Below are 72,089 nucleotides of genomic sequence, written 5' to 3'. Positions count from 1 at the left end.
TCTTGCCCTGTGCTCATGAAATATTATCTGGGAAAGCAAAAGAAGTCTAACAAGATAGCTTCCCACTGTGCCAGAAAACTGGGCTGGGTGAGAAACTCCCATCGAAAAGTACAGGTGGAAAACTGTGCATATAGATTTAGTCAACAAGAAGTCAGAATTTGCTATGGTGAAATAATATTCCTCAGAAAGTAATAACTGACTTATTCAACTCAGATTTTAAGGCTATCAAAAATTAGTAGTGGAAACCTGAGTGACTCTAAATCCTTTTGCCTTGTTTTGGCTTTGTATGTATTTTCCAATTCTTAGAGTGTTAAGGAGGTATGTTGATGGATTGAGAGATGTGATTACAATCCCATTGCATTTTTTTTGATAAACTGTATTCATATGATATTATCTTATGTTCCCAACAAACTTATAAAGTAGGCAAGACCGGTGTTAACGTTCCTCACTTTACATTAAGGAAACTGAGACCTAGAGTTTCTAAATTATTTATCTAAGATCTCAAGAGTAAGTGAGGAGCCATTATTGTGAAACTCCAACCTTCTTGTGCTAAGTCCAGCTCCCTTTTAGGGTTACCATACTGTTCCTGAGGCATTTTGCTGTGAAACTATGGATGCTACCTGGAAGGAAACTTGTTTAGCATGTTCACCTGGAGTCATTTATTGTGCATGGTCCTTGGTCCATACAGTAGTCACAGAGGTGACAGAGTAGGTGAGTGGTGATTTGCAAGATGTATGCCATAAAAGACAGGTGTGGAGGGTCTTGGCTGGGGTGGATGGTGATACTGACAAGAAGACACTGATAAAAAGGGACTAGGAAGAGTAAGGGTGGGATGCGGTGGGGCTGTCAAAGATAAACCCTATCTCCTTAAATTATCTGAGGCCAAGTCCTATAAGGGGGACTTCATATCTCTTCTCCAAATGCATACCCATTACTTTTATTTTCACAGGGAAAAATTAAGCTATGCATCCAAGGATGCAAATGTTGAAGCTAAGATTCTGATTTTGAAAGGGTCCCTATATGTACAGACCATTTACCACCATATTAGATATTTTTAGATTACTTCTATCTGTGTTCTTAGTGGTTGTGGTTGAGAAAATAACAAGCTGGGAAAATATTTGCTACATATTATTAATATGCTTAATCTATAAAGAGCTCTTTTAAATCAGAAAGAAAAGGAGGAATACCCATGAGAAAAAGTATAAAGATTGTGTACACTCAATTCTCAAAAGAATGCAAATGACCACAATAAATATATAAAATCTCCTTTACTAGTGATCAAAGAAATTCAAATTAATAAGAGATGATTTTCATCTTTCATTTAAAAAAATTAATGATATTTCCTGGTGTTATGGAAGATATAGGAAAAGAGATGTTATATATTGCTGTGGGAAGGTAATTGGCATGTTTTTCTGGAGGGCAATTTGGTAATATATATCAAAAGCCTTAAAAATGTTCATAGTTTTGATTCCTTAATTTCCACTTCGAAGAGGAAAAAGTAAAATCAAAGTGATTAACTCCTTGTATGCAGCCAGAACTATCCTGATTTTACAACCAGACAATGACGTTACCAGACAAAACAATTAGAGATCAACATCCCTCATCAATATGGATTTAAAATCTTTAAGAAAATACTTGTAAATCCAATCCAGCAATATATAAAAAGTACCATCAATATCAATTACATTTTATTCCAGGGCCACAAGTTTCGTTTGTCTTCTGGAATAAATCAATGTAATTCTCCATTTTATTTTTTATTTTAGAGAGAGTGTGAGCAGAGCAGGAAAGGGAGGGACAGAGGGACGGGAAGAGAGAGAATCTTAAGAATCTTAAGCAGGCTCCATGCTGTGTGAAGCCTGATGCAGGGCTCAATCTTACAACCTTCAGATCATGACCTGTGCCAAAAGGAAGAATTGGACACTTAATGGACTGAGCCACCCAGGCACCCCTAATTCTCCATTTTAATAAAATAAATAAAAACATATTTATTTCAGTAGGTGCAGGAAAAATTGCCTGACAAAATTCAATGCTCATTCATGATAGTTTCTACTACTAGGGTTAGTAAGAAACTTCCTCAACTTGATAAAGAACGTACATGATAGATCTATAGCTGTCATCATAACTTATGCTAAAACAGAACATTTTCCTTTAAATTGAGAACAAAGCAAGGATGTCTGTTCTTACCATTTATGATCAGCATTTTACTGGAAGTCCTAACCAATGCAATAAGGTAATAAAAAGAAATAAAATACATGTATATTAGAATCAAACTATCTTTTTAGATGATGACATTATTCTATACTTTTAAATTCCAAGTAATTAAAAAGAATGGAAGAAAGGGAAAAAAAAGGAGACAAAGAGGAAGGAAAGGAAACTGTTCTTCAAAAGACACCATTAAGAAAATGTAAAGTAAAGCCATAGGCTGAGAGAAAATATTTGCATTCTGTATCCAAATTGGTTTGGTTGCTCTTGAAACTAAATTATAAGACAACCCAGTAAAATGTGGGGCATACAGTTGAACAGACACCAGAAAAAAACAAACAAACAAGAGGAATGATCAATAAACAAAAGGTAAATGCTCAACTTCATTAGTGACAAGGAAATTCAAATTTAAAATCACAATGAGGTACTATTATCCATCTACTAGAATGGTGAAAATTAAAAAGGCTATAGAAGCAAGTATTGGTGAGGTTATGAACAACTGAAATTCTTAATTGCTGATGGGAGTGTAAATGATTCATCTATTCTGGGACACATGTTGATCATTTCTTACAAAGGTAAACATATACTTAACATAGGACACAGAAATTTCACTTCTAGATATTTACCCCCCAAAATGAAAATATATGTCTACAAAAAAATCTGGATGCAAATATTTGCAACAGTTTTATTTATATTATCCATACTAGAAACATTCGAATTGTGCATCAGCCAAGGAATAAACTGTTGTTATATAATCATAGAATGAAATACCACCTAGCATTTAAAAGAAATGAACTACTGATATACACAATAACATGCAAGAATCTCAAAAACATTTTTCAGAGCAAAAAAAGTCACAACCACATAAAAGATTACATCCTGTACAATTATATATATATATATATATATATATAATGAAAAAACTAATCAATAGTGACAGAAAGGGGATCAGTAGTTGCCTGTACTGAAGGCAGGGGTAGATTGACTATAATGGGTTAAAAGAGAACTTTATGGAATGATGGAAATGTTTTATTATCTTAATTAGGGACATAATTACCTGGATGTACATGTACATCAAAGCTAAACCATACATTTAAAATGGGTGCGTATTGGGCGCCTGGGTGGCTCAGTTGGTTAGGCTACTGCCTTCTGCTCAGGTCATGATCCTGGAGTCCTAGGATCAAGTCCCACATCGGGCTCCCTGCTCGGCGAGGAGTCTGCTTCTCCCTCTGACCTTCCCCCCTCTCCTGCTCTCTCTCTCTCATTGTCTCTCACAAGTAAATGAATAAAATCTTAAAAAAAAAAGAACCAAGAACTATAAAAAAAATAATAAAATAAAAGCTAAAAAAAATAAAATGGGTGTGTATTGTTGTACATAAACGGTATTTCAAAAAAACCCTGACTTTAGGGACGCCTGGGTGGCACAGTCAGTTCAACTTCTGACTCTTGTTTTTGGCTGGGGTCGTGATCTCAGGGTTGTAGGATCAAGCCCCACCCCGGGCTCTGCACTCTGTTTGGAGTCTGCTTGAGATACTTTCTCCCTCTCCCTCCCCTGCTCCCTCCAAAATAAATAAATAAATCTTTAAAAAAAAACACAGGCAAAACTGACCTTAAAAATAAGATTTAAAGGGGTGCCTTGTGACTCAGTCAGTTAAGCATCTGCCTTCGGCTCAGGTCATGATCCCGGGGTCCTGGGATTGAGGTCAGTGTAGGGCACCCTGTTCAGCAGGGAGTCTGCTTCTCCTTCTTCTCTCCCTTTGACCCTCCCCTCTGCTCCTGCATGTGCGCTCTCTCTCTCTCTCTCTTTCTCAAATGAATAAATAAAAGATATATTTTTCTTTGCTTTTCTATTTTTTTCTCTTTCTTTAAAGATTTTATTTATTTATTTGAGAGAGACAGAAATAGTTACAGAGATATAGAGATATGAAAGATGTTTGCCTTTCTCTGCCTTCAGGATCTCTTGGACCATGGCGAGAAAGAGCAGGAGCGGGAGGGAGAGGGAGCAGCAGGCACCCCACTGAGCAGGGAGCCTGACACGGGGCTCGATCTCAGGACCCTGGGATCATGACCTGAGCTGAAGGCAGACACTTAACTGACTGAGCCACTCAGGCACCCTAAATTTAAAAAATCCTAAAAAAAGAAAAAAAAATTAATGAGTGAATGGATGTGGAGGGTGAGGGAGAAGGAATTTCCTATCTTGGCAACTGATGTTATAGTCCATTGGAACAAGAATCCAGAAGAAGCTAGTTGGAGAATAAGGGAGAGAGGATGAGTAGTTTGGGAACTGGAGAGCTCAAAGTGCCAGGGTATCCAAAAAGAGATGTCAACTACACTGTTCAAAATGTGAGAAAGATATATAAATGTAGGAATCATGTGCATATCACTGTTATTGGAACTTGCCATGAAAGCTGTGTAGAACACCAAGGGATTGTTGGGAAGTTTATAATTTGTAGAGGAGTCAGCAAAAGAGAAAAGTGACACATGAGTTGAATGTCATTTTTCATTCCAGAATCTCCAGTTTCTTGGAGATTGAGCAGTTAGCTATAAATAAATAATAAACAGATGGAGTCAGGTCCTATGACATTTTACATGAGGAGGGATGGTTATTCTGGAAAGGACAGTTAAAGTTGACCCACTCAATAGCAACATGTTATGATTTTATGAATGATCCATGGTTAACTGGTTTGCAGTAATTATTCCTGCTTGCTGTAAAAAATAATCTAAGATGTCTGTTTATATTTTACATTTAATTATGGTTTCTAAAGGAACTTTGCACAAAGTACTTTATTTTTTCTATGCAAGGGAAATAAAGTAGGTATTATTATGCCCATTTCAAAGATTTAAAAAAATCAAGTTAACAGAGTGGGAATAAATTGGAACAGTCACCAGGCAATTAACAATAGGCCTACCAAAGCTACAAGATGGGTCTCCTGGCAGACTTCCCAGGCTCTGGAATGTGCTGGCTCTTCATCCTAAACAAGTAGAGAGCAAAGAGCAATATCCAAAATAGGGCAATACACTCGACAGACCGGATTGTGATGGGATAGACCTCTAGAGCCATGGTCCAAGGGATCCTGAAGATGGAGGATGGCAAACATCATCTTTCAAAAAGTCAAGGTCTTTTTGTTAAAAATGTCCTGGAATTGGGGGTCAAGAAGATAAAAGGGCAGCCAGGTAGATAACAAAGGGTAGTTTGTCTTTTATGATGCAGTGATGGGACACATGAAGAAAGCAAAAGGAAAGTGTACTCAGAATTCATTGTCTGGAGCCAAGAAGTGTAAGAGGGTCTAGAGAAGTGAGAGTACTTGACTGAACTCAATAGCGCCCGCCATGTGACTGTAATGGCGGAATTAAAGCTGAATGCCGGATAGTTTGCATTTCTCACTCGAGACCCACTTTCCACTTCTTGTAAATCTTTTGGGATTGAGATACTGACTCCTATGTGATAAATCAATGAGACTCCCTGGCTTTCTGGCTTCCAGCTGGGTTCAGACAATAGGAGGCACTGAGGAGAGATTGGAGGTAAGGAAGAGTATGAGAAATCAGAGTATTTATGTTCCTGTCCCCATGACACCACTGCTTCCTGAACAAAAAGTCCTCTCCATGCAGCTTACTTTGTCTTTACTCAAGTAACTGTTCCCTCTTCTCGCCGGTTAGACTTATGGATGGCAATGGCTAAATGTTACTAGTTCTAGAACAAATTGTTATCCTTTGTAGGTTCCTTAAGTCCTACTCATACCTCAGTAAATACTACCTGTGTTAAACTCCACATGTCATCCTATCTGAGTCTGTGATCTGTCTCTTACTGTGACAGTAGTTACCTCTAAATTGGGGAGATTTTTCCCAGATATTTGACTTAAATTGCTTAAGTAAATGATAACGTTTTCTTCTTTTATTTTCTTTTAATTTCAGACAGCAATTTTATTTATATCAATTCTTTTTTTTTAACATGTGCACCTAGATTATCTTGTTTGAGACAGACTTTCATTTTGTCAACAATACTCAGTAGTATGCAACCTTATTTTAATTTGGTTAATAAAGGACATCTTATTTAAATGCTGTACCCATGACTGAAGATTAGCTCGCTCCTCTTATTCAAGCTGAGCCTCTGCTCCCATTCAGTAGGGACAAACATTTGGAATAACTAATTACTTATGTGTGACATAGTTTATCAGAAGATATATTATTCCCAGAAGCTGTTCAATGTTCCTTCCCATTCTTTCCTATAGAAATGATTAGTTCAGGACTCCTGCATGTAGTTTCCCTGTCTGGTCATCAACATGGATCAGATAAATGGGGACTCACAACCACCAATGTTTGAGTCAAGATCTTAAAAGTATCTGCCTTTGGGGAGAGACAGGGAACCTCTTAAAAATTCCAAGTCGTGTAATAAATATATATTTTATTTTAGGAGTTCAATGCCCATTTTATATCACTGTGTACCTTCTTTTTTTTTTTTTCCTTAATGTATTATCATGTGTTAGTTTGTTATCTATCCTTTTCACTTAGGTAATTGAGAAGACAGGCTATTTTTGATTTTGCTAAAATTGTAATTGTAAAAAATAAGTTTTCTGGATTAGGGTGAAAATGTCATGACCCCTTATGACACATGGAAGGTGTCAGATAAATATTTGCTGTCATATCAATAATAATAAAAAAACCCACTTCATATTGATAGTATATAAGATGAAGATGTGCTAAATACCCCCAGAAGATTGACATAAGGCACACTCGTGTTACAATACTTAGACTTTGAAGTCATGCTCTCTATTAACATACATTGGCTTCTATCTGTGGGATCATATTTGCATGTGATATTCTGCTTTTTTTTCCTCCCTGCTCAAAGCCTGTTGCCCAAAGAGGATGGCCAAATCAAACGAACGGAAGAAGGATATCAAGAACAAAATCTGTCATGCAACAATACCCCTTTATTTGTAAACACCATGCTTTACACATCATTATCAGTGATTTATGTGCTCACCAAGCATATAGCTTTATTACTATAATGTGAGCAAATTGCCTGTAATTCACGGTCCTGGGAACACATATCTATAATTTGGGTCAAAATATGTCTGCTCACTCTAATTTACAATAAACCCTTAATGTAGTTCCATTCACAGTGGAAATTTGTGAGTTTTCATCTTCACTGTTACTCACAGAACTACAAAAAGGAAAATAACCAGAGAGTAGTTCCCAGTTTTGAGTGGGATAAATACAAGCAGGATTGGGATCCTCTGGGACATATTAAAAAAAAAAAAAAAATCTTACCGCTACCTAATATCGAGAACATTGTATTCATTGTAGGAAAGGCCTGGAATTTGAAGTCAGGAAGACCTATGTGTAAATCCTTGCTCAGTTAAGTATTTCCTGAAGGGCTACTTCAGTCTTCTCATTGTGGCATTAATAATGCCAACTTTATAAGAATCATTTGCATGCATGTAATTTAGTGCCTAGCAAAGTACCTTTCACATTGTGTTTATAAATTGTGAATTTTCCTCCTTTCTTGTATTTGGACTATCTTTTCAGGGAAAAAATAAAAGTCAATTGCCAATTATAGGTGACAAAAATGGCTCCAAATGCTTGCCCTCTTATGATCCATACCATTGAGACGTGATGTTGTGAATCGTCTCATCAAGAGGTGGAATCTGTTTACTTACCCCTTGATTCTGCATTGGCCATGTGACTTTCTTTGGCCAGTGGATATTGGAAAACATGATGCAAGCTTAAAAAGCACTTGCACTTCAAGACTTGTGCTCTTGTACTTAGAACTGAGAGACCACTGTGTGAATGACTCCAAGTTAACCTGTTGGAGGATGGGAGGCCATATGGTAGAGGATGGAGGTACCCCATCCTCCAGTCAATTCAGTAACTGATAACCACCCATCGGCAAGAGCACCACAGCCCTGGCCCAGACCAGAAGAGCCATCCAACTGACCCACAGAATTATGAGCTAAAGAAAATGATTACTGTTTTAGCTACAAAGTTTTGTGGTACACAGAAAAATCTAACTAATATACAAATGAAATTTCTTATACTTAGAATGCTGATATGGCAGGAGTGGCTCTTCAATAATGTATACTGCCTATGTGTGTGTGTGCTGTAAATTTAGAAGAACCAGAATTATGGTGGTCCTGTTAGGTCTGGCTAATAAAGGTATAGACATAGTGTATTCTCAGTATCTTAAGACCAAAGGGAAGGAAACTCTGGTTTGTCCTATGAAAAGAAACAGTCATTGAAGAGAAGAGAGAAATAAAAGAGAGAGAAGAGAGAGAAGTAATATCTAAAGGTGCTAATTTACAGGAGGAACCAAGCCAAACATCCATGATGTCCACAGAGTGTGTAATGCCACCAGCAACGGGCTCTACAATCAAAACAATGGATGAGTGCTACCAATGTGATAATATGGTAACCGATTAAAACAAAGGCAGGAGAGCATCTCAGCAGATATGTTATAGAAATGTTCCTATACACACAGCACCTATGGAAGGGGACAGAAATAAAGGGATATAGGGAGAATATGAGGTTTTGAGCTACCTATACCCAAGGACCTCACTCTCCAGGAATCAAACCTTGAACCTGGCACTTATGAGGGAGATGCTGAGAAATATGAGTGAGACTGTGACTTGAAAAAATCTAGTCAGTGTTGGCTGTAATACTTTCTATACATTTCTTGCTTATAGAATGATGGACATAGGACTGATGGGGATTGGGAAGAAGTGAATTTGCTATTGGAAGATTTTAGTGGATTTAACTCTGAGAAAGTGGCACAGAATTAGTCTGTGGGAACAAGGAGGAGGACTATTAGTGCAGATTTTATAATAGAAAAATTAATATAAAAGGGATATAAAAGGTGTTTGTGTGTCATAGATTATCACTCAAGGACACAAGGACCTAGGCTGATTTATTAACATACATGTCACCCTCCACCTCATGCAATTTTAGACTTGGGGAGAAAATATCCTGATCATTTTCATTTCTTCTTTAAACTTCGGACACTTAACCCTCAACACTTACAAACTTAGTGCAGGGAAAGAACCCCAACTCAAGCAGTGTGTAGTGCCACCTGAATGCATTTGGATGAACTAGTCCACCACTCATTCATCTCATTAAACCACAGAATATTTTTTTGTTATAAAGCATTGGTGGAGCATCATACATATTTATGAGATTTCATTTTTATTTGACTTATTGTACCATTCAACATTATTTTGAAGTTTTTGAACATGGCAATAAGAAAAAAAATGAGGCATATACTGGACAGGAAACAATAAAGTAATTAGAAATTAATGATATTATATTCACATACCTAAAATTTCCAAGAGGATTAATTGAAAAATTACTAAAACTATTACTATCAAAAGAATATTATAGCTAGCCAGATATGATACAAGTTAACTTTCTTTTCTTTTTACAATAAACAACCAGTTATGTCATTTTAAAAGCGTATTTAGAATAGCAACCAAAGTTATGAAATACCTAGAAATAATTAAATAAGGAATATACAAGCCTCATAAAAAATAAAATTTTCCTGAAGGACATAAAATAGGACCTGAATTGTTGACGAAATATTGCCTGCCTGGATGGGATAACTAAAAATTGTAAAGATGTCAGTTTCCCCCAAATCATCTTATAAACATGGTGCCACTCACATCAAAATCCTAATGTATTTTTTTAAACCTTGACAACTTGATAATAACTTTTAACTGAAATAATAAATACATGAAGGTAGGCAAGAAAATTGTGAATAAGAATAATGAGAGAGGACTTGCTCTGTCAGGTATCAAAATTTACTGTAAAGCTACAGTAATTAAAGTAGCATGTTGCAGATAGAGAATCAGCAGATAGATCATTAGAAGATTAGAAATTCCCAAGATTTATCCATGCTTGTGTACATTATGTGTTTCATAAAGGTTGAATTTCCATCCCAGGAGGGAAAGATAGATTATTCAACAATTGGCTTGGCATTTGGAAATAAAATTAGGAATAACCCACAACCTCTTAAGTAACATCAAACACAAAAATACACCTACTAGAGTAGTTGTGTAAACTGGGGGAGAAAACCAATAACAAAAGCCCTTCGAGAATATCTTTTATAATTTAGATACAGAAAAGACTTCTTAAAGCATTTTAGGAAGGTAGGAAGCAATAACAAAAAACACAGTAGACTTGGGCCAAATAAAAAATGTTTAACTTCTATTTTAAGACAAACAATAAACTAGGAAAACATTTGCAAAGAAGACCGCAGAGAAATTTGATGCATGATATAGAAAGAATCCCTACCGATCAACTTTTAAAGATCTATCCTTAAAAAAAAAAAAAAAGTGGTAAAGAGCACTCCACAGAGAAAGTAATGTAATCATGAATATAAAATATCCTCTCATTAGCAAAGAAATGCAAATTTTTGAAACCTCATATAAGATTTCCATCATATTAGCAAGCAACTTACAAAGCGTGAGTAAATGGGTAAGTGGGTAAAAAAAAAAAAATCAGGTACATCACTTGATCTGTATACCTAACATTGTATGATTTTCCTCTGCTATAATTACTCAATAGCTACTTGCTTTTGAGTAACCCACACACCTACTCAAAAAAATAAGTTAATTTAATGTACATGCATAAAGTAATGTAACCATGATAAAAGTCTAATTTGGACTTAGGCACATACAAATTATTTTGAAGTTTCTAACTTTCCATGAGCTTATCCCTGAATGATTTGCAATGAGATAAGTACTGAAATTGAGAGAAAACGTTTAGAAGTATTTATAGCAATTTGGCAGAGGAATTTTATGTCTGTTGAACCTAGCAATCAAAAATCACACATTGTATTTTTTATTTCACTTTTTAGTAATACATTTTTGCAATATTTTACAAAAGTATTGGACCCCTTTCTTTCCGTTTTCCCTTCCTTCCTCCTTTTCCTTACATCTTCCCTTCACATCTTCTCTTCCATGAACTTCTAATCTCCCCATCCCTCCCCTTGCCTTTCCCAAATGCCGGAAACAGCAGGGTGGATGTGTACAAGGAAAGGTGAGGGGTGACACAGGTATGCAGGGGCAAGGAAGAGGTGGACAGGGGTAGGGATGCTGGTAGTGAGTAGAGGAAATAGCCAGAATATCTGTAAGGGTGGTTCCATTAAACAAGTACGTACAATGATTAAGCAAAACAATAAAATATATTGAAGATCATGTGGACAAGTTTCTCATTTACAGAGAAGATATTTACAACCATTGCAAAGGGGGATAGAGAAAGAAACAGTGATATATACATAGAGAGATCATTGTGTGTATGTATATACATCTATAGGCATATGTTTGTATATATGTGTGGGGATATATATAAAATATTTCCTAATCCTGTTCACTGTACTGATAACAGTGATCTGATCAGCTCAATCTTTTCAGTCTGGAAAAATAATGCTAAAAATCTCCTTAACTGCAGGAGATTCTCACACTGAGTGGCTGAGAACGAGATACCGCAACAGGGTCTCTGGAGCCCTGTGGATATTCATTCACTTTTTGCTTGGAGGCCTCATCGGATTAGGAAATTTGAGGAAGGGAGGGGTAGGGAAGTTTATGAAGAAGGGTCTTTGGAAAGTCTCAGGACTAGAGAACCAGAAACCACAGGCAGAAGCAGAAAGAGCAGGAGACAATGACAACACTCGGCAGGCCAAAATTCACTACGTCTCCGTTTACTTAAATGAAGACACTATCAGTAAGAAGGCTGAGGTCTGCTCTGGATGATGGACCTGTTCCTCACTCACCAGGGCCTGTCATTGTGTGAGGTGGGGCTATAGAGAACCCCCTGCAATTGGAGATTCAAGATTTTTGGTTTTAAACTTTTGCTGTGCATCCTATATCCCTCATTTAATGTGTATCTAATCCTTCTCAACTTTCTTGCTGGCTGCCAATACTGTTTCTGCTTGCTCTGTACTAAATGGGTCAACCTTGCATCAACATGGCCTCAGAAGAGAAACATTGTGTCAGATAAACTCAAGGAAGAAATTTCATAGCAGAAAAATATCATCAGATAGCATTAGGTTAGGATGCTTCAAAGCAGATGAGACAAAAATGAACTGTGGCAGAGAGCAAAGGAGAGCTTCAGAAAGCTTGATTTGATGAGAAGATTTGAAAATCTTTAAAGATATTTATCCCTCTTACTCAGAGTTTGCTGTTAAGTTCTGTTCCTGGGAAAGGTCTTCTGAAAGTATTCAAGAGTTTTATTTTTCCAGACCTTGCTTACCACTAAAGGTTAGATATCTTTGATATATGCAGGAGCTTTCTCCTCTGAACAGGCTTTTACCCTATCTGTGAGCTCTGCCTGGGTGGGATTTCTGGATGAGAAATACAACATTCTGCCTCTTGAAAAGCTTTCTCCCCTCTGGGCCTCTCAGTTCTAGAAAAAGAGAAACAGCCCTGACCAGAACACAGGCCACCATTTGACAATTAATAGATTTTTTTAAAAAGTTTATTTTAATGAAGGAAGCAGAATATGCCACTCCAAAATATGCCAATTTGGCATAAGGATTATGTTGAGTTGAAGGCAATTGAGATGAAGCAGTTACAAGAAAAGCTCCTGTCTTTTCCTTCTTTGCCCCAAAGCAGGATATAAATTTATAAAGGTGTCTCTCCTTTTGGCAACCAGGAAAGACAAAGGTTAATTCCTGGAGACAACTTTAGGTTCTTATCAATGGAGAACATACTCACCTAAATATGCATAAAATACTCTTGCTTACCTTGCTTTTCCAGGTAACCTCCCCATTACTCGTCTCTCCAAACCTTTTTCCTTTTGTCTTTAGTTAGATGATATTGCACTCTACGACGAAAGCTGGAGTTCTAAGCTACCTCTGAGAGTTACTCGTTTTCCCTGGTTATGTGAACTGTATACATAAGGTATATCTATTAATAAACTATTTATTTTCTCTTGTTAATCTGTCTTTTGTTACAGGGGTCACAGCTAAGAACTCAGAAGGGTAGAGGGAAAATTATTATTGTTCTTCTATACTAATGAACTATGTTTTTGTTTTTAAGTTGGACTTTAAGAACCCTATTATATTAGTAAAATGTGTTTGCAAATTTTCTATTCAAAGAAGATTTTAGACCTTATATTTCTGCAAAAAAGAAGTATCTAGCATTCTGTGATTTGCCAAATTTTTGGATGAGGCCTCAAGTAACCCAAAAGAGGACTCCCTAAAATGTCATATGGTATCTTCATGACATAGGTATGTCTGACACATTGTTTGGATTGGTTTGATAGTGATGGATGGCTTTTTTTGCATAGCTTATTTTTCTTGGATAGATCTTCAAGTATGTATTCAAGTTGAATACAATTTGCATAGTTAATTATTATTGTGAAATATAAATTTGGAATGATCTAGTGTACACATTAAATCTAGTTTCCAAGTTTGGCCTATAGGTTTAAGACACAATTTAAAAGAGAGGTCTGCAAGAACCTTGACTTTATCTAACACATGCATATACAGTGGTTGCTAAATGCCAAGCCTTTTCAAAGCACTTTATAAACTCCTCTATTTGAAGATTCACAACATTTCACCCAATATGATTTTCTAATTTTTTTCTTGAAAACATATTTAATGTTTAATGAAGAAAGGCAATGGATTGAGAAAAGGGTCACAGGTAGAGAAACGTGGCCCTTGTTGATATGTCTTTTCTTTGAACTTTGGATAGAAACTTAGCTTGATAAATTAGCTGCTTCACATTTTTTGACCACTAAAGACTCCTGAAATTTCTTTGCATTATATTATTTTTGTGTTTTTAGACCCACAACAGATTTGCCTGTATTTTGAATTCAGGCATTTTGACTACTGTCTTCTGAATAAATTATCAATTTAAACTAAAAAAAAAAAAAGGAACAAATGTCCATTTTCAATCATTGCAGAACAATTAGTTCTCTCATGAGATAAGGAAATTTGAAACATGTTGATGTAAACTGTAAACAATGTCACCCTTGCCCATAATCCTTTCACAGCAACCCAGGAGGAAGAGAATACGGCATGAAATATCTATGCTCAACAGCTTGGTAGCTAATTTCATCATTTTTGTGAAAAGAGAGTGGACGGAAACAGAAGCATTCACTCATGTTGAATAGCCGTAGAAATCTTGACAGGTGGTTGAAGAAGAAAACTCTCTTCTTTACAATTAACCAGAAATCCGAGATTATGGCAAGATTTACAAAAGAACATATAAAAACAGGCTCTTGATGATAGGCATAACCAATAAATGGCATTTAAAAATCTCTCTACACTGGCCTGAATAATCTGAAATTGGTAAGTGGGTGAACCTGGCTTGTTAAAGGAGTGACAGGAGAACTTCCTTCTTTGACATAGAAGAGATCATTGCATTGTGTTATTGAATCACACAGGGCAGATATCACAGATTCATACCATTGCACCCAAAAAGTTTTTAATTAAAATTGGTAAACTGGAAGCCTTCTGAAATATTAGTTTCTAGTCTAACTTAAGAAGAGCTGGAAATAAGAGATAAGAGAAGATAGAATGCTGTGGTTGCCTACCTTCACCAAATAGTCACAGTTAATGGTTTCCTTCACTTGCTTACTCAGTACATGCTGATTAAGGATCTACTATGTGCAGGTCTTTGTTTTTTAGTAGATGTGAGCCTTGGAAAAATAGAATATAGGATAAAAATGACTAAATAGGTCATCATGCAAGTTTCTTAATTACATGTTGGGCCTCCCTAAAGGAAAGAAAACATGTTGGATTTGATTATTTTCAGTAACATTGCTTAATGAGAGTAAATGTTCTATGATTTACCCTCTTGGGGGAAAAAAGAAAACATCCTTTTTGCTAATCAGATCATCTGGTTCATAAAGAGGTTCTTTTTAAAGAAAATATGCTTTATTTAGACAATATTTTTATTCAAAAATAGTTCTCATTCACACTTCTTTCTTAATGAATACTATAGGTAATTATATATTTTGTAAAAAAAATATAATAATAATAATAATACAGCAAATTGGCCCGGGAATCAAAAGCAGTCTGTTGTAGATCTGGCTCTGCTTAACTTGCTCAATGAACATGATCTTTTCATAAAGTACATAATTTCTCCTGGGCTTGTTATCTTTTTTTTTTTTTTTGTAAAATAACCACAAAAATTAAGATATCTCTATCTATAGAATTCTACTACAAACATGGAAAAGGAAGCAATACTCTTAGATTATTTGAAACCCTATATCCTTAAACTATAATGCCCACAGAATATATATCTTGCCTTCTATGATGGACTGAATATTTGTGTCCTCCACAAATATATATATTGAAACCTTAATCCCCAATGTGATGGTATTAGGATATGGGTCCTTTGAGAGATAATTAGTTCATGAGGGTAGAGCCCTCGAGAATGAGATTAGTGCCCTTATAAAAAAGACCTCATAGAGCTTGCTCTCCACTTCTACCATGTGAGGACACAGCAAGAGAGCAATTCTGTGAACCAGGAAGTGGTTCTCACCAGACACTGAATTTTCTAGAGCCTTGATCTTGGACTTCCCAGCCTCCAGATCTCAGAGAAATAACTGTTGCTGACTTAAGCCACCTAGACTTTGATAGTTTGTCCTAGCAACCAAACAAACTAGGACAGCCTCCAAATCCACTCATGGATTTGAGTTTCTTCTTTACAGACTTACTTCACATTGCCACACTTTATCACATCTTTGTGATAAAGATCCCTTTGCATTTACCTTTGAGGTCTGGAGACCTTCCATAAACATCTAGCAACAACACCAATTTAAGAAGAAAAAATCACTAATTTGGAAGTAAACCAAGAAGAACCTCATTTCTTTCTATTCTAGAAATAAAAGGGATCTGGGATCTGAATGTGCCTGTGTTTTTAGGTGTTCTCTGACAGAAAAAATAAAAGAGAGAGTCAAAAAGAGAAAACAAAACCCCACAGATCTCTGGGGTCATGTTAGACAAACCCTTCACTAAAATGCCACCTGCTATCATTGATCTGGAGATGTTTTATGCCTCATGAAGGAGAGAGGAAAGCTGCCCTAAATGGGGACTCTTACCTTCAGCATCTTGAAACTCCTTTACCCTTTCATGTATTAAAATATTTAATCAAAATCAAATGCTGCTGCCCCTATTTATACACGTGCTTTATTATCCTGTACATTATACCACAACCTGTCTGGTTCTTAATGTGACCTAAAGAGCTAGTCGGCATTTATTACAAATGCGAGGCAGTAAGCTTCTGGCTGAGCAATTAATCACTGACACCAAGGAATTTCTTCTCTTCAGGTGGGGAACCCATCCAAAAACTAAGAAAAATAATCGGGCTAATTAATTCTTATCTGCAAAGAGCAATTAGATAAATGACCTCAAAGAAAGACTTGTCACCCCTAGTGAGACACTCACTTTCTAAATAGAATGTGTCTGAGTCTCTTTTCACTGGGCCAGTGATACTGTGAAATGGAAATGACAGAAATGAAAAGGAGGGAAATGATAGGGAAGCAGGTTAATTAGAATGAAGGTCAATGAGAGAGACAGAGACAGAGACGGAGAGATGTTGAGAGATTTGGCATGATCTCATCACCCCACTCTCCTTTCTCTGTATACAGGTAGTTAACAAAAGAAGACATTTTTGTGTTCCCAAACACGGTGGAATTTATGAAGCTAGACTGAAGTCTGCTTTATTCTCTGTGACACTTTGCTTTCTACTAGTGAGCTGCATTTTCCCTGCCTCGCTCTCCATGGCATGCTACCATTCATGGAGGTACAAAATACTGTTAACAAACACAACACTGTCTTTCTTTTCTTCCTTTCTAAGCTCCTCTTTGATTATGGTTCTCTGGCCATATCCACGACTGACAATAGAACCAGATCATAGAATAGTTCAGACTTAAAAACTGGCTACCACAGCTAATGTTTTTAAAGTCCAAAATGAAACTTTCATGTGTTTTTTAATAAATACGGATTTGGCTCTCCCTTCTTCCTTCCTTCCTTCCTTCCTTCCTTCCTTCCTTCCTTCCTTCCTTCCTTCTTCCCCCCTTCTTCCTTCCCTTCCTCCTTCTTCCTTCCCTCCCTCCATCCTTCCCTTCCTCCTTCTTCCTTCCCTCCCTCCATCCTTCCCTCCCTCCTTCCTTCCTTCCTTTCTTCTTTCTTCTTTTTTTTTCCTTCAAGAAAATGAGAAAATGTACCTCTCAATGGTGGGTCAATTTGTTCCTTTTTTTTCTCTTCCTCCCCTTTCCTCCTCTTCATCTTCTTTTTCTCCCTTCTTTTCCTTTAAGCAAACTGATGTGAATCACAAACAACCTTTATGGAGTATCCTTCTACAATCATCATCTGCTACCAGTCATCTTAGAATGTAAGACCTATAAGGGTTTCAGCATTGTGAGATCTAGCCAATCTGAAGAAGCTAGCTAGGGACATTAGCTCTAAGGGATGTAGGATCACCATAAATACATCCCCAATCATCACCTCACATGTATCTTGGTTCTACTATACTCAATGTGGACACATTAACACTTTGTCTTTAAGAAACTCTATAGAGCTACACTTTTCTATTTTTCCTTCCTATAAAGTCATTAAAATTTTCTGTTAAAGAAATAAAGTGGGTGTAAAATCAAGGCTAATCTGAGGTTAGGTAGGGCACCATTCACATCATGGGGAAATGATGCCTCTGTATACTGCTGATGCATTTTCTGTCTCCAAAAACGCCTTCCAAAACATCTCCACCACTGGCTCTGGCAAGTGCCCTAAATCATTCCTTTACCCAAGGACATTTTTCCTTTATTATATCTTCCATTTTTATATATAATACATTTTATTTTATATTTTTATATTTTACAGAAAAATTACAAAGTGGTATATAGTCTTCCTATGCATCTCACACTTAGTTTTCCCAATTATTAACATTTTAATATTATTATGGCATATGTGTTACAATTAATGACTTAATAGTGCCACATTGTTATTATTTAAAGTCCAACTTTATTCAGATTTTCTTAGTTTTTATCTGATGCCCTTTTTCTGTTCCAGGGTGCCATTCGTGATGCTACGTTATGTAAAGTTATCATATCTCCTTAGGCTCCTCTTGGTTGTGACAGTTTCTCAGACTTCCCTTGTTTTTGATGACCTGGACAATTTGAAGATTACAGGTATGCAACTGCATCCCAGCAGACTCTAAACCTGGGGTGGTGATGGCCCAGTGAGGCCAAAGAAAAGACCAGGAGACAGTAATTGAGACATAAGTTTATTGGGGGAACATGCGTACAAGGGGTCCAGGAGCAAACTGGACAAAGCATCTGTTTCTGGGTTCTACATGCTGCAAGTTTTTATATCATAGTAACTTACCCTAGCAACTATCATTGGCTCTTCCCTTCTTTGCACAGTGTTTCCAAGGAGATTCAGACTTGCCACTTGGATGCTTCGTTACAAAAGAGACATTGGCTGCTGGCCATTTGTGGAGCCCCTGACCTTCAACGCTGAACAACACATTCTTCTCACATTTTGCTTGATGGAAATATAGGAGAGGAACTCTACATCTGAGCTCGTGATTAACAGGGACATTCTGTGTGTGCTTGCGCAGACTAGCTATCCAGCATGTACCACACAACAGGTCAGCTACTTTGTAAGGATGCCCCCCAACTGGGATTTTTCTGATTTTTCTTTCATGATTAGAGGGGGTTATGGATTCTGGGGAAGAAGACCACAGAGGTAAAGTAGCATTCTCATTGTAGAATATCAAGGGCACATACAATCCACATGATTAATCACTACTGATGTTGACCTTGATCACTGGGCTTAAGTAGTGCTGGTCAAGTGTTTCCACGGTAAAGTTACTCCCTCATAGTTCCCACATTTCCATACTGGACTCTTTGGAGGGAAGCCACTGTGCGAAGACCATACTTAAGGAATGAAGAGTTATACTTTACTTCCTTGAGGATAAAGCCTCTACATCAATTATTTAGAATTCTTCTGTATGGGAGAGCTTCTGTTCTCTTCCATTTATTTAATTTATTCAGTTGTTTACTTATGTCTATATGGACTTATGGTTATTCATTTTATACTTTGGTCTATAATTCAACACTATTTTGTCACTTAAATTGTTCCAGCTTTGGTCACTGAGAGCTTTTTCATTTGGTACCTGTGTCTCTTGGACATATGTATAACATTGTAGATCTTTAATTTTTGGAGAACTTCCTGACTTTAAGGCAGTAAAAGTTGCTCCAGGCCCGAAAAACCACTTTTTAGTCCAAAATTAAAGCTAAATAGTAAATTGACATAGAAGTAACACAAATACTGGATTAAATTCAAAATAAAGTGTGTGTGTGTGTGTGTGTGTGTGTGTGTGTGTGTGTGTGTGTGTCTGAGGTTATGCAGGGCTGTTTCACATTAACACTCAGAAAAGTATAAAGCAGAAAAAGTTGTTTGAAAAATGTTCCACTAAATATTAATGACTAAATAGAAAAAAAAAGTGATTGGAGATAGGGGAGAGAGAGAAGAAAAACAGTGAAGGTCAGAAGAAGATGTAGAATAAGAGCCTAAGGAAAAGACAGAAGGCACAGGAGGTAGGCTTGGTCTGAATTTCAGGTTTGCTCAAAGCTACTTCCAGGTACTGCTCTAAATTTGATTTTCCTATGTAATTAACAGATTATTCTGTTCTTCATTTTTATTCCCCAAACAATCCTATGCCCTAGGAAAAATATTATATCATGATTGTGAGAGACAATGTACTGAATGTAGAAAAGTGTTATCTTTAGAATGAAAAATAAAAGTTTAAATTTTTGGTTCTTCTACTCACTGGCAGTGTGAATTATGGTAGGGCTCAATGTCTCTGAGGTTCAGTTGACTCAAAATGGACTTAAATTCAGATGTATAGATGATAGATAAGCATATAGATGGATGGATAGATGATAGATAGATAGTTAGATTGACAGATAGATGATAGATAGATGATAGATAGATAGATGATAGATAAAGGAGAAATAGAAAGTGGGATCCATCCAGTAAGTTGCCATATTAAGTGCTGAACATAAGGACAAGCACATTGACTGTAAGTAATCAGTCAATGTCAGCTCCCCTCCACAAATCTAGTTGTCTGGTGTGCTGACTTGTCCACACAAGTATCTGCTTCACCAATTTTGGAAGACACAGAACTCAAAGTATTATGTGTACGCATCAATTATGCTGAAAGCAGATGAGGTCTTTGAAATACTAGGTCATGTCCAAAGCTCTTGAGTTTTAATATAATTCTTTGAATATTTTTGCTCCCATAAAAATTACAAGGGAGAAGAGACAGATATTCACAAAAGTGAATGACACTTAAAAACCTCTAAAATTCACTATTTTCAAACACAGCTTCTCTGGCAACTATTCTAATACTGAAGATTGATATTTGCCACTTCTATAAAACAGATGCATATTATAATTCAGCCCACCAATTGGCCATGAGATTTTGATGCTAGAAATAAATAATAAACAATTTGAAATAAAGAATAAAATGAGAGCATTGTTACAAAAGCCTGAGTATAATTTTAAGGATCAGATAGTCTTTCTAAATGGGGGGACACTTTACAATTGGTGTATTGGATTTAAGAGAAAATAAGGAAAAATGGAAAATTTCTCCACATACAATAGCCAATCATGTATGCAATGTTTAATTTTAAGCTATTAATGAAAGTTTCAATGGCCATACACTGACAATTCTTAATATCAACAATTTAATAATTGATATAATTTCAAAAGTTGAGATGCTACCTAATAGTTTAACATCTTTCAAATCGCTAAACTAGACCACAAAGACCCATAATTGCCCCCCCTTTTTAAGTGATTTTTATTTCAGCCACGTTAAATATTCAGTGGAATGTTTAAATATTTCAGCTTTTATAATCCTTGTGAGACAAGGCTGAGGGGGAAAAGTGAAGAGGAATGATATATGCTTTATTTTTTTTTCAAGGTTTATTTCAGGCCAAAGACAAAATAAAAGGTTAACTTAGAGGTTACTTCCAGCACTACTCCAATATGTTTATATTAGAAAAATAAGTAAAGCCTCCAAATGATGCAATTTATACATTAGCTCAAAGAACTGTACAAGCTTCTGCAAGTGGTAGAATTCTCTTATCTGGCTTACACTAACATGGTAATGTGTAGTAAGAGGTTTGCAATGGATGCAATTCGTTTCCATTAAGATAAGTTGCTAACAGAAGACTGCACCTCCACAGGACTCCAATCAGACTATTATATAACTAAGGCAGCTATTCAGTGGGTGGGCAGTGTACCTGCAAATGAGGTTCTTATTAAACTGCAATTCTACTCCATAAAACTCCACTGGAGAATAGTACATGTTGACAATAAAACATAGGACATACTTAGTGCTAACCCAAGGTCCCTCAATCCCATTAGAGAATTTTCCCCCCCAGTAGTTGTAGTGCCAGTGTATGATGTGCATTCTCTTGTTTAGCAAAAAATAAAATGTCTCTTCAAATACCTCTCAGATGCACATTGGATATTGAAACTGTCACATTCAGACAATTTCTTTCTTGAGCTCATTAAATAAGTGACATCAGGAGAGAAGGCAACGAAACGTAGATGAGGAGGAGGAGGAGGACAGCTATCATTTCCTGATTTTTCAGGTTATGATTTGTAGTAGACCTTATAAATATAAGCTTATTTATGTATTCTAGTTTTTAAAAAAATTAACTCATTAGAATTGCCTCACTTTTATGTGAGCTATTTGGAATACTTTTCACACATTTCTCTTCACTCTTAGAAACCAGAACTTTAGAGGCGATTGAAATCAAACCAATAAAATCTCATTGAGAGAGATTTTTGTTTTTGGCAAAATTGCAGCAAAATAAAATTTTTTGCTTTTAAATCTTATATTGTATAATACATAAAACATATGGTTTTGTTATTCTGTCACATAAAGAGTGTGAAATGTATATGCAATATTGCACATACAGAAGTACTCATTTATGTAATCTTTTTAATTGTTTTTATGAACTGAAAATAAAATAAAAACTATTCAGAAACTAAAATCTAACTGAAGTCTGAGGTAGTAAAGTTCTGTCCCAGCCTAAAACTTTGAGAGGGTGTGCAAAACCAGGTAAATTTGAATTAAAGATTACAGGGATTTATTGGGTCTGGGAAACAAAAGACAAATCCTAGAGTTCAACCAAGGAGGAACATCTAATAGGATACCCACATATAAACCTGGCACTCTAGTGTCCTTCATTTCAGTACCACAGTAAATAAATAAAGTTGCACAAAATGACGCCTCACTCAGTAGTTAGCATGCTTGTCAAATCTTAGCATTGAAGGGGTAAAAGAATCCCACCAAAGATTTGTCCCAGAAAACTGGCCTTCCTATGGATTTGAAGCTTGAATCTGTGACACCCAAATAATCTGAAAAAATCTCAGGCTGAGATTTATTTTAGTGTGCTTCTGACTGTGTAATGCCTTTAAACACTTACAGAAACAAAGACAAACCAAATCAAACCAAACCAAAACAAAATGATAAAACCTTGCTATAGAAGACCTCACAGTCAGACCAGGACTCAAAGAATTTCTGCTATGAAGTTCCAAAAAAATAAGATGACAGTCAAAAACCAAATAACACAGAAACAAAGTCACCATGAGCTAAAGAGTAGAATTAAACTGCAAAAGTCCTCTGAGTTTGGAATTATCAGCCACAAACTATAAAATAAATTTGTATAATACGTTTAAAGAAATAAAACATGTAAAATATGAGAAAAGAGATGGAGGTAAGAGAACATGCATATTTTTAAAAATAACCAAATATTTCTAATAGAAATGAAGAATATAATAAATTAAAATTTGATAGACCTCTTTAACATTAGATAAGACACAGCTAAAATGAGAATTACTGAAAAGAAGAGAAAGCAAAAGAAAGCATCCAGAAAGCAGCATAGAGAAATAAGGAGGGAGATGCATGAGAAAGAGCCTTAAAAACATGGAAGAAAAAGTAAGAAGTTCTACCAAACATATAATTTGCCAAGTGAGGGAAGAGGAGGAAAGGAGGGAGAGGATACAGCAGAGGTAATGTCTGAAGAAACAAGTCTGATACTCTTTTTTAGAACTGGTGAAAGATGAATTCAGATTCAGAAAGCCTAAGGTAAGACAAAAAAAAAAAAAAAATGAAATCCAAGTTTATCCACACCATAGTGAAATTGCAGAACATCAAAGACAAATTCAAAATCAAAAATGAATCCAGAAAGAAAAGAGTGATTACTTTCAAGAGGGGAACAATAAGGCTGGCAACTAACTTCTGTCAAAATGTATTAAGGAAACAACCCAAACCTGATTCAGAAAGCCATGAAGGGAGGAAACCACCAATACTTCCAACTCTCATTTTCCTCTAATGAACTTTTGTTCAAAATAACTCCCCAAATCTCCCCCTTTTCTCTATAAAAGGATGCTCCCCTTCTTTGTTCTCCAGACTTTCCTATCCTCATTTCTCTGCTATTGTTGAATAAATTTGATTTTACTGGCTAAATTGCTTACCATTTTCCTTCAGAAGATCGACATCTCATGGTGTCAGAAGTGGGATCCAAAGAGGCTAATCCCCATGCCCCACCAAGGAATTAACAACCCCACAACCACGTGTGGTACCTACTTGTGCTCTCTATTTCTGTGAGTCATCTTCTTCCTTCAGATTCAGTGAGTCTCCTCTTAGATTTGAGCTCCCTCCTTTTAGTTGAGCTCTCTGATTTTATCTAGGATCTGTTTTCTTGAAGGCATCTTCCTTTAGGTGAATTCTCATTTGTTTTCTGGATCTCTGATTTTGAGGTATGGGATGCTAATATAATGTATATAGATATATTTTATAATATATAATCAATATATATCTATATATAATATATATGAACATATATGTATATATACATATATATATATCTCTTAGAAGTTCTCCTTCTGAGATCCCAGTTGGTTTTATGTTCAAAAACTATCGTTTCTCGGGCGCCTGGGTGGCTCAGTTGGTTAAACGACTGCCTTCAGCTCAGGTCATGATCCTGGAGTCCCGGGATCGAGTCCCGCATCAGGCTCCCTGCTCAGCGGGGAGCCTGCTTCTCCTTCTGACCCTCTTCCCTCTCGTGCTCTCTCTCTTTCTCATTCTCTCTCTCTCAAATAAATAAATAAAATCTTCTTAAAAAAAAAAACTATTGTTTCTCCTCAGCAAATTCCTAACTAAATAGACCAACTTAACCAAGGATAATTTAGAACCCTCTCATGGCAATTATAAGGAGATTTCAACCTCCCTAAAGGTTTGTTTTTTTTTTTTCAGAACTAATGTAGAAGACAATGGCTCTAAAATTAGATAAACTGAATGAGATGCCTATTTTAATTAAGGTACCTGGAGGCTTTCAAATGCATCCAAGATTCTAAAATCACTTACAGAATACCAATTCTAACACAACCAGAGCAAAAAAAAAAAAAAAAAAGAATAAATAAATAAATAAACAAATAATTTAAAAAAACTTCTGAGGTCTCTTTTTCTCTTCCCCTCTCTTCTTTGCACAGATTCCTCTTTTTCCTCTGCACCGTCCCCACCTCTTCCACACCCTCCACCTTCTCATTCCAATCTCTTCACTGCCCGTCCCTTTTTCTCTGAACCTCTTCCTGCTTCCTCCTTCCCCAAACCTATAGAAACCTGCTGTTTGAAAATCAGACCTTCTGAGAAAACAAATGCTAAACTCCTAATTTAATATGTTCCCTGGACTAAGCTGAGCAACAAGCCACAGTAGAAGATTTCCCCAAAGGATCTGAGGAGATTTTCTCAAAGTAATGGCAGATTTGCTGAGGAATTTAGTATAGTTATTCACACTTATCAACATGGCTTCTCTGAATTATATCAGCTAGTCCACATGCTTGTTGGTGAAGGTCATACCCAACACTGAATGAAAACTGCCAATGGGAATGACTCTGAGAAGACTCTAGAATTACAACCTGGGGACAGAGAATTCCTTGTGCCTTATTATGTGACCAGGCTCAGGAATTGCCAAGTGACTCCACTTGGCCATTCCTAGGACCTTCCCAAACCCAGCCAACTGGAGTAAGATTCAGGTTTGAACCCAGAAGCCCAATGAACCTGTGCATAATTACCACAGTTGGCTCCTAATTGTCTTTAAAGAAAATTGTGGTCTTCATTTGGATGTTGAATCCACTCAGGTAATTTTTAACTCTATGTTTATTAATTGTCTGAACTGGGATCATCTCTTCTAGTTATAAAGTCCAGGAGGGAATGAGAAAATCTGTCCATTCCAGATTTAGTTAATTTAGCAAATCAGATCACCTGCATCTTAGCTGATTTGAATAAAAGGAAGACTTCTAAAATCCTTAATTTTCAACTCCAAAAAGTGGAAGTCCCTAAAAGAAACTAAACCCTTCATCATCACTGCAATTATTGCAGTAAGCCAGGACATTGGGAGAAAGACAGCTACAATCTTGAGCACTTCAGGTTAACCCTCTAAACAGCCTTTCTATTGTCCTCCCAAACCTTAATATCAACACTCCAAGGAACCGCAGGGTCTCCCCCTTAATTGACTCAGACAAACCATTCTCCAGATTGAGAATGAATCTCTCTTTGTCTTTATCAGCACCAGAGCTACACTCTTGGTGCTTAACCCCACTACTGTTAAACAGCCCTTGCCTCAGAGTAACTAAAATGGTTCAAGTAGTGGGAGTGTCTAATAAACCTCAAAAAGTTTCTGTCTCTAAACCTATCCCCTTTTGCTTAGACCTTCTAAGAGATACCGACCCTTTTCTCCTTAGTTCCTCTGTCCCTGTTCATTACTAGGCTGAGATTTATTAGAAAAAAAAATGCTGGAATTTCTCCTGAAAGCAGGGAAATAATTCTAAAATTTGACAGCAGTAACCAATATAGCAAACATGATAAATTAAATGATGTTTTGATATGTTTTATTTGCTCTTTCTCTGAATACACTACAGCTAATTCCAAGGACACTATTCATTTGTCCTTATTGGATCAACTACCACCTGTCTTATGGACAAAATCATCAACTGATATTGGCAAGAACCCACCATGAACCTCCCATTAGGACTCAAATAGATTCCTCAAAACTTCTCCTCAGAATTAATCAATACCTTATAAATAAAAAGGCACTTCAAGGAATTAAGCTAATAAAAGAAGACTATAGTGCCCAGGGCCTCATTTTGCCCTGTACCAATCCTGCAACATTTCTGTTGTGAAAGCATGAAGATCACCAGTCCATAGGATGTTACAGCCAACAACTAGATTCTGTAGCCCAGCAATACCTTCCATGCTTCAGAGCTACCCCTGCTGCTTCTGTTCTTATAAAAGCCACTGAAGAAATAGTCATGGGATCCTGTTTGACCATCTTTGTGCTACATGCTGTCAAAGCTCTTAACTCTTATCATACTCAATATCTTTCAGTAAGCTGTTTTCTTCCTATGAAATTGTTCTGTTAACTGCCCCTATATCATTCTTGCTCATTGTAATAACCTTAACCCTGTTACTCTTCCCCACTCTTGTACCTACAACCCCCTCCATAAGTGTTTAATACTGACAGATCACCTTCTGACCCCCCTGTGATAACTTACAGAAAACTCCTTTGGATAATGCTGACTCTTCGTGGTTCACTGATGGTTCTTATTTGAAAGATGAAAATGGTAAATATTGCCTGGATTTGCAATATCAAGTCCGTTTAAAGTAACTGAAGTGGCACCTTTGCCTTTGGCTACCTCAGCCCAACAAGCTAAACTATTTGCATTCACATGGGAAAGTATCCTAGCCAAGGGCAAAACTGCCAACATTTACACTGATAACATATATGTATTTGGAGTGGCTCATGATTTTGGAATTTAGAGAAACAAGATGGCTTCCTTACTTCCAGCAGAGATAAAATTAAAAATGGTCATGACATTCAAGAATTATTGGATGCCATACTCTTACCTACTGCTTTGACTATTATTAAAGGCCTGGGGCATTCTAAGCTTGACTCTCCAGAAGCTAAAGGAAATTACCTCACTGACATTTCTGCAAAAAAAAAAAAAAAAAAAATTGCTGTTCTCAAAGGGTCCAAAATTCAAACCTCTGTCATGGTCCAAAGGAACTCACCTTCCAGATGGTAATTCAGAGAAACTGACTAGAGACACCCAACATTCAGCACCAGAAAAGGAAAGACAATATCAACACTCAAATGGGTGTTCATGAGATAAGAAGAGGCACCTCTGGTTTGGACCAAATGAAAAGCCAGTCCTACCAGAAATTCTAATATCCTCGCTATTGACAAATATACGTTCATGAAACCATTGGCCCATGGATAACATGACAACATTTATAAATCAGTATTGGTGAGGACATATTAACAAGGCCATGAAAAGTACCTACTTTGCTTGTCCCACATACCCACAATCTAATTCATAGAAACCTGTTTGCACAGCTCCTGGGCATTTTAAATTGCCTAATAGACCTTTTGAGTTTTGGCAAATGGACTTTACTCAGGTTAGCCCCTTATGGTTACAAATATGTCTTGGTAATGATTGACATATTTTCCCACTGGGTCGAAGATCTTCCATGTAGACAAGCTATCCCTCTTGAGTAACTAAAATCCTATTTAAAAAATCATCCCTACCTGGGGAACCCCTCTTGAGCTCTGTAGCAACCAAGGAAACTATTTTACTGGTCAAGTATTATGGCAAGTCTGTGCTGTTTGGGAGTATATAGCATTTTTAACGTGCTAACCCTACTCAGTCTTAAGGACTAGTTAACAAACTAATGGCATAAAAACTCAATTGGCAGAATTTGTGGAAGACTTCCAAATATTTTGGCTAAAAGTATTGCCATCGGTTCTCTAAATCTCAGATTCACCTGCCTTGGAACTCACAAACTTATGTTTTGAGATAATTACTGGGCACCCCATGCATCTAGCTTCGACATCTTTTTTGTTCCACACCTAATGAGAGGGGATATACTTCAAGATTGCAAGAGTCTAATTCTATCCCTTGAAAATAATCATGCTCTAGTAGGGCAGTCTTTTCACAGCATGTCCCCAGGAGACAAACACTTCAAGCACCCCACCTTGCAATCTACAGATTCCACTTATTGGAAAAGACGTCTCCAAAAAGACTCTCTTTGACCATGTTGGAAAAGCCCTTATCAAGTGTTACTTGCCAATCCTTGTGCCACCAAACTCCAAGATGTTGACTTCTGGACCCGTGTGTCTTATCAAAAGAATGTCCCCAACTGGACCTGCACACCAACTGGTGATCTCAAATTCATATTTCCAAGGAATTGATGCAGATGACACCTGAAGCAGACAGCTTTCCCAAGATGACAGGCTCAGACCTGTATATTCTCTTCTTTCTGCCTTTTCTCACCTCATTTTCTCCTTCCCTATCCTGGAGAGGCAAAGCTCTTGTTCAAATTTCCCAAACCCTTGCAAAAGGAGGGAACATTTCTGACTCTTAGATCTGTTCTCAACAGCTGTGACCTTTTAGCCTTCCCTATAGCAAGATTTTCCTTCATCTCCAATGTGACTACTAACTATTCCTGCACCTCTCTGTATATTTCTTACCACGTCAAACTTCTACAGTCAGGTTTTCCTTTACCTTGCTTTGACCTGTCCTCTATCATAACTCTTACGGCAACTAATCATACCTATTCCACCTATCTGGTTCCTCAGTCTCACTACTACCTTAGGTCTGTTTGGGTCTAACACTTCCCCTCTGTACTGCCTTTGAGAATAAAGTCCACAAAACAGGCTGGCTGCTCCCTAATTGTTCCCCAAACATCACTGACCCTTGGCTTGAAAAGGCTAATCAAATAATCTCAATTAATGGCACTATTAATAATCAAACCCTAATAAAAGTCTTATGTGCACCACTTGGTTTTATCTTTGTCTGTGGTGAATGAGCTTCTTAGTGAGTCTATGAGTGTTTAGACTCACTGGCAATAGGTTGGAGGCCAATGCTTACTAGGATTTCTAACTATCCTTTTGGACATTCACAATAAATTTGAGTCCTTCCATTGGTCCTGTCATTGGTCTTTCTCATTACACCTTCATCATCACCTTAAATAGGAATTCCCAGGAGGTATACAGGGCTCTGGATTTTCCCCCATCAGAAGGGTCCTTATCCCTTTTGTGGGAATTCATGCTAATGAAGAAATGATTGGAAATCTCTCTCTAGAATTGGGAAAATTGGGAAAACTTGCTGATTCTACCGCTGAGAGACTAGCCAACAGTCATGGGACTTGTTGGCTTAAGTAGCTCTGGGCAATCACACAGCCCTCTATTACCTACTTGCTGAACAAGGAAGCAGTTGTATCATAGCAAATGCCATCCATTGCACACAGATAAATTCCTCCAGAGAAATAGAAACCTCATTACATGAAATTAGAGAATAAGCACATTGGCTACAAATTCCACCTGATGAGCAATGTTCTTTGATCTCTTTAGCTGGTTACCTTCAAGTTTGGGCTCCTGGTTTAGAACTATTTACAAACTAGGGTCATAAGTCTGCTCCTTATCTTAATATATATATCATTTTTATTTTTTAAGATTTATTTTAGAGAGAGAGAGAGTACGAATGGGTAGGGGGAGGTGGAAGAGGGAAAGAAAGAACCCTCAAGTAGTCTCCCTGCTGAGAGCTCAACGCAGGGCCTGATCCCAGGATCCTGAGATCATGACCTGAGCTGAAATCAAGATCCTGTCACTTAACTGACTGAGCCACCCATACATCCCTGTATAATCATTTTTAAGTTATGTGCCTACCTATTGCCTGTCAAACTTTTGTAGAAAGGAAATACCCAATAAGGTAATGCTGGCTCAAGATTTCAAGATGATCTCTAATGCTTACCATCTCTTTCTTTTATTTTTAAGATTTTATTTATTTATTTATTTATTTGAGAGAGAGAGAGTGAGTGGGTAAGAGAGGGAGAGAGAATCTGAAGCAGACTCCATGCTGAGCACAGAGCCCCATGCAGGGCTTGATCCCACAATGGTTAGATCATGACCTGAGCCAAAATTAAGAGCCAGCTGCTTAACAGACTGAGCCACCCAGGTGCCCCTCCAATGCTTACACTCTTGATAAGATATAAAGTTTAGATGGGAAATGCCTGAAATTTTCCCCTTCTGCCCTTCCCTATTACTCAAATGTGGCCTCAACAGTTTTAAGTCTGTACACTCCGTGGGATGTGACACCCAGGAAGGGTCCTTCCTGGCACTGAGGGACAAAAATGATTCTAATAAGAAACAGATGACCCAACTTTTGATCAAAGAAAGACTTTGATCAGAAGGAGGAAATGTGAAAATGAGTTAAGGAAACTTTAATGAGTGGGAAAAACATCAGGGAGGGCTCTCTCACACATACCACTTGCTGCAGCTTGCGTAGTCCAGCAGGAAGAAGACAAGCTTCCTCTTAGCTCAGCTACAACGTGCTGGGGACCCCCCCGGCAGGAGCAAGCTGCCCTGGCCTGCGGCCAACGAGAAGCTGCCAGCACTTCAAACACTCACTTTCTTCCAATGAACTTTTGTTCAAAACAGGCCCTCCTGACTTCCTTCTTTCCTCTATAAAAGGATGCTCTCCTCCTTTGTTCTCCAGACTTTCCTATGATTCACCATAGTTTGCTTGTCCCAGATTACAATTTCTCTGTTATTCCCAAATAAACTACATTTTGCGGGCTAAATTGCTGACCTGTTTTGTTGCTTTAGAGCCTGACACTTCTTAACATCCAAACTGGAAGCCAGAAATCCAAAAGAATGTGCTAAAGGACAAATTTATTCAGAAAGAAAGAGAGAAGGAGAGAGGGAGGGAGGAAGGGAAGAAGGAAGGAAGGAAGGAAGGAAGGAAGGAAGGAAGGAAGGAAGGGAGGAAGGAAGGAAGGAAGTGAAGGAGGGAGGGAGGAAGAAAGGGAGAGATAAACTCCTGAAATGAAAAGGATTGATGACTATATAAAGTGTTTCTAATATGCATATTGTATTATAAACCAAATACATATTAGACATAAGACAAAAATAATGATGTATAACTTGTGGAGTTAAAAGATAAGATTAAAATATTACTGGACAAAATAGAACTTGAGAGTGATCTAAGTTAAACTATTTAAAAATTTTTGACTCATTTGTGAAAAAGTTAAATATATTGATGAATTAACACTTTGATGATTTAAATATGGATGGTAATGCTTCTAAGACAACCAATTACAAATATACATTATGCATGTAATTTTTTTTGATCTGGTAGAGAAAGTGAAAAAAATACTGAATCAATACAGAAGAGGACAAGAAATGAGAGAGAAAAAGGATACATAACGAGAGCAGGATAAGAAATAGACTCAGAATATAAAAGTACGAATAAATCCAAATATATTAGCAATCAGAAAAATTGCAAATGCGTTTAATGCTTTATTTAAAATGCAAAGACTGCCAAAATGTTTTCTAATCCAAATTTCATACTGTTAATAAATGAAATATTTAAACATCAGAATATGGAAAGGATAGAAGTAAAATAATAAAAGCCAAGCTGTTATATGTTATATATATAAAACATACAGATTATATATATATATATATATATATATATATATATATATAATACGAAACAGAGTATCAGGCAAAAATCCTATAGGAATTAAAGAAGGATTTTAAAATTTAGATATTGATAAATCTGGACATTTCCCAAAAGAAATGATTTTATAACATATGTGCCATGTAACTAAGATGGACAGAACCATATGATCAATAGACAAATTCACCTTTCTATAGGAGATTTGATGTCAGACAGATAAAAAAAATTGCTAAGGATAAAGACAATTTGAACAGCACAACTAACAATCTTCATCCAGTGGGCTTGTATAAAAAATTATATCCAATAACTGTAGAATAAGCTATCTTTCCAAGGACACACTGAACATTTATGGAAATTGAATACATATTGAACCATAAAGGAAGTCTCAATGAATTGTAAAGGATTGCTATCAGAAAGACCATATTCTTTTTGTGGCAGGCATTTAAACATATGAAATTATTATGAACAAGTTTGTACTGATAAATTTGAAAGCATATCTTCAGTTAGTCCCCTACATACATATCCCAGACAGTCTTATATCTCTGTGATAAACTGAAAATTACACAAACGTCTATCAGAAAAAAGAATAAACAATTTATGTCATAGTCATGCAATGGAATACTATACAACCATGAAAATAAATGAATTACAAATATGTTCTTTTTTTAATAAGATTTTATTTATTTATTTGAGAGAGAGAGCATGAGCGGGGTGGGAGGGGCAGAGGGAGAGGGAGAAGCAGACTCCCTGCTGAGTTCCGAGCCCTAGATGGGGGTTTCGATCCCAGGATCCTGAGATCATGACCTGAGCCGAAGGCAGATGTTTAACCGACTGAGCCACCCAGGTGCCCCACAAATACGTTCTATATAGGGAACAATATAAAATATCTAAAATTATAATACTGAGCAAAAACCCCCAATAACAGCAAATTGCATTGATAAGAAATTCAACAACACCCAAAGAAACAATATCTTGGTAAGTTCATATATATAATGTTAATATCTAAATGGCAAGGGAGCAACAAAATTCAAAATTCAGAATAGCAGTTACTTCTGAAGGGAGTGCAAAAGGGTGCAATTAAGTAGAGGAATTTAAGAGACTCCAAGGGTAATGATAATGTTCTAATGTTCAATTTCTTGCACTGAGTTGTGCTTATCATCATTTCTTATATCACATACCTATTTTTTTAAGTAGGTTCCATGGGGCTCGAACTCACAACCCTAAGATCAAGACCTGAGCTGGGACCAAGAGTTGGAGGCTCAACCGACTGAGCCCCCAGGCACCCCTATCTTGAACCTATTTTTAAAAAATCGTTCAATGTTTAGAAAAAATTATTTGTCTCAATTCTTAACACCAAAGTCTAGGCTAATAAATATATCATATTAAATCAAAACAGACCTTGTATAACGAATGTATGATGTAATTATTGCCAAATCACATAATTAGTTCCTTGCATAATTCAGAAGTAATGAAAACTTTTCCCCCAGACTTTTTATTTTAGAAAATTTCAAGCATCAAGAAAAGTTGAAAGGATAATAGAGCAAGCATGTTTAACTGCCACATAAAAAAACATTTGTTGATATTCCCTAGCTCTCTCTCTCATCTCATCTCACTTTGGGTTTTTATTATAGCATATTAAGTTTAATATTTTTTAATCCATTATAGTCTCAAATTTGGCCAGCTGCAACACCTCCAAAGCTGGCTTTTGGATTCTTTTAGCCTGTGACCATTAGCATTTGAGCACATCCTTCTTTTATGGCATAATGTGACGTCCTGGGCTCACTGCACTTTCTCTACCAGTGGAACAAATTTTGACTATTAACTTTTCATTGAAAGCAAGCATACATCTTTGATGTTCTGATCACTGTTTGCTCATTTATTGTTATCGTTCTGAAATTGTCTTCGGATTCCGTGGATACAAATCAAGCCTCAATGTATCTATCACAAATGGTTTTTCCCAGAGAAATGTGCTTACAAATACAATCTGTGTGTGTTTGTTTTAACGAATTTGAACTCAAAATTGACCCTTTAATCTTTGTGAGTACGTGAACTATGTGTTCCTCTCTCTTCCTCCTCCTGAGTCTGGCAAATATAGATGTTCAATTAATATTTGTCAAATGGCATTAAATACCAGGCAGCTGTGTGTGTGTGTGCGTGCGTGTGCATGCGTGTGCATGTGTGTGTGAGCACACATGAACAGAATTGAAATAAGCTGGAACGAGGCCGGGCAGCAGTCTGTAAGTTAACAGAAACCACATTTCATCTTTATCTCTCCACTTAAAAGCTGATTGGCCTCTGTTTTTCAAGGTTATCACCCTTGTCTGAGAACTGAAGAGGTTTGAAATGCTCCTCACAAATGCGGTTGTTGACTTTTAAGCCAGAACCTTCTCCCTGGCCCCCACTCCTGTTATCCGCCCCTCCCAGAAACCAGGGGGCTTTTGAGTGACTTATGCTTCAGTGGGTGAAGTGATTGGAGCTGACTGGAACACTACAGGCAGGCCTCAGAGCCACACGCTCGGCCTCACTTATGTAAACACTGTCCTGGTAACATTATTCTCCTACCCCATCTGCAGCTGCAAGGGAATCCATTATTTTTCTGGTCCCTGGGGAAAGAAAAGGTCTCGGGCATCATTACTCCTAGGCAAATGTAACTGACTCTACCACATACCCTAATTTGCTTGCCATAATTATAGGTCGGTCACCCGCTTTGTTATTTCCAACATCTCCCCTCCCCGTTTTTTGTTCTTATCAATAATAAATGGAGCCCGTGACTCACGCCGCTGTAATATTTGGATATTATGAAAATGCTAATAATAATAAGGTAGCGTCAGCAACACCCTGGTTTTATCAGCCGATCAGATGCTCTATTAGGCAGCCAGTGAGGAGTTGGAGCAAATTGGTTATGTTAATGTCCTGTAGTACTTGGAAAAGATGAGGCGTTGGCAATTAATTTTTTCCAAGAGGCAGGCCGACAGGCAAATTTATATTCCTCTCTCCATGGGATCAAGCTAAGAGAAGGTGAAGTAGAAAAGTGAGCTTCAAGTAGCTTTCTAGCTAAATAGTGAACAGTGCTAAATAAAGCCTGGAGAGGAGAGGGAGAGGGGAAGAAGTGCACCCAACAATGGGCCAGCATGTTCTTCTCCATTCATTTCGCTGACAGGGCTTTTGCAACTTAAACCTGTTTTATTAATTATGTTTGACATTTCCTTAATTAGTTTCATTTACATCCCATCAGCCCCTACCAGATGATTGCTCCATACATCATTTTACTAGAGGAGCGTGATGCCTACAGAATTATAACAACAACAGACAATTTTATGTAACTTATAGAAAATAAGTGGACAGTCCTTTCCATTTTAAGTGGTTTCATAGTAAAGGGGGGAAATTCATTCCATCGCTTCTTTTTCTCTTCTGAATTTCTAAGATACCTAATCTAGTTATAAAGTTAAAGATAATCCGAATTATATATTGATATACTCAAGTTCATTGTCCAGTTATGGGATTCACAACATCTTAAGAAAGTTACTCGTAAGAAAAAAAAAAAAAACATGAATAAAGGAAGTAGGGTTAGAAACATACCAGGGATGGCCTTAGGCCTTACAACCTAATGTCCCCTGTTTTCACCAGCCATGTTTACCCATGTGCTCCTAACCTAAGAACTCAGCCAGGACTCACACAGCAGCCCCAGCCTCACCAAGCCCTTAGGTACTAGGTTGAACACAATTAAATTGATTGAATCAATGAATTAATGAATGAATAAATTAGGAACCCCAGGGCCTGATTTTATCTGCCCAGAATCACTTTGTGTCAGTGAGTTATCTAACTCTCTGGCTTTGGTATGAGAGTCATCAAAGGATCTAACATAGATGACAGTCGTTTGTAAACATGAAACACGGTGCCCCACGTAAGATACTATTTTTGTTGGTACTGTTGTTGTTTAGGTCTGTGCTTATTATAGAGGTGCTTTGCAGGGCTCCTGATGCCTGTGACTTTGGGTTGGTGCTTTAGAAGTCTGACTTCTAGGGGTCCTGAGTGGCTCAGTTGGTTAAAGGGCTGATTCGTGATCTTGGCTCAGGTCATGGTCTCAGAGTCCTGGGATGGAGCCCAGTGTGGGGCTCCAAGCTCTGCAGAGAATGTTTGAGGATTTTCTGCCCTCCCCATGCTCTCTCTCTCTCTCTAAAATAAATAAATAAATAAATCTTTAAAAGTCTGACTTCTGGTCCACAGATCTTTTGCAGAGAGCCCCAAGCCTTTTTCTCAGCTTGCCAACCTGAGGTTCTGATTTCAAGATGTCTTACAAAATGGCACCTCCCCTCTGTTTGTTGACCTGACTGAATTTTTTGGGTTTCACTCTGGCCTTATTGCACTTTCCTTATCCTCTCTCTGCTGTCATCTTGGCGGTTGACCACATGGAACCAACCAGCCTCCTTCGTTGCCCCATTTCCCTGATTATTTTTACCTGTTACTACCCAGGTTCTCGAGTGATGTTTGCATAAAATACATATTCAGAATCAATATGAGATGAATGACCTCTGGAAAATTATATTTTTCAAACAACTAGAGACTATAAGACTTGGTTATTTTCACTACCATTTAACCAAAACCATGTTGAATAGTGTCTTCCTCATTACTACTACTGATCCAGCTCACATTGCTTTCATTCTCCAAAGTTACTGTTACTTCTCATTGAAATCATAGTCTAGGGTCATGACCATTATTGGCTTGACAGTGTTTTGCTGAGCAATGGTCAGTCAAGGTAAATGCGTGGGGCTGCTCTTCTTGATGCATGCTGCATGTTTTAAGCTGAGCTTCAGAGACATGAGTTGGCACTGCTTCCAAATAATAGCCACAGCATGGACCTCAGTTAATTGGTAACTTCTACTTAGGTTAATCCATAACACATTAATAAGCATCAAAGAACCATCATTATCACATAAATCACTATTAAATGTATTAGAGATTACATTTTATGAATGTCCCCTTTCTGTAACCATCATCTCTCCAGATCTATCCTTTATTTATTCTTTTCTGTCATACAGAAATTGGTGATTCTCTTCTTTTCTAAAACCATCTCTGGTGTGCAATTGCCCACTCACACTTTCTTTCTGAAGTATCCTTTCTTTTTTTCCAGATTTTTGTCATTAATCACATCCACTTTTCCCTTTTTACTGAGGGAAAAGGAAAGGAGAAGAAAATGGCAATTTTCCCCTATGAGCTTTTCTCATTTCCACTTTGCTTTACTCTTGTTTTCACTGGTAGAATTCTTAAATAAGTCATCTGTACCTCTGTAGCCCTTTCCTCTCTCCGGCTCTATTACAAACTTCCTTTGCAATATCTCTCAAACATTTCACCATTGACGTAGGACTGTTGAAAACCACTATTTCCATCCTAATCAGCATCTGATTCTTAAGCCCAGTTTTTTGGGGTTTTTTTTTTTTTTGAGAAACTTCATGGGAAACTAACACTTCCTTGTTGAAACTCAACTGTTTCCTCTTTCCTTTCTCCAATCTATTAAAAAAAAAATCAATGTCTTCTCTGCACAAGAAATAATGCTTGTGGATTCACATGGGGGAAAAGTTCTGTTCCTCCAAGAGTTTGATTCCGGAAAGGAAAATAGATACATAAACATGGATGTTAGCATGTGGAGAGTGAAAAAGTCCTCCGAGGAACATACAGTCCTTCCTTCTGAACCATCCAGCCTTCCAATGCTCTCTTCCTATATTAAGGTTGGCATAGCTCTCCAACTTACCCAGTCACTTGTCTTGTTTTTCCTTTGCTTTTTCTTTCTTTCCAGCTACTCCTTTATCCACTAAATTCCTAATTACCAATTTTTTGTGTTGTTTACTAAAACTTCAGCTCTCTCAATCCACGAATCTGGACTTCACACCTAGAGCTCAGCTCGGTGTTCTCCCAGTGAGTTCTTGTCCAGCTCGTGCAGGGGCCACTCCTCACCCAAATTCTCACACCTTCCTCTCCACTTTTGACTTCTGCTCCTGCCCTGACCTTGGACGACTCTTGTGCTGTGGTTTTTGAGTGAATATTTTTTCTTTTCATGTATCATTCAACTTGTTAGCTATTTATGCCATAATCTTCCAATAAGATTGTAAGTCCTTATGTTTCCATATATTTATTTTCCTCATAGCATGGACACGGTGCTCATTAAATACTGATGAAGTACAGAACAGCATGCTATTCTCGTCTGTGCCAAAACAAATTAACTGGAGTATCACCACATGCTGATGCTCAGGAAATATGTGATGAGAGAGGATTAATATCTTCAGAAAAAAGTTTAAAAATCAGTAGACTCTAATAAGATCTATACCATCATAAAGAATCATTTCTAAAACTATCAGGACACCATTTACCACATTTTGTTTAAGTAGGCACTTAAAAGGGAAGTATAATTCTGCTCATATAATTGCCATTTAGAGAATAATAAGTAACATCAATAGTGTGTTTTCCCAGGTATCAAACATCATTCTAGGTACTACACATGCATTATTTCAAATGTACACAGTACAAAATGACCATTAGTATCAATGCTTTACAGATAGAAAACATTGAGACGTAGAAGACAAAATTTTCACAAGTTCAAGAAGCTACCGTAAATACTCGAGCTGAGCTGAGACTTGAATTTGTATTGGCTTGACTATAGAATGATACTCTTTCTGGTTTGCTATGGGTTATTAATCATACTAGAAATCTACACCAATCATATTAACGTATAGTCATGTTGCTCAGGTTGGTGCAGATGGAGAACAAGATCAAGTACTGCTTATGATCTTGACTTATCTCAGCAAGTATAACAGCCAATATTTATTGAATATTTACTACATGCCAGGCCCTGTTCTGGGAGCTTTACTTGTGGTTTTATTAAATACTCAATGTCTACTTCATAAGATGGGCACTATGATTCTTGCTTCATAGAATAAGAAATCAAAGCACAGTTTTGATTCCTGGCCAATGTCCTACAACTGAGAAGTCACAGAGCCATGATCTCACTCATGCAGGATAACTCCAAGGAATTTAACAACAGTGTCGGTTCAAAAAATATATTACTCCATTGGAAGCCCTGTAGGTGAGCCCTTATACAATTGGACGGCTTTGTACTTTTTTTTCGATTCTCATACCTGCTAACACCTCAAAGTGGTAAGAAGCATTCCATGCTAAAACAACCCTTATATCATTTTTCACCAGGCTAACACTATTCTTCTCATACATATGGAGGAAAGCACAAGAAAAGGAAAAGAAATGATCTTCTCTACCCCTGAAACAGGAGCTCTTGAATTGGTCCTTGTCTACCATGACCTGACACTTTGCAGTGTGCACATAGTTACCAATTTCTATCTTCTTTAGCCAATTGCCCTATGTGTTCCAAAAATTGGGCCATAAAGGTCATTTTCTTTTCTATTGCTTCTATTTCAATAATTCTATTTTACATTTTAATGGACCTTTAGAGAGAGTACTTTTGAAAAAGCTTCTTGCATCCAGGGAGGTAGGACAGAGGCCAATTAAGAGACCACATGGGAAGTGAAAAATACAACCGAGGTCATGAGACCCAGGGCCATTAAGGCCTCTTCATAGGGGTCATGGCAATAGATTTAAGTAGTCTGTTTCTAAACTAGATAATTATATTCTGCCTTTTTTTCTTTCCTCCTGAATTCTTAGTGATGTAAATTCATCACACAAAGTCCAAAATTATCACTTATTGTCTATTCTATAGTACTTGGAACTGGCTTCATTTTAGTATGTGAATGAAATGAGGTCTGATATCTATCTTCTGATGCTTCAGAAATCTGGCTGAAAATAGCACCAAGTATGAATTTAGCAACAACCTACATGGTTATGTCCATCTAAAACTGCCACTAAAACTGTTTACCCAAAAGCTGCATCTGTAGCTGGTGATCATATCAGTCTGGGTCAGTACAAATCACATCCTCCCTTTTTGTCTCATTTATACAATACATCCTTGGGTCTTTCTTTGGTGGTGAATCTTTCAGGTTAACTCCAATGAACAGGAGTTACTGAACACCTACAATGCCTAGACAGTGCTGATAGAGGAGAGAAGAAGACAGACAGGTAAGGCCCTTGAGGCCAAACAGTTGACATCCTACTGGGGAGAGCAGATAACATACAGAAAAATAGCATGAGATGGTGAAAAGGTATAATACAAGTGGCTGGTCCTGGGAGGAGCCAAGGACCTTCAGTCAGGGTGATCAGGGAGGACAGAGTAGAAGAGAAGAGGCAAGGTGTGCCAAGATACGAGTTGAGAGGGGTCATTCAAAGCAGAGGAGAAGGCACATGCAGAGCCCTTCAGCAAAAAAGAGTTTGATGTGTTCAAGGCAAAGAAGCCAGCATGGCTTGACCTGAGAAGCACAAGAAGACACCTGAGGTGGACTTCCGGGCATCATTCTAAGCTTGATGGGAAGCCACAGAGGATACATCTGTTTCATTTCACAAAAATGAAAAAGTCACCATCAAAAGGACATGAATTTAAATTAGAAAATAATTTCAGTGATAATGAAAGTTTAATGCAATTTTAATTTTGTTTTGTTTAGGTTTCAAATCTTGTGAATAGCTGATGGGAAAAGACTGGGTTGAGATGTGGAGGGGCTTATGGTGAGCTTATTAAAAAGAGTTTTATTAAAAAGAAAAAAGTGGATTTTTTCTTCCTGCCCCCAAAATCATTGTTAGTTGTGTGCCCCAAGAATTTGTGAAGAAATGAAAATAAGAAGAATTTTAAAATGTATTTTAAGTTTTAAGTAAAAGATTAAGAAGTTGCACCCTCTATTTTTCTTTAATACCCAAGAAGCCACTTGTAATTCTTCAGAAAAATGAAGAGAAGATGTTTACATTTCCTTGGAGCCTCTGACCGCTCTGGGTTTTGGGCTATGAGTTCATACATTTTTTTTTTTTTTCCTGTTCTAAGCAAAGTCCTTGACGTCACTGATGGTCTACACGGCCTGTTACTCTCAAAATGTAAGACTCATTTACTAACAGGATGCAGCTAAAAACCAAAAGAGACAGAGCTCCCAAGACAATTAACTGCCTGTATCATTTCCTATAAAACACCATGCTAGTTTCTGAAGGACTTCAAGAGATCTGAAATATCATCAAATGGTGAAAAAATCAAAATATTTTGCTGTCATATGCTGTCACATATTGTCAGAAAGCCTTGTGCTGTGGCCACAGTTGAGTTGAATCTGATTAAAAGATCAGCAAACAAGACAGGTTTAGGGGTATTTGACCTCATCAGGCCTGTGCCTGCGAGTACCTGTCAGCGTTTCAGTTGTCCTCTGCTGTAACACCATTGCTTATGCAGCTTGCCAATGGACAAGCCTGATGACATCCTGGAGAGGAAACAACAGATTCATGTGTTCAATTTTCTATTTTCAAATACTATTCAGTGCTGCTAAGATGGAGCTTAAATTTAATTCCAATTACCAGTTCCACAAACAATGAATTATTCAAGATAAACTGCCCAGTTTTACTGAAGCATGTGTGTAGTATGCATATGTTTGCTTCTGTCTACACATATGTGGACAGAGATGGAGAAATTAAATTAGCCTATCTTTGGTTTATTAGAATTCCATAATGCTATATATTTCAAAGAAGCTGATCAATATTTGCTGAGTTGGGGTTGCATAACTCATGAAAACTCCACAGCCCCAAATATTCACATATCCACTTAAAAATTTAAAAATTATAAATAAATCAAATGAGAAAACATGAATTTTTATCTCCTAAGCAAGAAAAAGAAGCTTCATGTAATAAGTGTGTGTGTGTGTGTGTGTGTGTGTGTACATATTTTCAGGAATGGGGTGGAGTGAATACAATCATAGAGACAGGTCTTTTTTTCTTGAAAGGATTCTTATATTGCATTGCGTGAGTGGTGCTGTCATAGTGTTGTTGTGTCATTGAGTTAGTAAAAATAAAATTTTAGCCAGTTAGAGAAGAACTAAAGCCCCCCTTTCCATTGTGACTTATATAGTGAAACTATATATTCCACTTTCAGTGATTCTGCCCTAAGAATTTTCATATATTTGCCCTAGGCAAAACTAAATTTTTTTTTCCCTCACTTAAATTTTTTCACATTTCACAGGGAGAGAAAAAACTCTTGCATAGCTAGAGCATGACAGTTTCCCCATCTGTGAGAAGTTGCTCTGTAAACACGGAAATAAATCTAAAAATGACTTCCATTTTTTTAAAGCCCTTAATTTTTTACCAAATTATAAAAGTAGAGAGAGAACGTGCACAGATCATTAGGGTAAAGTTGGATGAATTTTCATAGCCAACACACTTGTAGAAATACTACACTGATGAAGAACCAGAAGGTTGCCCCTTAAGAGTCCCTATCATCCCCTCTTGCTGATCACTAGCTTCACATCTATGACTATAGGTAGTGTTCCTACTTTGAAATATATATGGTATCCTACAGTCTTGTCTTTTGTGTGTGTGTGTTTGGTTTCGTTCATTCAGCATTATGTTTGTGAAATGTATCCATGCTGCTGTGTTTAGCTTTGGTTCATTCTCATTGCTGTATAGTATTCCATTGATCAATTAGATCACCATTTTTTTATATGATCTTTGGTTGATGGAATGTTTTTAAAAATTTTCTTGTAAATAGTATTGTTCTAATCATCCTTGCCCATGTTTTTTTAGTACACCTTAGTATGTACCTGTTAGAAATACACCTAGGGTGAAATCCCTGTGGCACAGGACACAAATATGTTCAACTTTAATAGGTTGTGCTAAATAGGTTGCTGAAATCCTGTCATAAATTTGCACTCCCCGTTCATAAGCATGTCAGCTGTTCCACATCCTTGCCGGCATGTGGCATGATTAATCTTTTTAATTCAGCCACTTTGATGGATGTACATTGCTATTTCAGTGTGGTTCTTTTTATACTTAACCATTTGACTGATATGCTGTGACTCCTTTGTTTTATTTATTGACACTTGAATATCCTCCTTTCCATTGTTTGCTCCATTGTTTGTTGTAGTTTATTTTTTCAATATTGTTCTATTTGTTTTGTGCATCTTATATTTTGTTTAATAAATCTTTGCCTACTTCAAGGTTGTGAAGATATTGCACCATGTAATCTTCTAGAAGCTTCATTCTTTTAGTTTTTACCTTTAGATCTTCAATTCATCAAGAATTGATGTGAGATAGATATTGGGTTCATTTTTTTTCTCTAAGAATATCCATTTACCCGGCACTATTTGCTAAAGGGTCCATCTTGACTCCCACCATACTGCAGTATTAGCTTTGGTGTAAGTCAAGTCAACATATATGTATTGATCTGCTTCTGGTTCTTTATTTTGCTCCGTTGGCTATTTGTCCATCCTTACAAAAATACATTTTATTTATGAATTACTGGAAGTTGATAATATTGTAATGTCAAATACTGTTAATATCACCACTTTATCTTTTTTTTAAGTTTGCCTTTGTTATTCTCCACCTGTTGAATTACCATATATATATTTGTGAAAAAAAACTTGTCAATTTTCACAAAGACCCCTTCTTGATTTTATCTAACTGGGTGGCCTTGAATCTGTAGATCAGTTTGAGGAAAATTGACATCTGTATAGTTTAGAGGTTTACATCTATTAGCTTGGTATATAACTCCACTTTTTACAGTTTTTTAATTTCTTTCAATTTTGGTAAAACTTTTTAGAAATTTCACATATCTTTTGTTAAATTTATTCCTGGGTGTTATATTTTTTATGTTATTATTTTAAATAATATTCTTACATTTCATTTTCAAATTATTTATTCTAACAAAGAAATATAGTTAATTTTTGCATATTGACCCCATTTCTAATGACATTGCTGAATTGACTTAGTAGTTTTATTTTGTATCGGCATTACAGGTTTTCTATGTACACTATACGTATGTTTAATTATAAATCTGTATGCCTCTTATCCTTGCCTATTGCACTGATTGCACTGTCCAGTACTGATAGAACAGTGTTGAATACAAATATCCATAATAGACATAACTTTTGCAATCTCAGGATCTCAGGGAATACCTTTTAATGTTTCACCGTTAAGTATGAAATTTGCTATAGATTTTTATGGACACTCTTTTTCAAATAGATCAAGTTTTCTTACAATCCTAGATCTTATGTGTAATTAACATTTTTAATTATGAATGGGAATTGAATTTTTCAAATGCAGAATTTAATCAAATATGAGATGTTCATACTACCATCTTACTTACGTTAATGTGCAGAATTCCATTGATTGCTTTCTTAATTAAAATAACCTGCATTTCTGCAATAAAACCAACATGCTATGATATATCATTTTTTTTATACATGGATGGGTTCAATTTGATATTTTATTTCTGATTTTGCCTCTCTGTTTAGGTAGGTAATTCATCTATCACTTTTCTTTCTTGTAATGCCTGTGTCATGTTTGGTTACCAAAAGTATGCTGGCTTAATAAAACAAATTGAGAAATGCTCTCTCTTTTTTCTATTATCTTTAAGAATTTTTATAAGAATGATGTTATTTATACCTCTCTAGAGAATTTATTAGATAAACAGTCTGGGCTTGAATTTTTGTTTTTGAAAGATTTTTAATTATAATTTTAATGTAGATAAAGATATAGGACCACTGAAATTTTCTATTTTGTTTTTGTGTTAGTTTAAGGGGGTTGTGTTTTCCAGCAATTTGTATATTTTATCTAAATTCCCAAATTAATTGATGTGAAGTTGGATGTAATATGTTTTTATTATCTTAATTATGTCTGTAGGATCTGTAGTGTTTTCCACTTTGTCTTTTCTGATATTGGTAACTGGTAATCTATCTCTTTTGTTTTTAATCAGTTTTTCTAGCAGTTTATTATTTTTTGAAATCTTTATAAAGAACTAACATTTGACTTAGTGGTATTGTTTTCCTTTATAAATTTTATTATCTTTTTAATTTTTGTTCTTTTACTCGTTTTGGTACAATTTATGGTTTGATTTCTAAATTTTTGAGTTGGATACTTAGATCATTGATTTTTAGCCTTAGTTCTTTCTGAAAGACACACACATACACATACAAAGAGGCCATGGATGGTGTCTTTTTCACTAGAGAGACTTCAATAATTTTTTTTTTTTCTAGTCAGAGAGGATGGGGACTTGATCACCTTAGTTAAAACATAAACTGGGTTGGGTTGATAGTAGGTTAAAATTTTGTTAATGTTTGGTCTACCTTTGATTCATTTCTGTTCCTACAGTGTGAACTTCCAGATATTGGCAATCTCTGTCCTTCTCATATTTATGGCTTGATGCCCTTCATCATTTTGGAGGTATCCATGGCAATAATCTGTTCAGATTGCTTCTTCCCCATTTTCTCTCTCTTTTTCTTATGGAAATTTTAAGTATAAGTAGGTTACAACTTTTGCTAGATTCAATATGTCTCTTATCCTTATTTCCTAATCCTTATCCCTTCCCATTCTGTTTTCTCTCCAGGCTTCAGTGTGGACATGCTCTACAAAAGTGAATACTTACTCTTTTGTCGATGGTGTCCAATCTGCTGTTAAATCCATCTAAGTTCTTAAGTTCAAAAAACTGTATTTTTTAAGTCCAGAATTTGCATTTGTTTTTTTAAATAGATTTTGATTTTTTTCAGTTTCTCAAGTTTATTATCCAACTTACTGAGCACATTATTTTCGGTTATTTTACAGCCTATAATTGATAATTCTGTTATTTGTATCATTTATGCCTATTCCTATTGTCAGTTTTTATTCTTGGTTCTATTTCTTGGTATACCTGGTAGGTAAATATTTATTATATTCTAGGCCTGTACACACAAAAACTTTAGAAACTACGGATTTTTTTTCTCTTTTCTAGTGAGAATCCATTCTATTTCCCAGAAGGCAGCTACCAGAGGGGCATATCATATTCTTTTTTTTTTTACGATTTTTTATTTATTTATTCATGAGAGAGAGAGAGGCAGAGGGAGAAGCAGTCTCCCAAGGAACAGGGAGCCTGATGTGGGACTCGATCCCAGGACTCTGGGATCATGACCTGAGCCAAAGGCAGACGCTTAACCATCTGAGCCACCCAGGCGCCCGGGGCATATCATATTCTAATAAGATGTGTTAAGTCAAATTTTAAGACTTTGTAGGACTTGATCCACCCCTGGTGCATTCCTACTGCATGGACATAGTTCTCAGATGATTTGAATAAGAGCCTGAAGTTACTTTTCAAGTCCTTGCTGGGTCTGGACTTCAATTTTTATCTCTTTAGTACTGTGGAAGTTCTATTCAGATTTTTAACTACTTTTTGCCTGGCTTCTTAGCATCTTACCTCGCACAATTTTAGAATTTGAAATTTTTTCATGGGGAAAACTGGCACAAAATAGTAAAGTTACTTCACTGTATCTCACTTTCTTCTGGAATAACAGGTTTTTAAGTCCTGGCTGTTGTGGCAAGCCCAAACTTGACATTTTGTGTTCAACTCTGTGAGATTGTTGCTAGCTCTGTTGGTTCATTTTAATGGTGGCCTACTATCTGGCCTCTCAACTTCTTTTGCATGGTTTACAAGTGAAAAAATGCCCTGAGCAAAAATTATGATGTACAACATTGGGTTCATTATAATGCATTTCTCCAAAATCTTAGTTCCTCAAGTATTAGCTGGCTTGGAAGCTCTCTGATTTCTTCAAACACAATATTTTTAGTATTTACATAGATGTACTAGTTGTTCTTAATGGAAGTTATGATCTGCCTCAAGCTACAGCACATAGCTAGAAACAGAAACTGTCAAAGATTTCACTTTTAAGTTATGAAATATTTCATTTTTATTTTTCACCAACCCTTTCTTCCCACAAATACTACCTATGGACTATGATGTCTTTGTTTCTTAAATTATGCAAAAACAGATATCTAATGGAACATCCAATAACATATCAGTGAGGATAAAAATGTCAATAATATGAATGGAATTTTGCACATATACAAGATAAAAAATGTCTTAGGCAAATACATATCATTATTTTGTGTTCTGAGTTGACCACTTTTTCATAGATTTAATAAAACTGCACACATTTTACACTTTATCAAGATAATTCAATAAACAAAAAGTAAAGTCATGAAAAATAAGTAGAATTTCCCTTTGGGTTTTGGAAGACCTCTCATTACATATAATGTCATGACATACTGACTGGTAGAATATCTGATGGCTTGTCATTTATGACAGAATGACTTCAATTGAGTTGACAACAGGATAACATGTTCTATAGTTGGTATCCTACTCAGTCTTACCATTTTTTCTAATAACAACTCTGACTTTAAAGGATCATATTCTTAGTTATTTAATTAAGATTTATTTCTTTGATTTATTTTCAGAGTCAAAACAAATATTCATTAAAATTATTTCCAAACGAAACCTCGGGAAACCCTTTTTTTGAAGAGGATTTTTCTGCAACCTGGACCCCTTAAGCATCATATTTGCCTAACAGCTTCCATTTTCCAAACACACACACACACACACACACACACACACACACTCATACACACATGTGCTTCTGCTTCTCTCTTTTCCTCTCCCTTTCACTTCCCCTTTCCCAAATAGTTAAGGTGAAAGAATGACTGAATTTCTTTTTTAAAAATTACAGCTGAATAGTGTTTGTTGGTACTCAAAATCCTTCCTACTTAATTTTTAGTCATAAAACTCACCCTAGATTAAGCTTTACCTAGACTGAGGGTGTCCTTATCTTGAAGTTCCTTTATCACCTTCTTGAATTCTGGTTTGGCTTTATATTGCAGAGGGCATCCTTGGAGCTATCTTTCTCTTGTGATTTGTTTTTCCTACCTGAGTTAACTTAGGTCAGGCTCCCTAGACTCAGAGCCTGAGGGAGGGATTTGAACATAATCGACTGAGGGAATACTCTTTAGATAAAAGAAAAAAAAAAACTACAAAGTAGAGAATGAAGCAAGATGGAGAAAGGCAAAGAACCAAGCATGAACATGGTCTTGAATAATGTCTTACCTTGATTTAATTCACTAGGTTCTATAGAGTATAAATTCCAATGTAGAGTTGTAACCCTAAGGCAAGAGGACTGGACTTTTGTGTCTGTCACTACTCAGTCATTGTCTTTGGGACAATCTGGAGAAGGTTGCATAACTTCCCAAGGAGGCAGCTCCAGTCAACTGAGGGAAACTCTGTGGAGAGGCAGATAACTATGGAGCTTTGGTAGCTAACACTCATGGCAACTGACAGGACACCCAGAGTCTAACCTGTGAGCCTATAAAAATATAAACTAAACTGTGTCACTCCTCTGCCTAAGTCCTTCCTATTTAGAACAAAACAGAAATTTCTTATAAAGATTCTTCCCTACAATGCCCTATGTAATCTGGCTCCCATCTACCTCTCAAATGCCATTTTGTACCATTCTTACCTTCATTTATTTTCCTAGCAAAAATATTCATTATGGATAAAACTTTGTGCCATGTACTTTTCTAACATGAAGAATGCAGCTGTGAACAAAGCAACATTCCTACAGTTAGAAAGCTTCTTCTTGCGTCTTTTCATTCATCTCATTTGAGCCATGCATGCCTCCATTTTTTTTTCTCAGAAAACATGACAAATTGAAAATTAACTCTCCCTGGTTGTGTCATGGGAGACTCATTCCTATTCTCATCTCAGACATTATTTCCTCAAAGAATACCTCCCCCTGACCTTTTCTAAGCCAGCAGCCCCTCCTGTCTTAGTCAACTCTGGCTGCTATAGCAAAATATCACAGGCTGGGTGGCTTAAACAACAGATATTTATTTCTCAAAGTTCTGGAGGCTGGGAAGTTCCAAGATTGAGGTTTGTATTCTCTAATTCAGTTCTGGCAAGAACTCTCTTCCTGGCTTGCAGACCACCATTTTCTTCCTGGGTGCTCACATGGCCTTTCTTGTCTTCCCATTTTTTTTTCTTTTTCCTGTTCTAAGGACACTAAATTCATCGTGAAGATCCCACTCTTATGATTTCATCTAAACCTAAGTAGCTCCCAAAGGCCTTGCTTCAAGTACCATCACTTTGGAGATTAAGGCTTCAAATGAATTTTGGAGGGACTCAAATATTTAGTCCAAAACACTTCTTTATTTTTTTGTTTTTCTTTTTTAGATATTTTCTATTAGTTGATTACCTTAGTCACAATAATCTCAATGTACAATTTTTATTTTATTAAAGTTTTACTTACCAATGGACTGTCTCCATACTGTCTATTAGCTCTGAAAGAGTAGGCACCTTTGACTCTTTTTTTCCCTAGGATAATCTGTAGTTACTGGGCAATTTCTAGATGCTTAGAAAATGATTAATGTTTGAAAATAAGCATCTAAGTTAAAGAACATAACCTAATGTGTAGTTTGGATGTGTTTGTTTCTTTTTCTTTTTCTTTTGATTAGTCTAACTTTTGATATAAGTGTCAATATTAATGACATAGCCTGTATCTCTACTCTCTTTATATCCCTCAAGGCATTGCACACACATATGACCTTATAAGTACCAATTTTGATTAATGGAATTCACCTTCTTCAGTTGGGTAATCCACGTTGCAGCTACCAGTAACAGAAGTCCAGAAGTATTTTGATATACTATGATGCAGACCTCAAGTAGGAGGAGTGAGTCATAGAAACCCTTATTCACTACAGCTTCTGTTTTTTTTTTTTTTAAAGATTTTATTTATTTATTTGAGAGAGAGAGAGAGAATGAGAGATAGAGAGCACGAGAGGAAAGAGGGTCAGAGGGAGAAGCAGACTCCCCGCTGAGCAGGGAGCCCGATGTGGGACTCGATCCCGGGACTCCAGGATCATGACCTGAGCCGAAGGCAGTCGCTTAACCAACTGAGCCACCCAGGCGCCCCCTCAGCTTCTGTTTGTCAAAATTAAAAATGAGAAGTTTCCTAACTTGGGTACGCAAAGGGTTACAAGAAAGACAATGCCTGGAATGAGTTGCCAATGCTACCCCAGGGGATGAACACACAATTAGGATATTTTATCCCCATTTATAAAGAAGTGTCTTTCTATTATGTTGGGGTGGGGGCCGGATCAGCTGCTCACAAGTTAGAGGGTCATGTGTTAGGGACAAGGACTTTGTATGAGTAGATACTTTGATCAACACAGGTTGAGGAGGAGGAGGACTCATAGGGCAAGTAGATATTGGAAAGTAAGGCATGGTTTTATCATCCTGTATCTTGTTGGCTCCTTACACCTCCAAATCAGCTTCTTTTGGAAAGGAGCATTTCCTTGATATATGTGTGAACATACCTTTAAGGATGAAATGCTACTGTGGGTACAGCCTATGCTCAGTGTCCCCGGGGGCTTTCCAGAAGAAGGAAGTTGGTGGTAGTGAGAAATCATGTGAAGAGAGAAAGAAGAGAAAACCCTGCTTAGTTTAATCTGAACAGTGTATCCATCACCCAAAATGATACAAATCAGCCATTACTGGATCATGCAAAAGCAACTCTCCTACCTGCGATCCCTTCTTTGCTTTCTAAACCTCTTTGCAGCTCAGCCTAATGAATTGTCAGAACTGTCAGACAGCTCTAAGGAATGACAAATGTCTATGATTTGCTGCTGCTGCTATTTTGCTAGAAACACCTGATGTATGGAGTCTTGCATTCTTCAGTTTCGAATTAGAGACTTGGAAAACAAAATCAACCTTGATAAATATAGCAATTTTTCCCCTGTTCTGTAAGCTGAACTGAATGGATATTTTTAAAGATAAAGAACTCTTTTTTGTTCTTATAATATGTACATGGCACAGGGTAAATCTCAAACAAAGAGCTAATACCCTAGTGGGGGTGGTGTTGGGGGGGTAATCGCCAATTCATGAATTAGAGTTCTGTTTACATTACTATTGTCAAGATTAATCATGTGTCCCTTTTAAGTAAGTTGTGCTGCCTTGATTAATGCTATTAGGGACTGTAAGAAATTGAAAACCTTGGATTTCCATAGCAGGCATCCAGGTTCAGCCATCACTTCATAGACCACTGGTGATATTTACTGGTAAAAGAAATAGGATCGATTTCCCAAGGTTACTTGATATCTTTAAAAATGAAAGAAAATTTCTTACCAGTAAATAAGTTCCTCTAATGACTCGAAAATAATTCCAGATACTGCATGCTATATTTGTTTAACACAAAGCAGTTGAGGCTTCAGTAGGGTAAAATTATATATATATATATATATATATATATATATATATAAAGATCTTCAAATAACTGGAAATTTAGTGCAAATTTCAACACGTTGGAATAAATAAAATATCCTAATTATGGGCATTCTTCTCTAGTCTCTCCATTACATGTTTATACATATGTACATATTCTGATTATGTGGTTTTAAAGTTGAAATTTCTAAATAAGCTTTCTCTCTTCCAGTAGCTCAACATTCCTTTTCCCCATGCAATGAGTTCACATTAGCTATAACAGGCGGAAAGGTTTACAATGCTTTTAGAGATCGCCATATCCCTAAATAAATATCTCTTTTAGCTTATCAGTCCCACCAGGGCCCTCAGCCAAACTCATCCCAATTATAAAAATGTTATGATTCTATCTAGTAAAACTCTATTTCATTCTGTAACTATCGCAACAAGAGGAGTTACGTCAATTCCTCAATGAGCATGCTTTCCATCTACAGTCCTTTCTTTTTGGTCATCTTCTAAAAGAGATTTCACAGAGCCAACAATTAATACTGCTGAGGGGGCCTTGAGGTCATACTTTGAATGGTTACACGTAAGAATATCTACTTTCAACGCTATGTGTCCTTATGCAAAGGATGGTTATCTGAGCAGAGGTCAACAAATCAGTGAGCTGACACATGCCCCCATATTGCAAAATTTAAATCTGAAGACTGTGTAGATGGTTGGGGTCATGCTACTTTGTCTGTATTACTCAATAGTGAGTGGATAATGGAAAGAAGCGTGTGTGGAAAATAGAACACAGGCTTTGCATTCAGAAAGATTGGCATTTTCTTCCCTTCACTGCGGAACTCTGGGCAGGTCCATTATCTATGAAGTGAAGAAGGCATGGCGTCTTCAGTGTTGTTGCCAAGAATTCTAAAAAAAATGCATATTGCCTGTGGCATATTATAGGTCCTCAACAACCAGTTGGTATGGATAAGCAAATATTTACACCTTGGCCTTATATGACAATAATAACAGACTCTCCTTGCCAGCTGTTTTTGTTTCTAAGAAGTGTACTTTTCGGGTCTTTTAAAAATCTAACTTCTTCAGTATCCTATATCTCTGGAAGACATTCAGATTCACATGTTGGTGACAATTCTCTAGTTGAAAACTTTTGTGCTTGAATTGACAAGTAATCCAAGAGTTTCCTCTCCTGCCCTGAAGACTCTCTCAAACCCTTAGTCATGAGGGAAGGAGAAAAATTGTATTTCTCTACATAATAATGTAAAAGGAAAAGCTAGAAAAGGGATAAAAAAAAGATAAGTGCACAGAGAAATAGAAAGGCCAAAAAGATTATACTTGATAACTGTATAAAATTTTATGCTTTCACGAATTATTTAGACTATATAAAGCACTTCATATTTGTAAAATGCTTTATAATGGCGAACCAGATAGTTTTTCTCAATAACCCTTTGAAATATGCTAGTATTATGACCTCCATCTCACAAGAGAGGATGCTGTGGTACAAGGAGATTAAGTGATCTATTCGGGGGAAAATGTTTTTGAGCTTCCATGGAGGGCATAGGGGAAATACTGAGGTTGATTCTTTCCCCAGGGCCCTGTTCACTCCCCAAAAGGAAGTTAAGTGCTAGAATGCTGCAGAGATGTTGTGGTGGTGGATTAAACTTTTTGAGTTAACAAGCATGACTTGTTAAAGCAAATGACTAAAATAAGTACACGATTCACCTCTATTCCCCAACTTGGTTCCTGGGTAGGTCTTTAGGTTAAGGGGAGGGGACAAATGAGGTCAAATGGTTACAGGTACTTCCTTGTCTCAGACACACATTAGCACATGACCTCATTCACAAAGGGAAGCAAGGCTCTGGGATATACCCATAGCACCACATTGGTAAAATATGTCAAATACATTTCTTTCCTTTTTTTTTTGTATTATTTTCATAGATGAAAGGAAGCCTGATTCCTGAATTTGAGGTATTTTGGGTCTCATTTTTTGGCTAATAATAGTGTTCTTTTTATTTTCTATAAAATTTTCAACTATTCATTCAAACTATGGAGAACCGTAGGGGAATTAACCTTTTATTTCATATCCATTTTAACTCTAACCTCTCCCTAACCTTGCTACAGAGTCCCTTCCTCTCCTCAGGTGGATGATTAAAATAATGGGTAACTAAGCTGAAAAGGGGACAAAAATGTCGATGGGACTAGAAAACTCGGCTTTAAAAAATCAGCTTTGGTCTCTGCTGCAGCAAGAATAAAAGAGCAAAGCTTGAAATTTGGGCAATGGATTTGGAAGTATTGAACAAGAAAGAACCAAATGGATTTGTTCTTGCAGGGCACAGAATATGAGACAGGCCATGTTTTAAATGCTGGGCCAGGTCCAGGCCACTTCATAATATAGCTGCATTATATAGGAATGAGAAAGATGGAACTGAATGCAAACAGAATGATAGAGGGACTTGGAGAGCAGAGATTCTCAGGAGGGATGGGCAAATGGTGTGGATAAAATAAGAACCAAACTGAACTCTCACCCCAGCTGAAGAGAAAATCAAACTCTTTTAAGAAAAAAAAAATTTCGAACGTTATATCATTTCTTTTCTCATCACATTATGTTTCATTTTTGCCCCCTTTGACATCTAGAAAATCCCAGCAATATGAGAAGATGAGAGGATGAAGGAATGACAAGACCTCTTCTGGTGTTATTTCCAGACAAGAACAAAGAAGCCCAGTGCTGCAAGAAATATCATCAAAGCCCAAATATATATGCATAGGTGATAAAGATACATGTATAAATGTGATACCCGGATGGATAGAGAAATTGTAGACATAGCTATATTCATGCAAATTCCAGCAGCCAGGAGGTTAAATGCATTCAATCACATCCATGCTCAAACTCTCATCTTCCCATCTTCTGAGCTCTCAATCATCTCTACACACAAACTTTGGCAGATAATAAACTCTGGGACCCCACTCTCCTATCTGTGGTGCCAGAGCCCTTGGTTTATGAGACTCTCCTAAAGTGATCTGTGTCAGAGGGCTGGTGAATGGACACTGCTCCTGGTCTATAACCATTGAAAGGTCCAGCCACCACACATCAGCTGACAGTAGACGTTCCTCTCCTTTGTCACGGACTAGCTGGCGTGGCACCACTGCGTGTGTGTGTGTGTGTGTGTGTGTGTGTGTGTGTGTGATGATTAGGCACTGACATTTCAGAAATGGTGAAATGCCCAGGCAGTTCCTATCCCTATTCCTAGTAACTCGCCGACACTGTGAATCCTCAGAAGCCCCAACGTCCCCCTTGAGACCAGCAGTCCCAGCCCAAGAACTTCAGGTGTGGAACATGCAGAGCTGTAGGGAGGTGTGTTTGACCCTCACACTCCTCTCTCTGCACTCACCCCATGAACAAACATTGCTACGGATGCTGTCAAAGGCACAGTTCCAAGGAGCCCCGGTCATCACACCATGTTACACTCTATCTGTGGCTGCTGCCACTCAGCTCTCCTCTGAATTAAAACCTGAAGTTTGAGATGAGACAAGAAGGATGGTTGAAGGGACATCAGTTCCTGTAAGTCCCTTGTCTCTTCAGCTCTGAATATGAAAATAATCCTAACATAATCATAACTCCAAGGACGGGGGTGTGTGAGGGACTTCCCATATTGTATCTTCATAAGAACCATCCAGATGAAGACACTGGTGTCAGAGGAAAGAGTGCCCAAGCTGTTGATTACCCCTGGGAAGAGACAGCTAAGGAACCCACACTTAGAGGACACGCCACTGCTCCTCAAGCCTTCATCTGACACCATTGCACAATGAAGGGAAAGGAAGACCTTCAGGCAGCCATTTAACATTATGGCTAAAATTGGTAAATAGCAGCATGCTGGAGAAGAGCCGTGCTCAGGAATTTAAATTCAAATAGCCCTATCATTAGGGATTTTCTGGGTTTTGAAAAGATGCATTTGAAGTCTATTTTAAAATCAGCACAACAAGAGCTCTGATTTTCTTCTACATGCTTCTTTTATTTGGTCATCATTATAATCATCCAAGCGATGATCGTTTCCACTGGGGACTCCCACAGATGAACTGGACAGAAACACTGGTGGGGTGTACTGGATCGCCTGGCACCTGGAGGCATCAGCCTGTAATCCCCTCGCACACCTGGGTTTGGTTCATGTCAATTGGCAGCAAGAAAAAAAAATCACAATAGTCTTGTCATATTGCCAGAGGAAGTGGGTGACCTTAAGCAATGCGGAAAGTTTGAGCATCTTATCTGGATTGCTAAATGAGGCTGGGGACGTGGGGCATGGTGACTTGAGAATGAATTTTATGTTGGAAAGCACACTATCGTCATTAACATCATTGTGATTGCATTCTTCTGTATTCATTGACTCTTGTCTTTGTTCACCAAAACTTGTGTCCCCACTCAAATTCATATATTGAAATCCTAACCCCCAGTACCTCAGAATCTGACCTTATTTGGAGATTGGATCTTTACAGAGATAATCAGTTAAAATGAGTTCATTTGGATGGGTCCTCGTTCAAAATGACTGGCGCCCTTACAAAAAAGGAAATTTGGACAGAGAGATATATCTACAAGGAAGACAATGGGAAAAGACAAGGGGAGAAGCCAACTATCTCCAAGCCAAGGAGAAAGACCCAGAACAGATTCTCCCCCGCAGCCTCAGAAGGAATCAACCCTGCGGACCCGTCCATCTTGGACTTCTAGCCCCTGGGACTTGAGATAATACATTTCTGTTAAGTCACCTAGTCTGTGGCACTTTATTATGGCAGCCCTAAAAAACTAATACCCAATTATTAACATTCTATTGTGTACCGGGGACCTTACATAAATGACATTTAATCTTACCAAATAATAACTCTATAAGCTTTTTATTTGCCACACAAGGGAACTGAGAAGTACCCATTAAATAGCTTGTTGAAATCATCATCTGGTGAGCATTCTGGCTGGGGTACCACCTTGGACCTGCCTGCCTTCAGAGTTTATGTACAGCTACAGGTGACAAGGAAAACAGTATTTTAGGCTATACATTCACATTCTTAGGGCTTGGGTTATGCCCATAAGATTATATATATATATATGCATGTAAGCACATAGGCACAGGAACAAGCTTGCCAGGGGTCTTCCTGAATCCTTTGGGGCTATAACTCATAATCAGTGGATATCCATAGACCCAATAGATCTACAACACTGAGGACAACGTGGGGAGGACTGATCGGAAGATGTGTAAAAAGAAGGATGATTGTCACTCTGTTGGATCTGCTTTTCCAAAGGCGTTTGGGCCACTTGTAAAACCCTAGACCCTCAGGGCAAGGAGAGGAATCAGAATTGTTTCCCAGTCATCACTGACTTCTCGTATTGCATTAGCAGGTAGATCATAGCCAGGTCCGCCAGGACTGAACCCTAAGAAACCCCCTTAAGTGGCCTGAACCTCGCGCTATATCATCACTTGCTATTGTCACAGAAATAATCATGCAGATTCGGCCGCGGAGGAGCGTCTCTGGTAGAACAGAGTTCATGCATGACATATGATGTATCTGTTCAAAGGGACAGATACATCTTTCTTACTGCCGCCACGCAGCGGTTCTCATCCGCCGGCCCTCCCGTGCAAATCACCTCAAATAAATGTGAGTACTGCAGTGCTCACAGTAATTCCTTCATTTTTAAACACATAATGGAAATGTATAACTAGTCCTCATAAAAATTTATATCTCAATCCGTCCCTTTAATTTATAACAGGCCCTCTAGGCGGTTATTATTCAAACATTAATAAAATGCCTATGGATCACCACAAGCTAGCGTCTCCAAGTTCCCTTCTCTTCGTATTTGTCCGTATATAAAACTAGACTAGCATTAACGCCACTTCTGGTTCTAACAACAATTATGCCTTTAATAAGAGAGGCCCGTGTGATGTATTATCTTAATCACGTTAGGAATCGAGGCTCCTATCATGAAACCGAAGTTGAATTTTTCATGCCCTTTGCAACAATTGTGACTCTTAATGCCCTATATGTTTGGATTCTGCAGTTTATGCAAATGCTCCCTTTCTATAAATTTTAGATTTATCTCCATTTGTCATTGTATCTATTCTAATATAAGGTGATTGTTTTTTTTTCCTAAAATATGATTAAAACCCATTTCAATTATTTATACTGGGCAGGGAAATAAAATAAAAGTAGATGGGATTTTCCTATACAGCAGGGTTAATTATGTGACTTTTAAAATGTTAATAAATTTAACACAGGTCCAAACCTCTCCTGAATTTTTAAAAGTAGTTGTCTCGAGAAAAGACTTCATTGAACTAAGAAAAGAGCAGTAATGAGCGTGCAGCTCCTATTTTGATTACACAGTGGAAATGTTTGATTCAGAATGTTCAGGAGGAGAGTGTTTTTCACTCTCATGATAATGCAGTTCAGTTCCTGTTCCTGTATTTGCCCAGAAGCCTTACAACCTTGTAGCATGTGTTTTCCTGAATTAAAGAATAAATAAATAAATAGCTGACCTGTGTTTCTCCTGTAAACTTGAGTGATGTGTTTCAAACTGTGCTTGATGCTTTCTAGTGGAGTGGTTTCGCACAGGGCTGAGCTATCCCCCCTAGAACAGCACAACCGTGGCTGGAAGTCTTGCTCTAACATCTTATTTTTATAACAAATCTTTTCGATATTAGCAGCGGGTCTTCGTCAACGCTCAACCACCCCTGGGTTGGAGATATAACCTTTCATTCTGTGAGAAATCCGAGGCTTCGGTGTGCTATGTGTTCATAAGAGAAGTTTATTTTGTAGTAAGTTACATCTCTTCCCATCCATCTCTCTCCGCAGCCATTTAAAAGTACCAGGGGGAAAAATAGATGAGAGGTTTCCAGTGAACCAGGAAAAATCTTTAATAAGGCCCGTGAGTTCAATATATTAGCCGATTTCCCACAGATTTTATTTTGACTCTTGATTTTTCACCTGTGATCCCCTTTCAATAGATTTACGGCCACTAAGCTAAAAATCACAGGTTGATTCTGGTTAAATGTTAGTCGTTACTGCTAATGAGATCCTGTACCTTTAAAAAGCTAACTCCGCTTCAGTCCCTTTATACCCTGCTACTCTAATGGTCTTTCCACTAATTGGTTCTGTGTAAATGAAACAAGCTGAAAAACACTGTGGCACCAATAAATATTAATAAGTTATTGTTTGTTTTCTTTACCTTGCTTATGAATTCATACAAAGACAGTGCTAAGACATTAACTCCAGTCTATTAATTGCCACCTGATAATTGCCACCTGATACTTTTCTCCTGGATAATTAGGTACCCATTAGTTCTAATCAAGTAGTTACTTAATTATTGCAGTAATTAGTCTAATGGACTAGCAAATTGAAGCTTTATCACTTTTGGATACTTAATGTTCCTGACAGAGTACTTCACAAGTGTCAGGGTTCCGGATTCAGCAACCTGTCATCCAAGAACCCCCTCCTCCACTCCCACCCTCATCCCATTATCACTGCATCCACTTTCCCTGACATTGTTGTGGAGCCTTCCAAGAGGCAACCTAAACCCACATTCCTCCGGCAGGGGCCCTTCTTGGTGAAGCCCCATAGCAACGCGAGGCTACACCTTCCTAAGGGCAAATGCACATTGATCGGCCCAGAGTTTGGGCCACGTGAACTGCAGCCGATGTGCAGAGACCATTCCAGGGAGATGCAGAGAGACTGCAGACAAAGTGTATAGATGAAGGGGAGACTTGTTTAGGAACACTGGGAATCTAATTAATAATGGTATGTCATATCTTTCCCCACTGAACCAAAAGATGATGCATAACAACCAGAGCAATGCAAAAGCTTAACAATTTGTTTACACAGGAACTGAAGTAACCTGTAAATCCAAATAAAATTCATATGACGGACCATAAGCGGCCCCGAAAAGTGATAAAATTGCTTTTTGGGACAATTTTATGTCCTCCTCTGTTACAGAATTTTCAGACATTGAATTTACTGATTACCTTCTTCCCTATAAAGAGCAGTCTACATTGCTCAGATATTCTAGGAAATTCCTTCGCGGAGTGTGCCTCTTCATTTCTGGTGCTGATCATTGCTTATCTTTGCCAGTGTCCTCTTCAAGAAAGTCACTGGGCGGCTCTATTCAGGGCCCTTTTTCTTCATTAGTCAACATTTCCCTGTTTTTTTGTTTGTTTACATTACAAACAAATGTAATGTCTACAAGTGTCTTTATTTTGGGTGATCCCTAGGGCTGTGTCCTGGGATCCATTGACTGACTGACTGATCGATTGATTGCTGCAGTTAGGTAGGTAGGCCGCTATTTGTTTATTTATATCTATGTTCTCTCCTTAGGTGATCACATCTCTGTCAATAACCTACAGATCTGATCCTGTCATTTTCTTCCTTATAATCTTTCAAAAGTTGTCATTACACTCAGAGTACACTCTGGACTCCTCACCCAGGAGGTCCTGCCCTGATTTGGTCCCTGCTATCTCTCTGATTCTCTGTGTATTGCATGTTTCCTCTCTTGGGTCATGCCAGCCACTTGAATTTTTCTAGTCTTGGATCACACCCAAGTGGTTTCTGCTTCAGGGCCTTTTCACATACTGCTTTCCCTATATTTGGGAAGCTAGTCTCAGCTCTTCTCATGACTGGTGCGTTCTTGTTTTGGCCTCAATTCCGGTGTCACCTCAAAGAAGTCTTCCTTGAATATCCTATCTGAAAACACCTCCCCAAGTAAATCTCTATTTCAGAGCTCTGATTATTTCCTTCAGAGCTCGTAACACCAACTGCTGTCTTCCCCATTAACATTTAACAACATGAAAACAGAGACCCTGACTGTCCTGTTTGCCACTATTGTGCCCAGACACGTGAGCAGATCTAGCACAGAGGAGGTACCAAATACTTTTTTCTAAATTCATCAGTAAATGGATGAATGAAAGATGAGAGCTATTCTTCAAGCCTAAGACATGTAGATCTAAGATAAGTCCTTGGAAGTTCTTCCTGCTCTGAGTGACCTTATGGTCTTGTTAGATTCTGGTGACAGAGGAAACTCCAATTTCATGAATTGGTACCCAATCCGATCCTCTGAGTTTTACTCTGTAAAAGACTCCAGAGTGTATAGCGGTGGATTAAAAGAGAGGGTGCCATGGTTAAAAGTGTAGAGTCAGACTGCTCTGCTTTCACAACACAATTTTCCTGGTCATGTGACCTCAGGCTTTGCTTTCTTAATTGTTAAAATAGAAATAATAACACCTAAAGGAGAGAGTCTATTTGAGTGTTCTTTGGGATAATGAATACAAGTATTGTTAAGCCTATCACAGCAAAGGCTCCCTGACGATAGTTATCATCACTTTGAAAACATGGCCTTGGGTTGCAGAGGCTCCCACCATTCTAGAAAGCTCGTCTTTCATGACCTAAAATACCACCTACAAAGGTGATCTCAGGGATTGGAGGCTCACCAGAATTGTTTCTCTACATATGTCTTTGGACTCGTTTTGCCCATAAATGTGCTAGGGATATGTTTCTGTAGCTTACTCACTGCTAGGTCTCCACTAGCATCCGATATCCCTTTGTGTGAAAAATTGCATCATAAGGCAAAAGTCACAGAAATTTAAAGAAAGCGGATTATGTAGGCTGTTTCCTCTTCCTTTTCCTCTGCCCTGCTGCCTAATTGAAAGCCTAATAAACATAATGCTAGGAATACAGACATGATCCAACCGCAGGCTTCATGAGAAATGACGAGGCCTGGGAATGTCAACCCCAGGGGATGGCGTGAGGCATTATCCCATGAATGGTGCTGTTAACCGTGTTACCGCGCTAAACCTGGACTTTATCTCATACATCGATTTGATTCGGATTTTTTCAGTTCTCAAGTCAGATTTGTATCTGAATTGATCACCGAGCCTTTGACAAGTGTCATCTGCCATATATATTGCAATTCATGACATTTAAAGGCCTATTGACCTAGAAATTCTGCTCCCATGTGGAAAACAAGATACCAATTTCATTTAAAAATGTGGTTCAATTGACAAATGCTCATATTAACTCAAATATATACCAAGAGGCAAAAGATTAAGCGTTCTGAAATCTATTTAATGACTCTATTTATATTTTACCACATCTTTATTCTTTCACTAAATAAGAATATGTTTATTTAATGTCAAATGAATATCAGAGACTACAACTAGGTTCCCTTGCTGCTGTGGAAGTGTTTCAATTTTAGAAATCATAGGAATTTTAAGAAGGAAGTACTAGATATATCAAATTCTTTTAATAAAAAAGGTCAATATTTAATACATTATGTAATTCTTTTAATGAAAAAAACATATTTTATAATACTAGTATATTTGCCAAGGTATGTTAAGAATTGCATAAGGTAGGGGCACCTGGGTGGCTCTGTCAGTTAAGTGTCTGACTCTTGATTTTGGTTCAGGTCATGATCTCAGGACCCTGAGATTGAGCATAGTGTGGGGCTCTGCACTCAGTGGGGAATCTGCCTGAGGATTCTCTCTCCCTCTTCCTTTGACCCTCCCCCTTGCTCATGCTCATGCGTGCGTGCTCTCTCTGTCTCTAAAATATGTAAATAAATCTTTAAAAAATTGCATAAGGTAACGATAATAATAATATGCAGACCCAGTTTTCTGAAGAAAATATGCGAATCTAATCATGAAACACAAATGATGCTATAGAATCAAACTCAAGACATATGGTTAAACCCATACTTTGCCTAATCTCAGTTTTATTATCTGTGAAACGGGAACATGAATCTCTATTTGCCATACTCACTATACAAAGATGCCGTGAGGGTCAACTGGGTTAATATAGAGGAAGAAAACTATTTGGAAAATTAAAAATTTGCTTTATAGGCAAGCAAGAGATCATAAAGATAGCATACACTTCATTTTTTTCAAAAGAGAAGTTATCCAATCTCATGTGTCTTTGATTCAGAGCAACTCCACATGCTATATCTTCCCTGCATATTTTTAGATGTGCAAAGTTAGGAGACCTGAGCCATAGCTTCTTCAAACCCAGCCCTCAGTGCATGGCCCATCTGCTAACACAGGCATGCTGACTCCAGGACTGAAGATCTCGTCCAAGTAAAAGAACAGATTTTCAGTGGGGAAAGTGCCTGGACAAACTGATGTTTTTGTTTTTTTTTTAATCCTGGCTTCCAGTTTGATGGGGTTCCATCAGTCCTTCCCCACCCCCACCAATCCTGAATGACAATGACAACAAGATTACCATTCATTGAATCGCTGCCGCATAACAGACACACCCTACATATCTTCAAATTAGACATCACAATTGAGCGGCTGGAGCTCAAGGAACTTTGGGTGGTTTCTCCAGTATCACAAGGGCTAGATGACAGCATTGAATGGATATCAGGTGGTGATTCACAGGGCTAGAGTTCAGGGTCTACCAGAACAGTGAACTTTTCTACTCGTAGCTGTCCAGACCCTAAAGAGCTTAGTGCATAGCTGAGTTTTCTAGACCTTTTCTTTGAGGGAGAAGAATCAGAGTTGATACATCTTTGCCTCCCACATAGTTTCTAGCTGAGTGCTCAACCTGTGGTGAATATCTAAAACATGTTGGCTGCCCTGACTTTATGGAACACATCTACCCGTACCTACTTTCTGTCATGTGACCTGAGAACAATCTGCTCTTTTCCCTCGTTTGTAATATGAAGTATCGCTGTTTGCACTCTAAGTTCCCTCAAACTTCGTCCTGCTCAGTGGAGACAGCCAACAACACCAAATTAAAAGCCTGTATGGAGATATTAATTTCACAAAATGCCGCCTTTGAACTCCAAGCAGTATAACTGTCATCACTTCGCCAATAGGGGCATGAGGAGTTGATTGTTCACTGGCTTCCAGCCTTGTGCTAAGTTGCTTTAATGGCATCATGTTTTAATGACTGTGGGGTATTGCTTTTTTCCCCAAGGATGAGCACCACTTGTGTTCGATGAGTGCAGGCTTCGGAATATGGAAATTATGGGAGTGACTCATGCATCGAAGTCTCTGGCGGGTAGCACAGCTGGGCTCATCCTGTAATGTTCACCATCTTTTGCCCTCATCCACACAACCAAGGGCATACACTAGTCTTCAGGTGCATGCACCGATGGTGGGTGGTGAGTAACAGAAACTGGAAGAAGAGTGCAGCACTGGTCTAATTATTATGCTCCAATCAAGTGAATTTAAATAGAAATAAAATCCGCTCTCAGTAAGTAGTAACCTATCTCTCTTTTTGAGCCAATATAGTTTAGTAAAGAACTTTTTTTTATTGAAGTATAATTGACATACAATGTTATATTCATTTCAGGTGTGCAACATAGTGTTTTCATGATTCCATACATTACACAATGCATACCATGATGTTAAGTGTACCCTACACTAAGTGTAGTTATCATCTATTAACATACAAAGTTATTGCAATATTACTGACTGTATTCCCTATGATGTTAGGTTTCTGCATCTGTAGAATGGGTAAATTGATATGTATGTCACATAGGATTGATGTGAAGATTAATTAGGGTGGCGTGAACAACACACGTTTGGGCAGTTAATAAATGTGAGGTGTCTTTCTCTACTTCCCAAAGCTAATGGGTAATTCTGTTCCTCCTCCTATTCATCCTCCTGCTTGACTTCACCCCCTGCCACCTCCCACTGTGTTTATATACATACTTATGTTTACACACAAACACATATGTTTAACAACTAGCTGCGTGACTATCATTTCACACCAGGATGCCAAGCTCAGCCAACACATTGAGATGCTTAACACCTGTGACGGAGGCAGAAAGAATGACTTCCATAAACTAACGTTTAATTTTTGAAATTGGAGTGGGTAATTCAGAAGGGTAATTGATGAATTCCTTAATTGTGTTATTTTTTGTTTTTTTTCTTTTCAAGCTCGAAGCTGGTGGGGAGTCTGTATTCATTTTTGCTTACCTGTTAGAGTGGTCATAAGGTTCAAGTGGGGTGATGTATATAAAACACTCTGTGCACCCTAATTATTGTGACTATTAGAAGAAGAAACTGACATCAGTGAGTCCTAGAACCACAGAGCTGTCAGGGACCTGAGATGATCATTTAGTCCAACCCTGTTCATTCTTAAATGAACAGTTTTCCACAAAAATAAAGCGACTTTTCTTAGGTCACTCAGTTTAATCAGTGGCAAAAATTTATCTAGCATCTATTGACTCCAAACCCAGCACCTTTGTTTGCACTAGTACACACCCACATCGTCAAGCTGAAATGATTAAAATGGCAACTGCTGGGAGCGAAGTGTGATCTGAAACACACACATGATGATTAAAAGAACAAGAAGAAGAAGCTAACATATATTGAGAAAAGATGCATACATTCTGAGTCAAATTAGCTCATTTCTGTCAGATCGTTTTAAATGCATTGTTTTATCACCCTGAAAACACAATTGCAATTAGTTAGTGGAAAGGAAAACAAATGCTTCTTAGAAGAGCTTTATAAAATGTCTTTAATGGCCTAAAGGAAGGGAGAAAGTAAGTAATAACTGGGGCCTGCATTACTTTGGATGCAGTTAATGGTACTAGAACAAAAGGAACAAAGCAGGAATCACAACACAAAGTAGCAAACAGAACCCCTGCATGGATTGAACACAACATTCTCGAACCACGTTCAAGTGCCATATTCTCCCATCCTGAAATTCTCCAGCTCAGATGTAATCAATTTGAGCTTGTAATGATCCAGCAGCTTAAGATCTCCATAATAGTTTAGCCCACTGCTGTTCAACTGCCTGTAACTTCTGGGAAGGAAGATGTCCTAGGAAAGCACGTGGGTGGCAGATTCTCAGGGATAGGAGAGGAGAAGCCGGCAGAAGCATTTAGACCTCCTCAGTGTTCCAGGTAACAGGTGACTTTGTCAGTTTCTCCCCAGGGGTGACACTCAAAAGATTTCGCAGCTAGTAGGGTTCACCCTCCAAATATTCTGAACTGGCGTGGGCTACCATATTGGAAAAGGGCTCTGCTGCATTAGGTGATAACCAGTTCCCAGGGGTCGAACCAGGGCTGCCAGAGTGGGTGGAGATGGGTAGGGATTCTCAGAGTTCAAGGCAGCAATTATTTGCCAGCTGGGGAGGAAAGAGGGCAGTTTTGTAACCACCAGAAGCAATACCACTGCCTACCCACTGAGTGATTAGTGTGCCCTTCATACTTTTCTCCATCTTCCTTAGGCCTAGCCTTTCATACTTTCACGGTTGATGGTTGCTAGAACAACGTCCCAACAGGGCAGAGTTCAAAGCTCTAGGAAAAGCATTCTCCAAGAGCAGAGGGTGAGACAATGCATATGAGCAAGCCCTGTCTGAGGTTGATTCCCATTATTTCTAGGGTGACAACACCAGGCCATGGTTGTCCAGGGATGGGGCAGATCAGATGGTAACGGTGGAGGGCTGAAAGGCACAATTTGCCCAGAGACGCTAGCTTCACCTCAGCCCCAGGCTCATAGACCTGCAGGTTCAGGTTGCCTCACCTGGATCCTAAAAAGAAGTCAGAAACTCAAGTTTCTAGTTTTGAACGCTACACAGGCCCACACTGGAAGGATTTGTTCACGACTTCCTGCTTGCCAAAAAGCTGCATGGGAGCACGAAGTCTGATGTCCTTCCTTCCAGGATGAGCCGAGGTCGGACTTTTTTCCAGGCTGAATTATTCTTTCTCTCTATGCCAGGACCAACAATCCACGTGGATTGCCAAGTTCATGGGTAATCCATCCTCCCTGGGGTCACCCCTCTGCTCTCAATGGCAAAGGTGAGTTGACGGGCCTTGACAGCAGGAGCTGAGCTTGGCTCTGCAGTGGCCCCTTCTGTAGACCCCATTTTTAAAAACAGCTGTGTCTGAGAAGGGCCCCTCGTCCTTTCTTCCTTGCTTGCAGCAGCGAGACACTTCTCAGCTGCCTACGTGGCTGGGCCAGCATCTTGCGGATATAAAATGGAAAATGGGCTTCTCCTCAGAACTGCAGCAGCTGTTGAACACCATCAGAAAACAAAATCATCATACTTTAAAACCAGATTTAGCCATGCAAAAGAGCTGCGGAGACAAAATAAACAAAATGAGGCAGAGGCAGGAGTGTGGTTTTGCAACTGGCCTGGCCTCCATCAAACCCGCCACTTCAGGGAAGAACAACTTCCAAACATGCAAGGCCTGAAGTTTTGGTTGTTTTTTGTTTGTTTGTTTCTGTTTTGTTTTGTTTTGTTTTGTTTCTGAGGAGAGGAGCATTCAGTCTCTCAATGTGTGCTTAAAAAAAAAAAAAATGCATCGATTTATCCCATCTTCCTGTTTTTAGTAGCCAGCAGCCGTGACGTAAATCCCAGGGATGATACACTTTTACCTTGACTCCCTAGCCACAGAGGTGGTTGGGCCATTCCTTTGGCAATTATTCTCTACTTTGTTGAAATTGGTGTCAGGCAAGGTGCTCGATTTTGTTTCCTAATGAGATAAATAGCCAGTACCCCAGATACCTACGGTTATTAATATGTTAAGGTCATTTTCCTCCTTTTGAGCCAGTAGCTGGTAATTGCAGAAGATCTACCAGACAAATGACTAGTCCTAAAGATTGTTATTCCACAGACCAAATTGTCTTAGAGGCTCTCCTGTGACTTGTTTTGGTTTTCGCCATTTTTTTGTTTTGCTTTGTTTTAGATTTAAGATACACCTGGAAGGTACACTTGTAAGGGATTCTCCCCAGACTGCTATTATTAGAAAATCACCTGTCTCCCAGTGACATCTAGTCTTAATGCTGAAAAAAAAAATGTTGACAGGTATATTACAAATTTTTTTTAAATTTTATTATGTTATGTTAATCATAACATGTAATGATTCATTACATCATTAGTTTTTGATGTAGTGTTCCATGATTCATTGTTTGCATATAACACCCAGTGCTCCACGCAGAACGTGCCCTCTTTAATACCCATCACCAGGCTAACCCATCCCCCCACCCCCCTCCCCTCTAGAACCCTCAGTTTGTTTTTCGGAGTCCATAGTCTCTCATGGCTCATCTCCCCCTCCAATTTCCGCCCCCCTTCATTTTTCCCTTCCTACTATCTTCTTCTTTTTTTTTTAACATATAATGTATTATATGGTTCAGAGGTACAGATCTGTGATTCAACAGTCTTACACAATTCACAGCGCTCACCATAGCACATACTCTCCCCAGTGTCTATCACCCAGCCACCCCGTCCCTCCCACCCCCCAGTACTCTAGCAACCTTCAGTTTGTTACAAAATTTTTTTAAGTATTGTAACTGGACTCTTTTTTTTTTCCTCCTACAGCAGAAGTTTTTTGATTTTTTTCTTTCTTTTTTTCTTCACTCTGCGCTTTTTTTCTGAGCTAGGTAATGAGTTTCCCTGCAGAAGTCACCTGGTTTTTAATCCAAGATACTCTATCAAAAAGACTGTTTGGCCTATCAATCATAGTTAAAGTGAGGACCAGCATTTCTGCCAATTTTTATTTTGGTTAATTAAAAGTAAGTGTATCGAGATCAAAATCCAGAAATGCTAGAGAGCTGGGAAGGGTTCCTAGGAAGAAGAACACGTTGGAATTGTGGGGTGGGAGGGAGGCTGGTGTTACTTAAGACCCCTGGCAATGAGAGGATTCGACAAGGATGTTTAGGGAGCAGGCTGAGAATGTTGCTGTTCTAGAAGCCTGTGTCTCAAAGGAATAATAAGTGAATATGTAAGGGGAATTGGAAATGATCTTCTCTTCTTTGCATGATTCTGCCAAGAAAGGGGAGAGCACATGAGAGGAAAACTTGGGAAACCAAGTCAAGAGGCCAAGGCCTGGCTCACGTGAGGTCAGTAAGACCAGCAGTGGGCCTGGGACCCCAGTGGTTTCGGGAAGACTGTCTGCGAGAGGGGCCCTGGATGTCCTCTACAGGCATTTGGGACAAGCCCATCAGCTGAGGAGGTCAGAGCCTGCCTTGACCCCCACCAGCGGGTAGCCAGTCAATCATCCCGTCCAATATAAAGCCTCATTTTCTTTTAAAGAACGTTTGTGTACTTTGTTCCAGGCAAGGAACTCAAGTGACCCCAGACTAACTGCAAGCCGTCCCCTGACCCAAATCAAAGGAGCACTCCAGCACCTGCCATTCATCAGGTTCCTTTCAGCAGAGTAGCATGAAAGAGAAATAATTTTACTCACGCCTAAAGTGTAGTTCTTTGGAGAAGCAGATGTTGAACAGCAACCTGGTACAACAGTTTAGGACAGGAAGTCGAGAAAAAATAGATTCAACAGGAACTGCAGAGGGAATTGAAAAAGGTAGAGCATAATTACCTGCGTTGGAATGGAGCCTGAGCACTGACGCTAACATCATTACTCTTACATTAGGAGGAGAGGATTTTTCCCTAAATACAATCAGCGTTTCGCCCTTCGATACTAGCAATACTATCGAGGGCAGTGGAGGCAGGGAGCCTTTCGAGAAGGTGAGAAGACAGAAAGGAAATTAGACAGACAGGCATAAGGGCATCTTGCTATATCAATACTCCTGGCCTCACTGTCTGCTTCTCTAATCCACTTACATTTTGGCAGGCACCCGTATCACATTAAAAATGCATCCTGTGGTTCTAATATATTATCTCTGTATTTGCGCTGGATGGCAGGGTGGTGCTGATAGACATTCAAAGGACAGGCTTACGTATTTCTCAGAGTGGCAGTCACTTTTCAGTAATGATTCAGTATATAGTCACGACAATATTTTGACTTGTACAATATTGATGATTGCTTTTAATTGGGAGAGAAGATCTGCGCTGGGTTGTGACTGAGGGTGGGTCAAGCGCCTGGGTCCAGTTCCTAACTGGTGATGCTGGGCAGGTCACTTAAACACTCTATTACTTCATCTGTAAAATGGGCAATGATAGAACTTAACTCGTGTGTGCATTCAGCGAGCTAACAATTGTAAAGCAATATATGATAACTGTTAGGTGGGATTATCATTATTCATTGCACTCTAAAATAAAAATCAAGATCAATCTAAACGACAAAGCCTATTTCAACTTCCAAAACGCCCCTAAAGCCAACAGGCATGGAATAAGAGCTCTCTAAAACCACGCTCCCAATAAGACCATAAACCTTCTTCCCAAACCAAGACGAGTTATGTTGTCCATATCAACTGACAGCCAGGTCCATTTTTTAGATTTGCTATGTCATGCAAGCAGAACTGGTTAAAAGGCTTTTTAAACCAGAGCCCAATGAAACTACAGAAGAGAAAAGACAGAGGGGAAAAAAAAAAAAAATCCTCCCAGGCAAGTGACAGAATTCAGGACCTAAGCATTCAGTGATGCCCTCAACTCAAAGTCTTTACAAGCTAAGTGGTCGATATGGCTGCCTAAGATCATCCCCCAATATGGCCCTCAGAGAACTAATAAAGGACCTGGCGGTAAGGGGAGAGAGAGGAAAGCACTCGGCTGAAAGATTGACTGATCTTGCTACAGATCAGATGGATGGTTCTAAATGACCTGTAAAGACATTCCCGGAGCCCTGGGCCACAGCTTTAAGAGCCCAGATACCGCCCGCACTTCTGAAGTAGTTATTAGTGACTGAAGTCACAGTTGTCAACTGTGACTTCAGTTTCAAGTAATGGTTTAACAGCATCAACTTGAGGAAAGGTTATATCTCGGTGTGTCTGCCGTACTGCTGACACTTAAAGGAAATAATTGGTAGATTTAGAGCAGAGAGAGAAGCCAGTGGATAGAACAGGAGGGGTGGTCAAAACTTCGGGTAGAACTTTCAGTGTGATTGCACGAAGAAGAGCTAGAAATCTTTGCCGAGCTGCTGCACTGGAACCTCACACACCTGCCTGCCGACGCCCCCCCACCATCTCCGGTCCCTTCTTCTGTGTCAACGACTGAGTCCCAGCAATTCTCCACATGCCTGTGCTCGCCAGCTGGAGTGCGTTGCAATTTTGGAAACACCACACTGAACGGTGAAAGAAGTGTGCTTTCCTCCCACCTTTGGGGTGTGGGAGGTCTGTGAACGGGGGGTGCTTAGACCTTTTTGTTCTGCCTGCTGCTTGGCAGCTTGACATAAACCATCAATAACACGCATGGCGCCCACCCCATCTGACTGTCATCACGTTCAATCACCAGGATTTGATTTCGGGGAGGTGCTGAAGGTTCGCGTTGGCAGGAGGGATGCTGGAGACACGTGGCAGGCAAGGAGAGAAGAGTCTGTGTGTGTGCATGTGTGTGTGTGTGCGTGTGTGCACATGTGTGCATATTTATCCCCCCATGCAGATCTACCTTTGCCTTCACGAAAGTAAGACATGTAAGTGATAAGTTGGTTGTCAAACTCATCCAGATTTTGATCCCAAGCACCTTTGAATTTTTTTTTAAGCTATGGGATTTTTTTTTTAAGATTTTTTATTAATTTGACAGAGAGATAGCGAGAGCAGGAACATAAGCAGGGGGAGTGGGAGAGGGAGAAGCAGACTTCAATGCCACAGAGATTTTTCTCCAGAAGACATTTCTCGTATTTTAATTAAAAGGTAATAACTCACGTAATTTTTTAAACAGTCACAAGTCTCAGCAGTAACACTGCCACAATTTACATAGTGTAGGATTTCTATTGTTATTTGGCTTTTCTGCCTTCCTTCTCGTTGCCCTTCCTTCCTTTTCCCCTTGAATTATATTCCATCTGATTGTCCTGCTCCTGTATGTGTTTATGAGTAGGAAGATGCAGAATAATACACATTTAAATGACACCGTTCATGACAGGATCCTCAAGCACATTGATGGGTTGACCTGAACAGCACGAAAGGCCTGGAGAATTGCCCTAACTTCCCGCAGAATGGATCAACCTTTGGGTTAGATGAGAGCACCTGTATTTGAAATACAAGCAATATGGCAGATTGGAAGGATGCTCTCCTAAATCACTGGTAGTTGCCAGTGATTGAAAATATTTAGATGGGGATCTGACAAACCAAGTTGAGTATATTCCCTGACTCCAGTGAAGAGTGGGGAATCATTGTAATTCACCACTGAGACGGACAGACTCAGGCACTTATTTTTTCTGGGAAACCACCAAGGTAAGGTTAAAGGCATAAAATAGAAAAAGAAAGAAAAGAAAGAAAGAAGAAAGAAAGAAAGAAAGAAAGAAAGAAAGAAAGAAAGAAAGAAAGAAAGAAAGAAAGGAAGGAAGGAAGGAAGGAAGGAAGGAAGGAAGGAAGGAAGGAAGAAAGAAAGAAAGAAAGAAAGAAAGAAAGAAAGAAAGAAAGAAAGAAAGAAAGAGAAAGAAAGAAATGATAAAACAAGTGACAAATGAAAAATCAGCCAAAGTTTGGCCTGCCCTGCAATCTGGCTCCTCTCCAGTGAAAGATAAGCTCTGGCTGACAAGGGCATCCCCTGAGCCCAGCCAACTTAACCAGGTGTACCTTGTGGGCCATTGTTATGTAGAGCAGGCTCCTGCTGTATTGAGCCAACGGAGCTGCGTCCTCACTCTAATGGCAGGGAATTCACCTGGGAGGTGTTAAATCCTCAGTCTATTCATAGAGGGACTTCATGTTCCCCATAATTAATTCCTCCACTGGATGTCTATATAACGCCATACTCTGGTGGTCATTACGAACTGGGGTGATGACTCCTGGAGACAGCGCCAGGGCTTCTGGCTTGGTGTTTGGGGAGGCCCATGGAGACTAGCTCATCGTGTCTGTAAGAATGTGACGTGACTTCCACCAGCACACGTGTGCACACACACATGCAGGGAGACTCGCTCAAAACTGCTGAGATGGCTTTTCTTTTGGCATAGGAAATGCTTGTCAGACACATCAGCTGATAGCATCCACGGAGCTGGAAGAAGGAAAATGAACTGCATTACAACGAACTCAGATTTCCCAAGTGAAACCTGCACACTGACATTTATATTAGCTTAGTTTGACATGACCTAGCCGTTCAGATTGGATGAAGAGGAGCTGTCTTCCCCGTTCACCCGCCCCATCCCATAAAGTGCATCTTCCCGGGTCTGCAGGGCTAGGAGATCATGCAGAATGGTGCAATTTCCTGCTGGCTGTTTCCTCAGAAAGCAGAACCCCTGGATAGTCAAAAGTGTTATGTTTTCTATAGAATTGCTAAATGTAGGAGGAAATTACCCAGGCATCAGGAGCACGGAGAAGCATTCTAACTAAAACAGTGGTTCTCAAACTTCACTAATGCAGAGGAGCAGGTACGGGGCTGGTTCAAAAACCAGATTCCTGAACCTACACT

The sequence above is a fragment of the Eumetopias jubatus genome, unplaced genomic scaffold, assembly GCF_037043125.1.
Source record: "Eumetopias jubatus isolate StellerSeaLion01/CBP00866 unplaced genomic scaffold, mEumJub1_p1.0 scaffold_7, whole genome shotgun sequence".
Lineage (NCBI taxonomy): Eukaryota > Metazoa > Chordata > Mammalia > Carnivora > Otariidae > Eumetopias > Eumetopias jubatus.
The sequence above is the reverse complement of the archived record's forward strand: the minus strand, read 5'-3'. Positions refer to the sequence as shown.